Source organism: Neopelma chrysocephalum, unplaced genomic scaffold, assembly GCF_003984885.1.
Source record: "Neopelma chrysocephalum unplaced genomic scaffold, ASM398488v2 Primary Assembly neopelma1_66, whole genome shotgun sequence".
NCBI classification, from domain to species: Eukaryota; Metazoa; Chordata; class Aves; order Passeriformes; family Pipridae; genus Neopelma; species Neopelma chrysocephalum.
In genome coordinates, this window is record NW_020897725.1 from 14,366,966 (window position 1) to 14,438,907 (window position 71,942).

The 71,942-nt window shown below is 40.8% G+C and overlaps 2 long non-coding RNA genes across 3 annotated transcripts in view; one reads left to right on the top strand and one right to left on the bottom strand.

The window, feature by feature from the left end:
* LOC113968190 overlaps positions 1-10,137 on the top strand; it is a 10,769-nt gene extending 632 nt beyond the window's left edge. Inside the window, exons 2-4 of one of the 2 annotated variants that reach the window (XR_003534410.1) lie at positions 934-1,010; positions 8,343-8,469; positions 9,885-10,137. This is a non-coding gene — a long non-coding RNA (uncharacterized LOC113968190). Of the gene's footprint in view, positions 1-933; positions 1,011-2,256; positions 2,388-8,342; positions 8,470-9,884 lie in introns of those variants that run through there. The other variant, XR_003534411.1, reaches the window with a different exon arrangement.
* A 30,798-nt stretch (positions 10,138-40,935) lies between these two features.
* LOC113968097 lies at positions 40,936-41,895 on the bottom strand. Its single transcript, XR_003534372.1, has 2 exons — positions 41,790-41,895; positions 40,936-41,037 (listed from the first exon to the last, which is right to left on the bottom strand). It is a non-coding gene; the product is annotated as an uncharacterized LOC113968097 (long non-coding RNA).
* Between the last annotated feature and the right edge of the window lie 30,047 nt (positions 41,896-71,942).

Sequence of the window (71,942 nt, forward strand, 5' to 3'; positions counted from 1 at the left end):
TGTTAATTATAACCATGCCTGGTTTATCCTTGGCATTATATCTCTTCATCAACACTGCTGTCTTTCCTTGGAAGACAGAAATCCCCAAATCAGTAACGTTCTCATTCCCTATGCAGAGAGATGAAAAAATGTAATGAAAGTGTACTTTAGTGGTAACTTCAACCAAAAAACCCCCAAAATTTATCACCTGGAAATGATGCTCTTCTCTTCCGTTGGAGACTCTGGCTAAGGGAGAATGATGCCAGCTTTCCAGCCAAGTGGGCCTCTAGAAGGTTTTTTTAGATTAACTCCAAGAGATAATTTGTTTCTCTAAATAATTTACACATGATGCAGAGCCAGTTTATTTGCAGATACTTATCAAAGCTCAATTGAAGTAGCTTCTTTGTCAATACCAGTAATAGCCTGTTATTCTAAATAACCAGGTCATGGCATCTCACACATTTACTAAGAAGTGACATTAGCACTAATTGGCAAAGTGATTGCAGAAATATAGTGTTGTATTCAGGAGGAACTTTAATGAGGTCTTAGAGGATCAAAGACTCTTTTGGAAGTTCAAAAATTTCCCATTTCTGAAGTTCAAGTAGGCAACTATAGCTACTGGCATTTAGAACATTGCACTACAGGCGAAAGGAATGTGTTCAATAACAGTCCAGCAAGGGAAATAAAAGTAAGGAGCAAATATCTCAAAATCTGTCTTCATTTCTTCTTTTATAAATTAATTTTTCAGTTCAGGCTCCAGGTGTAATGCCAAATAATCACTCTGAGCTTTAAGTGAAATGTTAATTACAGAAATCCACAGTGAAGAAACAGACCTAAGATGCATCCAGAAAACACAGATTAAAAAAAGAGTGATGGCTTGGTAGGGTAACCAGGTAAACTTAAGAAGTTTCCTCAACGGTAAATATCAAAATCCTTTCTGTTTATATGTTGCAGAAATATGGTCTTGGGTCCCAAATGGGCAAGTACCTGCTTCACCAAAGAAGCACAGAACAGCTGCTGAATGAACACAGGTATTACTTGATTGCTTAAAATTAAAAGTAAAATTAAGAGCTCTGAGTCTTTATAAACATGAAATGCAGTTATATCACATTTACTCACTCTCTGGCTGAGGAAGGAAATGTGATGGAGCACAAGAGGGCTTGATTAACCCCATCTAATTTGCAGTGCCAATGAGAAAGACTCCAGCAGAAAAGTTTGAAAGGTTGGCAGAAAACTTTGTCTAGATTATATTTTGTCCTTAAGCTCTTTGTAGTGGAGTAGTGACACCATGAAATTGTTAAGTCCCTTATGTTGCCGAACATGTGCACAGACACACACACACAAACATGTATTTGTGTGAGTTTCTTCTAGAAAATCTCCGGAGGCCAGGGAGGCAACTATTTCTCTTCCAAAGTGCAACTTTGCTTTCATGTGTTGTATAGTCAAAAGGTGGACATACAACAGTATTTTATGAGTTCTAGAACAAATTGCTTCAATTTATTTCCTCCCTGAGCATTTGACCAAAGAATGGTGCTAAGTGTGAGCTAATGAATTCATCAGGGAACGAGAACAAAGTAAATCCATTTAGTGAAGGATCAATTAGGGCCTGCAGTCTCTTTCTCTGTGCCCATTTTCCTCTCTTTCTGAATGGTTTGTGGATTTTATCTCTCTGCAGAGCAAATAAGGTTGTATCACTGCTCCTGAAACTATGTGCTTGGTTAGTGAAGTGGAGCAATGGGATTATGCACTGTAGTGTTTATCACTCTTGCAAAATTTTCCCAGATCTATTGGCACAGATCATGTATCTGAGCAAGCCCATGCATTAATCTATGCCCACTTCACTTAATTCTTCCCATAATTAGCTGTCATGTGCCTGTCAAAACAGGTGGGAAAGCCACTGTGTATTTAAGTGAGTGAGGTTTGAGTGGTGCCATATATCAGAGGTAAGATTCTCCCAACCTAACTTCAGCTTTTAAGCACCAGGTGAAATCTAACTGTGTAGGTTCCCTCAATAGTGAGTGGAAAAGGGATAGGAGAGTCTCCAGAGAATGACCTATTGCATCATAAAATAGGAATCCAAGAACTACTTTTTTTTCTGTGATTTTTTTTTTTTGTCACCACTGGCTGCTGAATGAGCCTGATCATCTGATTGTAAGATATGCCCAAGTTTTGGTATGGTAAGTTGAAATGAATCCTTCTTCAAGTCGTGGTGACACGGACAGGGTAGAGCACTGCAACTAATTTCTTGTAATGTCATGCAACTCACACGTATTACAGATGTTGGTCACCAGTGGCTGAACACGAGACAGTGTGTGCCCAAGTGGCCAAGGACTCCAATGGCATCCTGGCCTGTACCAGCAATAGTGTGGCAGCAGGACCAGGGCAGGGATTGTCCCTCTGTGCTGGGCACTGGTGAGGCCACACCTCAAATCCTGGATTCCATTTTGGGCCCCTCACGACAAGAAAGACACTGAGGAGCTGGAGCGTGTCCAGAGAAGGGCAATGGAACTGGGGAAGGGTTTGGAGCACAAGTCTGATGAGGAGCAGCTGAGGAAGATGGGGGGCTCAACCTGGAGGAAAGGAGGCTCGAGGGGACCTTATTTCTCTCTACAACTAACTGAAAGGAGGCTGTAGCCAGGTGGGGTTCAGTCTCTTTTCCCAGGTAACAAGTGATAGGATAACCTCATCCTGTCAGGGGATTGTGCCAGGGGAGGTTTCAGTTGGATATTAGAAAAAATTCCTTCACTGATAGGGTGGTCAAACACTGAACAGGCTGCCCAGGAAAGTGGTGGGATCACTGTCCCTGGAAGTGTTTAGAGGACATGTGGATATGGCACTTGGGGATGTGGTTTAATGGTGGACCTGGCAGCGCAGGATTAGCAGTTGGATTTGATGATCTCAGAGGTCTTTTCCAGCCTTTGTGATTCAATGATTCTATGAAATGGCTTTTTGCATTATCTGAAATCTTTTCTCCTGCCTTGATCGTTGCAGTTCATGTTTAGTTCTTGATATCAATGTCTTTGCCATGGGAAAAAGTGCCCAAGTAACTTCTAAATATTTTTGATGACCTCTTTCTGTCAACACCTCTCTAGAGAAAGCGGGAAGCATTGGGAATTCAGCACCAGAACAGCATGAAAACAATTCTGCCTTTTCTTCAGGATGCTTAATATTGCCATTATCTCATATGCACACATATTTAAATGTTACATGCTTCCTTTTAGGAATTGACTGCTAGTGGTTTAAAGTACCCATAAAACTGCTGGAAAGTGGCAGTGCCAATTAATCTGTTGACAGATTTGTTTTTTAAATATTAGCGCAACGTGAAGCAAATGTTGGCTGGTGCACTGAGATCCCTTCAGAGTGCCTTCCTCCAAAGTGCTGAGCATTTCCAGGCACTGAAAATGTCCTGGACACTGCAGGATGGGAAGGTTATCATAAATTTTCAGTCCCTTTTCCCCTACAGCTCCTAAACACACCATAAATATCATCTACCCCTGTGAAAAGAAAAGATTTATAAAAGCCTTATGCAGATTGTAAACCCCTTGCAGCAGTAACTGATCATGTGGTGAGTTTGTAGGGGGTATAGCTGGGAAGGATTTTGCCTCTGACTACTTCATCTTGGCAGTGGAATAAATGAAAGAGGGGTGCTGAATTTATCAGTCTGCTCAGCTGGTGATGTGGGAAACCTTGGAAAAGCCTCTGGAGAGGAGGGAAATTTTGATACAGGATCAAGATAAGCTTGTGCCATGAGTGCTGTGCCACGATGAATTTGACTTCCTCGGTGCTCATGGGTGCAGTGAGTTAGAAACAGGAGGTTGGTGGAAACCAGATCTAGCTCAGTATGTTCCATAAAAGAAAGGCACGGGGGACACAATATGAACACTGATTTCTTTGCTTTTGATTTCTCTGGCCAAACACAGGTAGCTTAGAGAAGACCTGCAGCACACAATGGCTCACAGACTGTGTGAACTTGAGCATCAAATTGAGAGAGCAGCAACATGACAGTAAAGATGCCTCCTGCTCCGCAATTTCAGTCTGCTACTTTTCCCATTTCCTTTTCCCATCAAGCATATTCATGGTTCTAAACAGTTTCTTGTCATTTCGTCCTTTTACCTCATTTATTCCAATGAGTTTCATATCTCAGAACCCATCCATCACACTTCAATTCAGTCTTACTGCTGCTGGAAACTTCCAAATTTAATTTCTATTATTTTAACATATTACATAATAGTCTGAACGTAATTTGTTGACTCTTTGGAGCTGCATATATTTTTTTTATTTAATGACGTTTGTGATAAAGACTTCTTTAAAGATTTTAAAGTCTCCTTACTGTGACCTTACTGCCCATCAATTATAAAAATAAAACTTATTGACTTTTCCTTTGCTACATGTTCACTCCTAAATACTGGACATTCATTTTGGTTGCATATTGCAGCTCTTTCTTTACAGCTTTAACTGAATAAGGAAAAAAAAGGATAATTTATTTTTTTAATGCTAATTGAGGACAATTACTCAGGAAAGCCAGGTTGACAGCAAGAGGTCTGCTCCGGATTTTGAATTTTCCACACTTTATGAGGGTTTTTCACAGGGGCTGTGAGCTCTCCCTGTCTGGAATATTGTTTGCAGTAATCAACATGCACAAAAGTTCAATATTGCTCCACAGGTGATTTCTTGTACCTTTTCCTCTTTTGTTTTTATAGTTGAGCTGCAACAAAACTTACCCATTTTGTTTCAGTAGAAGACACAGTAGAGCCGTTGCTGAAAAGGAAGGGGTGACTACAGCTTGAAATGCTTTCAGTGTCAGATCTCTCATGTCACAGCCAGACAAGAGCACTTAGGTCTCTTGGGTCCCACTGTATAGACATTCTTCTTCTTCTTCTAAAAATTCCATTTGTTTTGCTTCCTTTAAAAATAAATCATTGGATCTGGTTTTTGATTTGAGATTAAATGAAAAGGGAGTAGATATCCAGAGAGAAAAGGCTCTCTAAAACAAGAAAATGTATAGGTTTCTGTGGAATAAAAGCCAATTTATCTCAAACCCCCCACCCCATAATAAGATATTGATTACAGTTTTTGTTATGAGATTGCTATTGAGTCAGGGACAGCTTCAGTAAATAATACCCAAGATCAAAAAAATTCAAGCTTTGGTTTCACAGTAAAGGGTGATAATTACAGTCTGGAGTAGTTTAAACAGATTAATAACTTCTCTTAGAGAAATAAAAACCATGGAGGTGATGTTTTCTTGTCTGGGCAGACAAGATTTGGATATTAAAAAAAATAGGTGACATAAAACCTCATGTAATTTCCTTATTTTTAAATTTTTTTTTTAAGGTGCTTATATATATTTATTACTTTACTTTTTCATTTGGTCCTGCTGTGCTCTTATTTTCTGCACAGAGAGGTGTTATAACAGTGACAAGCTGTGCTCAAACACACGGTTGAGTTTTTGTTGTGAAGGCGGGGGTTTGTGGTGCCTCTGATTATTCCTGATGCCTCCGATTATTTTGACTCATGTCCTTTCAGTTTGTAGGGGAGCATGCAAACCTAAGAAAAGTGCAAGGTGAAAAATGGTACAAAGGGTTGAAGTGCAACAGGGGGAGGGAAGACACAGACAGCGTTCACTGGAGATCAGGCTTAGCACATCCAGGATGCTTCTACTTTGCTAACACAGTGCAGAGGCAATTTGCAGGCTGCTACAGCTCTGGGTTTACCCGATAAGCATGTGCTATCTGAATGCTGAATGCAGCACCTTAACAAGAGGGGAACTAACCAGCAAATGCAGAATAATAATTCCTAAAGGTGGATGCTGTGTTTTAAAGGGTGCTGTGGTCTTTGGGCTGCTGGTCATGACACACAACTGTCTGTTGCTGCTTAAGCATCAATACATCACATTTCTGTTCACCTGAGAAATGAATATGCAGATGGCAGGTGTACTATTGAGCTGGTTTTATGACCCTGGAAAGGAGCAGAAGCAAACAGCAGGAGGAGAGAAGCAACAGTAGCTGCATACACAAAAAATCCTTGTAGTCCTCACCACTGATGTGGAGGAACCGGCTGCCTACACTGTCATCCCCTTGGGGTGAAGACAGCTCTTCATAGAATCACAGAATGGCTTGAGTTGGAAGGGACCTTCAAGATCATCTCATTCCACCCCCCTGCCATGGGCAGGGACACCTTCCACTATCCCAGGTTGCTCCAAGCGTGGTCCAGCCTGGCCTTGGACATTTTCAGGGATGAGGCAGCCACAGCTTCTCTGGGTAATCTGTGCCAGGGCCTCACCACCCTCCCAGGGAAGAATTTCTTCCTAACATCCAACCTAAACCTACTGTCTTTCAGTTTGAAGCCACTCCTCCTTGTCCTGTCACTGCATTTGCTTGTAAATAGTCTCTGTTTTCCTCTAAAAAAAAGCTCTAGAGATCAGTCTAAGTCTGCTCTTGGATTTGAGAGTCCTGCTATTCATGCACTGAGCTGATGATTCTCTTAATCTTTTGGCCATGGGTGCCCAAGTGCAGAACTTATAAAATGTGTTAACAAGCACTGAAGTTCTTGTTATACCCTCACTTAGCTATTCTTTGTACATTTAAAAAAGTTCTTTTTCACTTCTCTCTTTTCCTGTGCCACCAGTACAGAACTCTCACTACTTGAAGGGAGAACTTGGCCAGCAATTTTTTGTACCTTCTGTGGAAAAAAAGTGTTATATCTTAATAGCTTCATCCAGAAAGATGAAGCCCCTTAATAGACAGGGGTATTGTGCCAGAGAAGGAACAGAAAAATCAGGGGCAGTACTATTTTGGTGCTTCCAATTTTTTAAAATTAATTTTCCAAGCCACTGCTCTCGAGCAGAGCCTTCTTTCATCAAGCATGTCTTGATTTCCCCTTCTTCTGCAGAGACTCTAAGAGCAGCCACATGAATGTTACAGTGAAATATGGTTTTGAAATATTGTTTTCTCAGCATAGAAATTCACTATAGTTTCTTTCCATATGTATTTTTGATGTCTTTGTAGTGCCAAGAGCAGTTAACAAATATGAGACAAGGATAACGAACCGTATCTTTTGCAAATAGGGAGTTGTGGTCTGGGCTTTGGCTTTTGCCAACTCACTGGACCTCAGCATGCTTTTCGCAGTCACTCCTGATAGTGGTACCCCATAACTGTATAATATTTCTGGAAACCATTGCCACTGGGAGAAAACAAGCTCTTTAGAACAGAAAGTTTTGGATTAATTAGAATTAAAACCTATAATAAGTCAAACCACTAAAACAGGTGAATCTTTCTCCAGAGCATACACCTGAAAAAGCAGTGTGTGATAATACTTGTAGCTAATCATCAAACAATGGCAAATACAGATGGTAATTTCCCTCCAGGAAAACAGAACAGACGGTGCAAATAGACTTTTAGAGCCAAAGCTACAGACAAATGTCAAACAGGAAGCAATTGGTTTAAGAGCAGAACTTAGTTAATGTTAGGTCCTGAGAGCATGAAGAAAAAGGCATAATTTTCAGACTCATTTTTTCTTTCAGACTCATTTTATCTGCAAGGTTTTGGGAGGTTTGCCTTTATAGGATTTGCTATGTGGGTTCCTTCTGCTGGGCTGGTGAAAGCAGGGTTTGCTGCCTATGCCTGGCCCAGCAAGGTTGTGGTATCTGCATAGCTGCCCATTATTTTGATTTTAAGGATCTAAGACTGGACCTGCAGAATTTTTGGAGGGATAAAACTTAACTCTTATGGGACTTGAGCAAGGATCAATGTCATGACCTGGATAAAAAGATGTTGTGACCTGGATAAAAATTATTGATTTAATTTTCAAGCTTGAAGGACAGTAAAATCTGTGTTAAGCAAAAGTTCTGACAAACTTTTTCTGGCTTTTTCTATTTGTCCAGATGCATCAGCTGCCCTAGAAATGGAATAAATGTAGCAGCCCAGACACTGAGGGCTGAAGGGATAGACTCTTTTCCTAGACACCATCTTTACTCTTTAGAGTAACAGAGAAGCTACATCCCCCTGCAGAGTTTGGCACAGTTTGAACATGGCAGAAAACATCTAGATCCTGATTTTGACTGACAGAAAACCACACCACAGACCTCAAGGCACCCCATCTCGTTCTGCTGAGCTCTGAGCTGGCCAGACACAAGTAACCTGTGTTCATAAAGTTGTTGACATGTCCGATTGGATGTATTGCGGTGATAATGCAAATGCACAGCTTTTGGATGTGTCCAGCCTTCCTTCTGGTCACCTCCCCATGCAGGTACAGTGTCCTGTCTGCCCCTTCCATTGAGGACTGATTGCTAATGAATGGGGTATCCACTGAATGGCTTTCAAGGATCACCTCCTCTAAGGTCAGGAATTGTCCATCCTCACATCCAGGAAGGCAAGAAACGTGGCAGAAGGGCTGCACCCGGGGAGGAGGAACAACCCCATACACCAGCACGAGCTGGGGGCTGGCTGGAAAGCAGTTTGCAGAGAAAGACCTGGGGGTGCTGGTGGGTGACAGGTGAGCCATAAATGTGTCCTGGCCACAAAGAGGACCAACATCTTATCAGTGTGTATAAACACCCAGTGTGGGAGAGTAAAGGAGATATAGTCAGACTCTCCTCGGAGGTGTCCAGAGACCAAAGCGAAATGCCCATGGACACAAACTGAAATACAGAAAATTCCTGTATTTCCTTATAAATATAAGGAAAAATCTTATTCATAGGGAAGGTGCAAACACTGATGCTCGTTACCCAGAGAGTTTTGGAGTCTTTATCCATATGGCATTCAAATGCAATGTCAGGGCCTGGTCCTGAGCACCCTCCTCTGACACTGCTTGGAGCAGGTGGTTGGATAAGAGTCTCCAGAGGGCCCTGCCAGCCTCAGCAGTTCTGTCACACAGTGCAGTCAGTCATCTTCCAACTTCCACTTCTCCTCCATCTTTCTAATGAGGATGTTAATCCCCCGTTTCTTAGAGGGATGTGATGATGGGGAAATTACAGGCTTCTCTGAAGGCTGGATGTATGTAGGTATAATGACTGTGAGTGTGACTTTCCTGTACTTCTGAGCACATCAGCAACACTCAGTGGGCTTGTTTGTGTTGTCACTTTTGTGGTATAATAACACTGGACTCACTGTGTCAAAGCCAACTGGTCTGTACCACTGTTAGACAAGGCACAGTGATTTTTGTTAAATTCTTTCTGCTTTCATCTTGCTGCAGCCTGGAAAGTCTCAGCTTCATCAGCAGATTTGTTGGAACCCACCTTAATAGCAACCTCATTTAATGCTTGATATGGTGTTCAAGAAGCCTTATAAGCATGGGATTGTTTATTTACAAACGTCCTTTGATAGCAAAGATTTAGTGTACTGAGCACTGAACAGCAACAAGAACACCATAAAGATGGTGGTCATCTTAATACTATACATTGGCTCATCAGGATTAATGTTATTATGACAAATACAATTAATGGGTATTAGACTGTTGCGATTTGAAGTGATTGTCTTCATTTTTGAGCTGAGTGAAATCTCTGCATATGACAGAAGATGCTTGGCAATAAATATACCACCTCTGACTAAGTCAACCGCTATGCTCTTGAGAGTGATCCTGCATTGGCAGGAGATGAAGTAGGTGGTTCTGCCAGTTTTGGGAACATGAGTTCTCTGCTTGCATTTGTTTTCTCAGTTTTAGCAGTCCTAGACATAAATGTTATAACATGCTGGAAGTATTCAAAAAACATGTAGATTGGTGGACCTGGCAGTGCTGGGTTAATGGTTGGACTGGATGGTCTTGGAGGTCTTTTCCAACCTTTATGATTCTGTGCCATCTGTTTTGGTTCATTTGTTTTTATTTGTCTGTCTCCAGAGGAAGGAAAAACTGTGTTTGTTCAGCAATATCCAAACATCTCATGTTACTTTTCCTCCCTCCCTTCTTGCAAGTTGGATGGAAGACACAGCAGTGCAAAGGCTGAAAGATCCTGACCCATCTGGAATTTATACCAGCAATGAATTCACACAGGGAGCAGCCAGAAGGAATGACTGAAATGGCTTGATTTGATTTCCCATGAAAGACAAACCAGAGTTTTTCCTGAAATTCATTATAATTTGGACAATACCTTAAAATTTAAGGAAATCCCTTCCCACCAGCTCAGTAATGGGGAACTCACTGCAAGTTTAGTAAATTTTGGTGCTTCACTACTCTCGCAATTAAAGTCTTAACTTCATTTCCCTCTGCACTTGCCAATGTTAACCTCCTAACTATTTGATAGATGCTTTTCCAACATATAGGAAACCAAATGATCCTTTGGGTACCTGGTACAAGCATTTTTAAATTCTTACTCAGTGTTCTGCTAAACTGAAAGCCCTTGTTATACAATATCTTTTCCCCTCATAGAAATTTATAATCTCATTATAGACTCTTAAACTTTCTTTTTGCTGAACTAAAGAGATTGAGCTCTTTCTGTTTTTCCTGCAAAGGTTCATTTTGTGTCATTATTTCATATTGTGAACTTAGTATGATTTGCAATCCTCCTTCTTGCACTAGGGCCATTGGAACTAAACGAAAGGAAAATAATCTTAACATACCACCCTAATATATTCTGATTTGCACAGTCAACGTTCTTATTAGCCTTTACAGCTGCAGCATGGAGAAATGTATTGCAGAGAATTGAAAGTTAGACTAAACATCACTTATTCCACAGGAAATTAATGACTTCAGTGCACTACATGTGGAATAAGAAAATATCCTGGAAAACAGTGGCAGCATCTTCTGGCTCACCAGTTATGAATTATGGAGAAGGTCTTCAAACAATCTTTGTAGAAGTCAATGCAGCAGGTCAAAATTATGCTGGTTGAAGAAATATTACCTTTGTTTTATGTTTACATAGGGAAAAATAGTATAAATATGCTTCTATTTTGTTTGTGTCCTGGCAGGTCAGGACAGAAATAGTGATGGGAAGAGATGCTTGCTCCTTTTAACTTGAAGTTTCACCACACAGTCTATCTCTCAGCGCATATCTTTATAACAGATTTATAGAACTTGGACTGGCTGGACAGGTCAGGCTGGCTCTTGGGGATCCTTCCATGTGTTTCAATGTAATTTAGGACATGAGGTCTGTCTGGAAAATATTAAAGGTTCTCAGTCAACACAAACTGCGGTGAAATCGTGGGTAGGCTCATGAGGCTGCTCCTATCATTACTTTCATGTTGCAGATGACTCTGTTTTCCAGATTTGCCAGACAACTGGTATAGACAACAATAAGGTTTATTTCTGACTCCCCGATAAGCTGTAGGTTGTACCAGTGCAGAATTGTTTGACATGTTCCATTCTGCTACAGGTCAATGTTTACTGAAAAGCCACGTTAATGCTACATGTGTCATTGGGGAGCAAGTGGGTTTAGTCTGATGTATTATATCATTACTGAAAAAGCACAGGGTGGCCACAACTTGGTGATGTCTTCATAAGTTCCCAGAGTTTCAATTTAGTATTTGTGAACAACCAGCTAATTGGATATGGGTAACACAAACCATTCAAACCAGTTTCCTAGTCTGTAAGGTCATCACGAGGTGAGAGTGATTTCAGATACATCCCCCTGTGAACAAACCTCCAGCTCTTCCTGAGAGGGTCCATTTCAACCCTTCTGTGCCTGGAGATTGGAAGATGGGAAAGATGTTTCCTATGAAGTCCTTCTCTCACTGTCCAGCTGATAGCTTGAAGAAGCAAAAGAGGTATCAAAAATACATGTTTTTATTGTCAATGTCAGTTAAAAAAACCCCAAACTTCAGCCCACTGTGACTCAGTCACCTTGATTATAACAACTTAAGGGGCAATGGGAAATATTGCCAGAGAAGCTGTGGCTGCCCCATCCCTGGAATTGTTCAAGATCAGGCTGGATGGGGCTCTGAGCAAGGTGATCTAGTGGAAGGTGTCCTTGCCCATGGCAGGGGGGTTGGAATGAAGTCATTTTTAAGGTCCCTTCCAACCCAAATCATTCTGTGATTTTATGTTTACTCTACCAGGGGGTTTTGAAGTGAGATTGGATAGCATTTTTTCAGCTCATTAAGATTTTCTGATAGAAACTGGTAAATACCACAAATGTGAAGTGATGACAGGATTTGCAAACCAAAAAGCAATCCAAACAAGGCACTTACAGTCTTTACATGGTGGGATTGCATTTTGCATAGGAGTATTGGCAGCTCCCAGCACAAATTGCTGCACAGCCACAGCAGAGCATGTCCCATCCCCAGCAATAATCCCACAGTTCTCCAAGCTCATTTCTACACATTAAACTCACTCCTCTCTGTCACAAACACATGAATAATGCATTGGTTCAGCAACAAAGTTGGCAAGCTGAGACTCATCAGGATAGGATTTCTTTCTTCCCCTCTTCCCAGAGACCAGAAGCATCAAAAGAAGCTTTGTGAGAGGTACTGATAAGAGAAAAGCCTGGCAGAAATGACTGGCTCTTCCCACATCTCCCCCAGGATCCAGTGTGAAAAATCCCTGGGACATAATAAACCACGCTAGGAATCAGAGTATCCAATGGAACATGGATGGGGACCCTTTTAGGAAAGACTTTTACCTGTTTGCTTCTTAATCAAGACTAGCTTCTGTAAAATTAACATGTTCTGAATTCATGTCTTTCCCTTCCTGTGTCTTACAGACAATGAGAGAAAACAGAGCTGGAAGGGACTCAGAAAATGCACAGGACCAGCTGTTCTGTATTATTCCATGATGGACATTTGCACTGTTTTTGAGAACAGGCCACATTTTTAGACGTGGATGGAGAATGTCCCATCCCTATGTTGTCCATCCCAGACTTCCTTTATGCTCCTGTTAGAAAGGTGGCTTTTTCAGGGAGGTAGGTTTTTTTGGTTTTGTTTATTTTTTCCCCAGTTGCAAACCTAAATTCCTTTATTTCAGTTCAAAACCCTGTTTTTCACCTGAATCAGAGTGCAAAGTGATGCATTCTCTGTCTCCGTTATTTCTCTTTCTTTGACAAAGGAGGTCAGTTTCTGTATTCCTCCCTTGCTGCCAGGTTTCCCAAACCACTACCACTGACCACTAGGGCTTTTTCCCCTCTCTCCCTTTCTTTCCCCCCGCCCCCCCAATAAACTGATGCTGTTAAATCTTGAACTTAAGACCAGTAGTAAGAAAGTCTGGTAGACTTTCTACCCCGTTTATTGGTCCTGGCTTGCAGACATACTCAATAGTATTCTCATTCAGAGCTTCAAAACCAATGTCGATGTGGGACTGGGGGACTCCACTGGGGACTCAATCAACAATTCTGTTTGTATATTTTGAAAGGTACTGAAGAAAGAAGGAACTCCTGTTCTAGTTCCCTGACAAGTATATTGAGTGTGGTGTACCCCATCCTCATGGCTCTCATCATGGTCGAGATGACCTTTAAAGGTCCCTTTCATCCCAAACTATTCTATGATCCTATGATCCCATGCATCCATTTCAGGAAGAATTTACTTACTTACTTGCTCCTTTGCTGTTTGGGAGTGGTGCACACGTAGCAGATGTAACACAACGTAAACACTATCATTTAAATGCTGAAATATGGAGCTGAATCCCAATCTTGGACAAAAAAAGTCTTTAAAATTCACATGTGGAATATTCTTCTAGGCGCAACTTTTGCTGCAAAATGTCAAAGTATTTTGAAAAGTGGTGATTTTGACAATATTTTGTTCTTAAAGCATGAAAAATTGATCATCCTAGAAATAATTCAGCAGCTCAGTTTCTCAATTTAGAAAAGCTTGAGCATTACTATTCCTGGTTATTTTCTTATCCAGTCCTGTATGACTCTTCTTTTTCGTTCATGGCTTTAACAGACTCTTATTACATGGAACTGTTTCCTGAGAACTATGTGGGACTTGGGTTCCTCATCTACATGTGGTCTCCTGACCATGTTACATGAGCTGGAACCAATCATCAAGATAAACTGCCCACACAGATTTCTGATAGGCAGATGTTGCTCATGTTCTGTAATTACCAGTTACTGGTCACTGGGAGATCAGACTGCCAGTGATAACCAGTCTAACCTCTAATTACCAGTACAGTTAGAATGCCAATTGCCTGTTTAGAATAGTCAATGGAGGTTCATTTCATTTTACGCTTTTAATTTAAGAAACATAACCAAACCCTGTTTTTAAAAAGAGTGTTTCTCTATGTAGAGGTTGAGTTTCAGTAGTGAAATGAGCTCGAAATATTCCAATGCATCAAAACAAAATGAAATGCCTTGATTGAGCTGAAACAATTAAGGAATGTTTCAGGCAATTAAATTTTGTGAGAAATGTCAAAAATTGGCTTTGTTTCATTTCAGTATAACAAATGTATTCTGAAGATGTCATAATTTCCACAGAATGGAATTCTCAAGTTTCTATGAGCTTCACATTTACTGTTATTGGGTTTTAAACTCCTGTGAAAATGACTTCACATGTTTTATTCCAATACAGCAACTGTGAAATAAACACTTTTCTTTCTACTTGTGATTAGTTTGGCTTGTGCTTGAACTTGTCTGATGGCTATTTTCCTCTCCTCCCTTCCCTTTTTAATTATGTTTGTTATTGTTTTTTTAAATTAGTCTTTGAGCTCGGAGCACCTGCTCCCCTTGGGTGTGTACAGACAACTCCTAGGTCCCCACTGACATCAAATGGAGACTCCAGCAGATATGGAATTTGCATAGCCATGAGCGTAGAATGGTGATGTGATCCAGGCAGTGAGGTAGGGATGGGAAAGCGCTGAAATATGGATACTCATGCCAACTTCACCATTTGGTACAAGACACTGGCCCTTTTAATCACTCCAGACCTGTGGTTTCCCAGCATCTCTCTGCTCTTCAATTGTAAATCCCAATTGAAGAGACTGTTTTTCTTCTCAAAAAAATATACAGCTCCCAGCAATATCATTTTTTCAATCTGAATCTCATTCAGAAAATTAATTTCCTTGTGTTTTTAGATTCTGATGAATGTCAATAATATGGCACATTATGGAAATCTCATAGCTGTGTTATATTACTGAGTTACTATTTGATAAACAAAAGCAAAGTGTGAATCTCCTGATTATTATTAATCTTTGTTTCTCCTGTGAGTAAAATGTTCTTCACACAAGGACAAAGAAATTCTTACCACTAAGTGTTAATCACTGAAGGCTGTAACAAAACAATCACCTCTAGATTTTCAACAAACTACCTCAAGGTTAGTGGCAAAATTAAGTTCAGGGTATGCTGGAAAAGAAATTCCCCATATCCCCTAATGTCAAAGAGAACAAGGCAGAACTGCCTTCTGTTGAAAACATAATAAACTTGATGCCTGGATAAATATTCGAAGCAGTTTCTGAATTAGCAGCAAGATTTTAAAGTAAAAGCTGTTACCCAACTATTTCGTAGGTGCAAAGTGTAGGATGTTTTGTGGGGAATATGTTCCAAAGATAGGTAATTGAGATAAAGAAATATCCTTGAACTGAAACTGCTGCCAACATCTTGTTCTCCAGAAATGTATTTAAACATATATTTTGCCCTGAGCACGCAAACTTTGCCACTGAAGTCACCGAAAATGACCCCAATGCCAAGTCAAACTGTGCTGAACTGAGTTTCTTCTCTGCTGCATAACACGGTTATTAAGCAGTTAACACTGCTATTGCTGTAGCTTCTCTTTTGCCAAGACAGATTAATAAACATGACATTTTTAATGTATAATTTGCATAATGCTTCTGTTAATTTGTTATTTTCATTACAGCAACAGAACGAAAACGACATATTACGCCCATAAAAAATATACAGCAGTGCTAATCCCTGTAGTCATTACACTGTTAACTGAATTGCATCTTTTGCCTGGTCATTACTGTTATTTATAAAGCCTCTTGGTAAGGGCTGAGTGCAATGCAATGGGACAGTCTCTTGATTTATCAAGGAAAGAATAAAATACTAAAATGAAGGAGACAGTCAAGAGGGAGGGGAATTGGAACCGAAACTGCAAACTGACGAATGTGCTTCAGTGCAGAGCAGCAAATGAGCTTGTCTAGAAGTGAGATCTTTTGGTAACGATCATTTGCTGCCTGGATGTGCCTCTACTAAACTTAACCCCACTGTGCCAGGTGTCTCACATGCATATGGTAAAGCATAAACCTCTGTGTCGCTCAAAAGAATTGTGCACTGAGAGCATTATAGGGATAAAGGATCCAGTTTTATGTACAGAGAGCCGTGGAGCAAGCTGGGCTATAGCTTGTGGTGTTGTCCTGCAAGGGCCACCACAAGAAGAAAGACATGGATCTGTTGGAACAAGTCCAGAGGAAGTCACTAAGATACCCAGAGGGTTGGAACACCTCTGCTATGGAGACAGGCTCTGAGTTGGGGTTGTTCAGCCTGGAGATGAGAAGGCTCTAGAGAGTCCAGTACCTTCCAGTACCTAAAGGAGGCTTTACAGGAAGGCTGGAGAATGTCCAAAGGCAAGCAGTGATAGGACATGAATAATCCTTGCCTGCATTCTGCAGACAGAAACTGAAGGTAAAGAAAGACTAAAATTGAGCAGAACACCCAGCTAGTAAAAATGGCAAAGGCTCTTGTTTAGTATAATCCTCTGGAAGTCCCAAGAATTCCGATATTAAAAGACAAGCTTTGTGAAGGATGGGGTCACTTACCATGATATTAAGCGAGAGAATTCATTACCATGATTTAGGATGAAAAAGTGAGAGAAGGGGTATGATCTAGAATAGGAAAAATATGACTACAGGAGATATTGTAGCAGCATTCCAGTACCTAAAAGGGCTTACATGAAGATGGGAGAGAGACTTTTCACAGTGGCATGGAGTGAAAGGACAAGGGAAAATGGCCTTGAGCAGGGCAGGTTTAGATTAGACAGTAGGAAGAAATTCTCTACTGTGAGGGTGGTGAGGCCCTGGCACAGGTTGCCCAGAGAAGCTGTGCCTGCCCCATCCCTGGAAGTGTTCAAGGCCAGGTTGAATGAGGCTCTGAATAATCTGGTTTAGTGGAAGCTGTCCTTGACCATGGCAGGGGGTTGGAACTAAATGAACTTGAATGTCCCTTCCAACATAAACCATTCTGTGATCCTATGATACGGTGCAAAAATGGAAAGAAGGGAGGGAATAGTTGTTCTCCCGGTCTCATGACCTGCTCTCATTTTCCTCATGGGCAAGTCATGAAGTAAGTAGTGTTAATGCAACAGGGGGGTTTTGGATTAGGCACCGGCAAAGAAAGTTCTGAGAGTAAGAATTGAAAAATGCTGGAATAAATTGCCTGAGTTAAATGCAGACTCTGTCCCAGAAAGCTTTATAAATGGTCTGGGTGAACATCTGGGAAGAATGACCTTGGGACAGGGAATTAGGCTACTACACTATTTCTTGATGTCCTGCCAGCCCTAATTTTTGATAATTAAGTGTGAAATTATCACTACCTATGCCTAGACAGACAGATAGAGGAGGCTACAAGTGACCCTCTTCTTCCTAACCCCCTTTCTACCTTATAGTTTCTTGGTAATAAATTTTCACCATTTTAAGTCCTTCTGCTGTTTTGTAATGCACACCACTCTTTCTCCCTTGCTGCCTTTCTTTGTAATTCATCCATCACCACTGGATCTATCTAAATGTCCCTCATCAATAAACATCATGCATGGTTACATATCCCTTATAACCTGCTCTGTCTCCTCTCAGCCCTGCACAGACTCACACAGAGCCTGCTGAATAGTTCCATTAGTTACCACTATTCACAGCAGTGTTGCTGTTTGAGGTAACACTTTTATTTTCTCCTGCACAGCATCATCAGCTGACTTACAGCCCTTCCCCAGAGGGACAGCAAAACTGAGCCATTCTCTCCTCTTATTCTCAAATGTAAAATAGTTAAGAATTATAGGAAGCTATTTCTTTATTGCTTTTGTGCTGCTGTCCCTTTAGCCACCTACACAGCAGCCAGATGATTTGAGACTCGGACAGACAAGTGGAGATAAATCTTGCTGCAGTGATGTGAGATGCAATCACCTGCTGTCAGGGGCTACCACACTTTCAGGATGGGAGAATGCAGAATGATGCAGATAGGTGGACTTAAGTCACTGAGCTCACAGCCTGACACATGTGACTGAAGTGCCCACAAAAGTCCAGAGACATGATAAACCTGAGCTGCACTGATGTGTCTGTGGCCTGATGGTGCTGCTCAGCTGAGGAGCCGTAGCATTTTGTAGTGAGGAAAGGAGTTTAGCTGAGTGTCATCTATGCTTGTAACCTAAGAAGGTCAGGGCACAAGCCACTATCTGCTGGTTTCACCAGATAGTCATCCCTCGGATTTTTCACATGGTGATGACCTTGAAGATAGTAATGACATAAAAACTTCTGCAGAAACATATCAGTGATCTCAGAGGCAGAGAGATTTGTGATAATGTTTGGGGAGACAGAGATAGCAGGAAGTGTATGGTGTATTTTTTTTATTGTATTGTGATGGACAATGTCAGTTTTATATGTCTGATGTTGCTATGTTTCTTGAAAAGAGTCTGTCAGATGGTCTGTCAGGAACAAGAAAAGCCTGTTCTTTCCTTTGGACTCCTTGGCAAACAGCAGCTGAACACACAGTGCAACAGGCTAGGAAATCTCAGCATGGAGCTGAAGGGCTGCAGATGTGCAGATCTCAAAGACAGCAAGAGATGACCAGGAGTCTGGGACAGATGTCAGGGAGGACAAGACAAGTGGGAAGGATTTGATGCTGCTCAGAAAGTCACTAAGTTAATTAAAGGGCGTGCAAGGACACAGTGGGTAAATGAGTGCTGTGTGGAAACATTTAATAGATTTTCTGTCTGACAAAGATAAAATGCTTTTTAATAACAGTTGTGTCACTACCCAGGGTAGAACCCTATTAGTGTGGAGGTAGCTGGGCAATGTGTGGACATGTGCAAGAACTTGAGTCACCTCAGTTTAATGAGTTATTTCTTGTTAGTTGAACACTGTTAATGATTGAATGCATGAGTCTGACGTGCAGTGACTGCAGAACAAAAAGTTTTAACTCCAAATATTACCTTCTCCTCTTACGGATTGACAGGATACTTATCTTTTTATTTGATGGTATTGGCCTAGAACAGCATTTTCCTCCAGAAAACTTTGGGATTGGTTTATCCTTAAATAGTTCTCATGGCAGTAATGCTCCCTGGATTCCACAATCCTGACCTGGGCTGTGGGAGTTACAGAGCATATGGCATGGCCTGGAGGATGTATGGCACACTGGGTGATGCTGATGGGAAGGGTAATGGGTTGGAGTCAAATTAACCTCTTCCCTCTGCTTTTTCTGAGATTGAATGACCTGCAGAGGGGTAAAATCTTTTCCCTTGAACTGCTGGCAATGTTCTTCCCAGCACAGCCCAGGATGCTGTTGACCATCATTGTTACAAGGAGATGTTGTTGTCAGGATTGTGGTCAGCTTGCTGTTCACCAGAATTCCTAGGTCATTCTCCACAGGGTTTTTCAGAGGTTGGCACCCAGCCTGTACTGGTGCATGGGGTTAATGCTCCCATATGCAAACACTCTTCCTGCTGATTCATTCCTACAGAGTCTATAGGATCAGGTTTCTGCTGATCCATTCTTATAGGTTGTCCAGGTCCCTCTCATTAGTAGCACATCCATCTGGTATAACAACCACTCCTCCCAGTTCTGTATCATCTGCAAACTTGCTGTGGGTCCACTCTGCCCCACCATCCATGTCATTAACAGAAGTGCTAAAGCGTATTTTCCCCAGTGTTGGTTCCTGGCATACAGCATTGTTGACTGGCTTCCAGATGGATTCTGTGCCACTGATCACAACCTTTGTTCACAACATTTCACTTGCTTTTCACTCTACCTTTAATCCATGCTTCATCCCTTTGTCCATGAGGATTTTATAGGAGGCAGCGTAAAAAACCTTGCTAGTCTGTTTACATTCAGAAATTTTCCCTGGTCTGTACACTTAAAAGCCCAATTTTAATAGTTCCTAAATATTGCATCTGCAGAGAGGGGGAAACTTGCTCTTCCTGCACAGTGCCAATGTAATCACATTTGGAGAGGTGCCACAAAAACTGTAAATTGTGGTTCTGTTTGGACACACAAATGCTAATACATCCCCAGCTGCTGTGATTCTTCTGCTTAGTGTGACCTCCCTTGCTGATGTGATTAAATACATTCACTCTTTTTAGATATGTCCACACTGGAAAATGCCTGGATTAGCCCTAATGGATCCAGTTTATGTTCTCAAACAAGTCTTTGCATGGCTGTACCCAGCCTGGTCTCAGTGAACTCTGGTGACGAATGATGCTGTTGTCATTTTCTCCTGTCACCAGCACTGGTCACCAGTGTCACAGCTTGGTGTCTGCATGGCAATGTGCTGGTAAATGCATCAGTAAAACACTGTGCTCCCGTTGACATTCCAGGAAAGCCCTTATGCAAGGAGGAGGCACTGACATATCCACAGTATAACATCTTCCTCCTCCTCAGAGCTGGTTTAATATAATTATTTGCAGAATTAAGAAAAAAAACAAACCACAGCTTCCAAGACAGTTCTTCAAGAGGAGTTGAGGTAGAAGGGACAAGACAGGCTCAGCCCATGACTGGAAAACCGTGGAAGACATTTGAGTGTGGTTAGAAATCAGTTCCAAAGCAATTCTGAAAAGGAAAAATACCAGACTGTGTCATGTTTTCCAGAACCCCCTCCCCCCTGAGTAACTCAGTGTATATACTCTCCTTTAATTGGTTTAAATGGCCTTTGCTCCTTTATTTTCCAAGCTGAGGTTCATGTCTTGCAAGAGTGGGTTGTGTTTCCTCTGCTCATTACATTGACTACTGAGTTGGAAGAATTAATTAGTTGATTACGAAAAAATCTAATTACTGTTTGCAGTTGGATTAATTAACCAAATTCTGAGAGATCCCTTCTACTCCCTAGCTGTTCCAGTGTAAGCAAGAAGATACATCCTAAGGGGTAATGACTTGGTAAACTACTTAATAAGCAGCATCTGCAATAGAAATCTTTCCAAAACTCAAACATTGGAAATCAGCCCTTGGATGTGCTCTGAAAGCTTGTCATTGAATAGGACAAATGAAGAGGATGGAAGTAAATATTCACATAATGAAGCTGCACAACTGATGTGAGAGACTCTGTGGCTGAGGCCTAGTTTTCATATGTGAAAGAAGACCTGCTCTGGAAAGAAAAAAAGTCTGGGCAACACGATGGAAAAAAACCAAAACAACAGAAAAGTGAGACAGAAAGCAGAGTGGTCTCAGTGCTGCCCATTGGGCTGGCACAAAGAGACTGTGCGGGTCTGACATGAACAGAAAGACAGGCTCTGGAATTGCCTGGAGCAAACATCATCAAAAATGCATCCACACCTTCATCAGTCTCTGTCAGACATGTCACTGTCAGTCCATCTTCGTTGCAGGTATGTTAGACTGGGAAACTTGGTAGCAGAGATGGGAACATGTTTCATTTTCCAATAGTCCACCCTACATGTTGTTCACCTCCAGGACAAAAATGTTTGTCCGGTGCTAGCTCAGTTTTTGTCCTCTTACTGTACAATCTCGTGTTCCCTCCAGGGCTCTGAGTTGGTATCTGCTGAAGGTTTAGATGTGCTCACTGCCTCTTTTTAGACATTTTCAGTGTAGAGTTCTCCAACCAGCTCACCTCTTTTGACTTTATGAAGACAAACAAGTGTTTCTAGGTGGAAATTCATCTGAAGTAGGTCAGATATTTACCTCAAGATGAGAGGATGGGCACTCGGGAGAGAGATCCTTCTGCACTGACTACTGAGGGACCCCAGACAACAAGCTCACATACAGAACTTTGATTTCATAGAATCATAGGATGGTTTGGGTTGGAAGGGACCTTAAAGACTCTCCTATTTCATCTGTCCTGCCCTGATGACTGACGGGAAAGAGGAGGCATGTGGCTGTATCTAAGCCAGACACTAAGGGTGGAAATAGGCCAAGGCAAGAAAAACAAGGAATTGGGTGCTTGGACAGTTCCCTCACCCAAGTTCCAGTTTTAGTCATGGTACATAATCTGAATAGTGGTTATGTTCTCAAATAGCACAAAATAGCACAGAATATAACTATACTTGTAGGGCAAATTATTTTGATGGTGACAGATGTAAAGGCTCTTGTCTGTGCGTATGTCTATTTGCAGTGTGTGAACAAGATATAGAACAAATTGGTTTATATGTTATAAGACACAGTGGAGTATATGAACTTCTTCCTCATCAGTATAGGAACCAGTACAAGCAAATGTTCTTGGACCTGACACTTTCCTTGGCCTGGGCTGTGGAGTCACCTCTCAAAGAGTTTCTGAGAGAGTTTAGGGGTTAACATGGCTAATGATCATCTGTAACAGGTAGTTGGATATGGTCACACTGTTTCAGAGAATAAACCAACTTCTTATGGACATGATGACAGAAAAAGGTCTGACGTGTGTCTAATTTTTCGCTAAAAAAGTAGCCATACTGTCTGTAATGATAACTCCAGTAAAGTGTCTTTGCCTTCAAAGTACAGAAAACTCCTTCCTTTCTTATTTCCTTCTTTCTCAAATGTATTGCAAATGTTCTGTCTGTTCAAAGAGTAAACTAAAGTGTCAATGGCCATGTTGGGTTTATCATATCTTTAAACTGCTGAAGGTGGGAGAAGTAGACTTCAGGAAGATAAACCATCATTTGGTCTCATACCTACAGTTACACCTTCTACTGCTGAAATGTTCCAGGACGGAACCTATTGACTAATATTTCTGTGTTATCTGACTACACTTTGAGATAATAAATATTTAATATCTGCCTGGTAGAAAATCAGTTTGTGGAAAAGTGGTATTCAGTTTGAGATTAAGGAAATTATATCTAGAAGCCTGTGTGTATATGTCTATCTGTAAAGTGTGTATCTTTTATTCTAGTCAGTGGATATTTAGTGGAACCCCCTGGAACAATTTAATTGAGGGGTTTGATTGAGTTGCCCTCAGGTAGGCAGCTTGTGTGCGTTGAGTTATCTTAGAATATCTCAAGGCATTCAAGCTTATTTAGAAGACGTGAGTCAGGATCCATGCTCCATTACCCTTCTGGAGAATCAGCAGGAGGCCAGGTGGATGCCTTCCAGGACATTGCAAACATCCCTACTCACCTACACATGGGCAACCAAACCAAGCTGTTTGCATCTGGCTGAAGGGAAGCTGAGCACTCCCTCAGACACCAGTGGGAGGTTAGATCCTGACTGCACATGGAGTCAGGCACCTTTGCATGTCTTAGTCTCAGCCGGAATCCTATCCAAAATGTTGATTCCTGGAGTATAACTTCAGTGGGAAGCAAATTTTGCTCTTAAATTGAGTTCACTTCAGATTGAAGTTTAGGAGGTGGTACCCTTGGTTGGGTTTCCAGGTTGGAGTAACACTTGTAAGAATTGTAGGAATATGGTCCTTCTAAACTGCTTTCAAACACAAATTGCCTCACCTTAGTAAGCTGCAAATTCTTCTATGATGCTTTGCATGGTGGTTCTTAATGTGTTGGCCAGTAGTTGCAACGTGAAGGTTTAACCATGACGGCAGTGAATTCCCTTTTTTTCCTGGCAATATAACCTGGAAAGAGGTGGAAGATCTTCTCCAAGAGTGTAAGTAAGTCCATTAAGTGCACCCTGGAATCCAGCAATGTCAGATACCATAAGTGTTTTGTGGCATCGTGTGATGTTGCTAAAACTGTTCTATTCAAAACAGTTTAAAGTGATGACAAAACCAAGATCTGTTGAGAATAATTGAATGCTTTTTTTTTTTGTAGTGAAGTTCTTTTTCCAGTGTCAGACTCAATCATTTCAGCTCAGGAGTACAAAAATTGAAGGCTGTCCTGCAGATGTCTGGCCAGTTGGCTTCCTTTCTGGATAATTTTCTTTATTGTCCAGTTGAAATCTGTGAGTAAACCTCCCAGCAGCAGACTGTCGAGAAAAGTGTTGTGAGTTGGATAATACCATAGATTATAGGATATGGAGTAAAGTGAATGGACAGCAGAGACAACATCTGCAAGGAAACATGAAGAATTTCATCATGTTGGATTAAGGCTGTGAGTCACCACACAGCTGCATGCAAAATGCAGGGAAGAGGCAACAGTTTTGTGGGAAGCTGGGTGCAAGTATATGCCAGAAAATAGGAGAACAGGACAGGAGCAACTGCACAATGGTGCTTTGTGAGGTTAAGCAAAATCCTATACAAATTAAATATAAATGATTAGCTGAATGGGTTATTTTCTTTTCTGAGTTATTTCCCAGATACGGGATCTGAGACTCAGAGAGCCTGGGGATTAGTCCAAAGTCACACAGTGAGTCAGAAGCTGAACTGAGAGTGTCTAGAGGTAAAACTATGGTCCTAATGAAAATAATTACCAAAATTTTCCAAACTTCAGTGGAACTAAAACCTTTTCCTGATTTCTCTCCTAACTTCTGCTCCTATATCCTGCATGTCAGATCTTTCCTAAATTGCTCCATTTGAAAAGCTCTTACAGGGAGTATTGACATAATTTATCATTCAGATGAAGATGGTTGATTAAATGGAGGAGATAGATGGATTGCATTTGAAGTAAGTAGTGTTAACAAAAGGTTCATATAAAGAATCATCTATCCAGCTGAATCCAAAATCCATCAATAACAACTTGTACAGTGTCTGCAACACCACATTCAAAGCTGAGCCCTGTATCAATCTGCAAATTCAACCCATATTGCTCTTCTGATACAGACACATAATTTGTGTAATTTCATTTAACTTGTTTTTATGTGATGTTTCGTAGGATAAATAAGAAATTTTCTAAAGGAAATTCAAATCATTGATAATTGAGTGGAGGAGAGTAGATTGCAGAGCCTGTTGGTGCACTTGGGACTGACACCTGGCAGACACTGTCATTTTGTTGAGATGAAGCCCAGAGCAGAGGGATTTCTGAAAACTGCACGTTAGGTGGTTGAGGGACCTGGGGGAGCTCAACCTGGAGAAAAGGAGGCTTAAGGGAGACCTTCTCATTCTCTACAACTCCCTGACAGGAGGTTGTAGCCAGGTGGAGGCCAGTCTCTTTTCCCAGGAAAACAGAGACAGCACAAAAGGAAATGGCCTCAAGCTGGACTAGGGGAGGTTCAGGTTGGACATCAGGAAGAATTTCTTCCTGAAAAGGGTTGTCAAACACTGGAATGGGCTGCCCAGGGAGGTGGTGGAGTCATCCCTGAAGTGTTCAAGAAACAACTGGACATGGCATTTAGAGCTATGGCTTAGATGTCAAAGTGATGTTTGGTTAAAGGCTGGACTCAATTTTGGAGGTTCCAACCTTAATGATTCTGTGATTCTGCCGGGGCAAGATGGTCACAGTGGCCATTGCTGTCCTGAAAATACCTCTTGTATATGAAGATATATAACCTGCTTTGACTGTATGGGTGATTCCAAAGCAGCTTCAAATCAGGACCATTCAAATCAATTTGAATGATTTCAACTCAGACAAGATTATGCTCCATATCTCAGTGATTTGTTCTGCTAATTTCTCCCAGCAGTAGGAGATGGATCCAGCATTTTGGAAGCAAATTCAGGCAGTTGAAAAACCTTCACTGCCATTGTTTTGTTTGATTGGTCATTTATGTATATTTACAAGCAGGGATGCATGATGCTTCACAGATGATTATAGTTCTGAGTGAAATCCTGACAAGAATTGCTAATATGTAGGATGGCTTGATTTTTTTTCTCTTCAAGATCCTGCAAAACAACAAAAAATATTTTTTTTAAAATGAAAACCAAAATATTTTCAATCATATGATACACAAAACCAAAAGAAATAAGAAAAGAAATGTTTTTTAGTAAAAGAAACCTCTGCCCAATGTGTAATGTTCTGGTTGAATTAAGAAGAGAAAAGCAGACACAGCATTTCTGATTAAGAACCTGATTTTGTAGAACAGCTGAAAAGAAGAAAAGAATCCTTTATAAATAATTTTTTTTTTACTATAGAAATGAGATTAGAAGGAAGGGATGAAGAACAGACAGTTTATATTTTAAATTTTTTAAATGTTTTCAGTTAAAACAGTACTTCAAATGCTGTTTTCTATCTCTTATTTGCTGTGTGGATTTCTATTTTAATATTAATTTTTCACAGATTCCTTTCCTTCAGCATATACATGTTTCTTTTTTCAATAAAGTGCAGATTTTCACACCTATGGTTTTAGCATTTAGTACATTTTAGTTATATAGAATAAGGACATCTAATTAATATTTGTCTACAATGCCTAGAGAAATTGTATCCTAAACTGCTGAGTTTAGGATATGCCCACAATGTAATTCTGAGCACAGATCCCAGCTTTCTTAATAGGTACATATATATTTCTTGTATATGTAAATAACATATTTCTTATGTTATTTACAGTAGCAAAACTCAAATTCCTTGCCCTGACATTTTCAGTTTGTGTTTTTCCCTTCTCTTTGCAGAAGGCTGGGGAAGGGCTGAACTGGGTTTCTTAGACCATCTTCTCCAAGGTGGGAGAACTGAGGATTGACTGTGCTGTTGGGACTCAGTTCACATCTCTTTTGGAGTGGTTCCTGCTGCCAAGTCTTGGGCAGTGAGGATCAGTGGCTGTCTGTGGCTTGGCAGAGTTCAGTGCCATTTTTTTCAAGGCAGTGTGTCTGTGCTGATGACTCACAGATTAAAATGAATGAGGATTCTTCCAACACTTTATTGGGGCAAGAACCACTCCAGAGATGATCTTTCACCCCAGGATAGCAGTGACCCAGGTCTCCCTGAGCTTGTGGGGCCATTTCCATCCAAAAGATTTGATGACTGAGAAATCAGCTTTTCCCAGGATGACTCTTAGTGAACCTAAGGAGGTATGTACCACCTGGTCCCATCAGGATCTGCCTCCTATAATCACAGAATCATAGAATGGTTTAGGTTGGAAAGGACCTTAAAGATCATCCAGTTCCAACCCCCCACCATGGGCAGGGACATCTTCCACTATCCTAGGTTGCTCAAAGCCCCATCCAAACTGGCTGTGAGCTTCTAGGGATGAGGCAGCAACAGCTTCTCTGGGCAACTTGTGCCAGGGCCTCACCACCCTCACAGTGAAGAATTTCTTCCCAATATCCAATCTAAGCTTGTGCTTCTTCAGTTTAAGGCCATTCCGTCTTGTTCCTTCACCACATAGACTTGTGAAAAATCCTTAAAAATCAGAAGCATTCCAGAACACAGAAGTTTCCCGCAGATGCTTCCCAGGGTGACAGGATGTCCTCCTTCTTCCCCCATTGGAACGCTGTGCTTGATATCACAGAATTTCACCAAACAAGAGGCAGGTATTGAAACACAAACCCTTGCAGGTGGTTGGTGTCTCACTGCCATTGGCATGAGGTGCTCATCTGGTCTGATGCCACTGCTGGCATTGATAATTAATTACCAGGGTTGGTGTGAGAGTTAATAACACACCAAAGTCCTGCTTGTTGCTTAGACATTCAAAACTCTCCACCATGTGCAATATTTAGCAGAGAGTTCTCATACCTGACAGATGTACTAAAAGAATGGAGTAATTATTTGTTTCAAAGATGGTTTAAATGAAACAGATTTTGCTGCTTTGTCTGAAAAATATAAAAATATTAACATATCCAGTGCTAAAAAGGATGGCTAATAGATACAGGTCAAAAGGTACCTTTGGGTCTCTATCTATCTTTTTTTTTTAATAGTAATGTTTTCTAGCTAGGAATTTTTATCTCTATTTTCTTCTGGAAATTGTCATATTCTGAAAAAAGCTTCTGATGCAGGTGCAGAGTCTGGGAGATTTTAATTTTGCTTAAATGAAAAGTGGATATAGGCTGGTAGTGATAGCTTTCAGGGCAGGGAATTGATTGTATCATAACTGTGGGGAAAAAAACAACCAAGGCATAATTTGTATGGACCTACATCTGGCACCTTCCAAGGCAAAACCATGACAGAATCATGATCAATAATTGCAAGGCTTCAGGTCAGTCCTGGCTAGAAGAGCTTTTGTGAAGCCATTGCAGGGAGTCACAGGAAATTAATGGCATTTTTTGTTCTGTAGCTTTTTTGAAAATAAAACATTGGACATAAGGGAAATTCATCTGCATTGCAGAGCTCTCCCCTCTCCCCCTTTTCTGCTTTTGATTCTTTGCCACTGGTGCCAAACACTCCTCTTTAAATCCCTTAAGGGTTGTAAATGGACACATTGTTGTGCGTGAGTTTGACTCTACCCAAAACCTGACTTCATTGTCCACGTGTGGCACAGACTCTGGGTGACATTTATCTCCTGCTGCGCATCCTGTTGGCTTCTTATCCCTCCTGCATTAAATCCAAGTCTTGGGCACAGGGGCCTTTCTCTGTGTTTGTATGTGTGTAATTGCAAACATGGAGCATCCAGCACAATCCATCATCAGTCTTGCTGGGGCTCCAAGCTCTTGTTATAGCACAGAAAAAAGAGGAAAAAGACAGATGCTTGGCTGAACAGCCAGATGAATGGAGGGAAAGAAAACCATGACTGAGGAGGATGGACTGGAATAACGGGATTTGTTCAATTACAAAAGACAGGACAGGTCTCTACACTCTGACAAGGACAAAAAGATTTTCTTCAGTCTTCAGGGAAAAAAAATAATCTATTGGGAAGTAAGTACCTGTGGGTGATACTTGCTCTATCCATCACTGCCCGTTTCTAGCTACAGGTTATCAAATAACTTGAGAAATTACTCAGGTGTCAGTGGTGCCTTCAGAGCAGATTAGGGCTGTGCACCAGCTGCCAAGAGTTATCAGCCTATATTTTAATACCTTCTGGCTGGTCAGTGAAATATTGGTCTCTCAGACGAGCTCTAAGTGCAGGAGGATGGCCAGTGTTCCTTAAATTAGCAGAGAATGGCCAAGGAGGTACCACAAGGATTCAGAGGGGTTTGTGAAATGTTGAGAAAGGTAATATTAGGTGAAAACTGCTCCATCCTTCACGGCAAGGCAGTGAGCCAGCAAAGTGCTGGCTACCTAATTGCTGGCAAAACCTCACTTTCTCAAAGGAGGGATGTTTCCAGCTGCAGCTATTACTTACAGACACTTCTCAGACACCACTTTAAGGAGGAAAGATGCTGTTTATGTGGGAAAAGAAACATTGACAGAGGGGAAGGTATCAGCTCTTGTGGAGTAGAGTATCTCAGAGTTGTCCCCTGCCCTTAATTTCTCTAAGCTGTATCAGTGATCTTTGCACACAGAGATTAGTGAAGCCCTGCTTTGTATTGCACAGCTGTACTGAGCAAATGAACAGAACTGGGGATGGGAAAAAAAATGATAAGCAGTGTTATAGCTGATGGCAGGGCTACACTGCCTCCCATCTAAGGGTGCTTCTGGTTATATTCCTTATGCCTCAGGGAAATCCTGTAGGGTAGATTGGTTTTAATTTTCACTACTAATTTTCAAATAAATACATCTCAGTAATTTTAATGAGAATTCAATTTTGTTAACTAGTCAGAGAAGCTGGATCAAAGAGAGTTTGAATGCCCCAGGCTTCTCTTGCCTGGGCTGATACAAGACACTGAGTAGGCTGAGGTGAAGACCGTGCCCTTGTCCCATGCAGGAGCTGGTGGGACTGAACCACTGTTCTCTGCTCCTGGTGCATGATAGTTCCCATGGCAGCAGTCTGAGAGAGGAACTCAGGGAAATGACCTTATCCTGATGGAAATTTTTACTTGATTAAAAAAATACTTTATCAGAAACAACAGTCCCAACCAAGCTTGGTGTCCAGTCATCATAATGCATCAGTCAGCCTCCTCCTACTCCTGAACTGGCAACTCAGACTGGTTTTCTAAGGGAAAATATGACTTTTTGTTCCATTGTGTATGTAATATTACCATATTAGTATGCAATGAATTATCAACAGCAGTGGCAACAGAAAGGAAGGACAAATGTTATTTATGAATGGGACTGCAACAATTTCAATAGAAATTCAACAAGGGATGGTGTCCAGTAAGAAATTCCCTGCCATCAAATATTATTTGGGCAGCTCCATTGTCAGCCTCCTTCTCCTTTATTTTACTTGCAATGTTATTTGCGTGATGGTAAGTGAAGGCTGCAGGTAAGGGCTGTGTTTCCTCACCCCACCAGCACTGGGTGAGATCTCAGGTGCTGATGTGGTGCTCTGGGCTTCCCAGGTATTATCCTCGAGCCCAAGGATGCAGGATGAGGAATGAGCACAAGTCAGCTGGGAATATACCCCAGGCTGCTGCTGTTCTGAGCTGATTTTAACCTGGTTGCTCAGAAATGAAAAATTCTTCCACTTTTTGGCAATGAAACACCTCTGAAGTAAATTCTTTGGGCCAGGGTTTGAAGGATGTGACGATGTGAAAACTTCTAGTGGGTTAAGAGGCATCTCATACTGTGCTTATGGTGCAGTTCTGCTGCCTTCACATTGATGTTCTGGGGAGCAGAGCCTGAATCTTTCCATCTGTTCATCTGGAATAAATCATGCAAGCCATCCAACCCAGATTTCTCCTCTTGTTACTTCTATATAGATCAAACCTCAGGCTGTATGTACTGCCAGCACATGATAGAATTATTTGAAATTTATTTAACCTCTGGTTCACTAATCTTACCTAAAACTTAATTATACGTGGAACCAACCAGTCCTGTCACTTTCCCACTCACCAGCACACGAGGCTGATTTATTGTCGCTCCAAACTCATTACGTCGCAAATAATTTTATCTTCCTTCGCCTCCACAGAGACCTTCCCTACCAATTAATATTTAACATAAATGTTTTATGAGAAATAAATTAGAAGAGACCAAAACATGTTTTAGGCATTACGAACTACTTCTCAGGAGTTTTTATCCAAAGGTAACAGGTGGGCATGAAAAGAACCTGTGGCTCCCCATTGCTGTGGAATGAGACAAATTGCTCCAAAATGACCCTTTGAAAGTCACTATGTTTAGTCTAAACTGAAAATCCTTAAATGCACTGGGGTTGCTAATTATTCATGGCAAGGCTGCTAAATATGTAAATTTCTAATTAAAATATAAATTAATCCTCACAAACGAATACCTGCTATCTGCAGGATGATGAGCAGAAGTTTTATGCCATTAATTAATGTTATCGCCCATTAGCTTTATTTACATAAGTACATAATTCATGCTGCTTTGCTTTTTCTGATATGTAGCAGTTGATTTTTTTTTTCCTGTGGTTTCACTCTAAAATAATTACTGTTCTTTTGAACTTTCCCTGTGCATTTTAGGCTTTTTGTGTTGCCTTTTAGCATGTGAGCAAGTAAATTGAAGGTATTTTTTCTTTATTAACTCTATACTTGTTGTCATGGTGTAGGAGGAGAAAGAGTTGGGAATTGCTTTGAAACATCCCAAAATAAAACAACAATCAATACTCATTATATTCAGAGTCTTGATGGATTAGATAATTATTTACTGTTCCCAGCTTTGATTTTTTGTGGGACATTTGAATAGAATATAACGGTTGCATTAAGAGATTATAAAGTTCTTTCTGGATTAATAAAGCATTATAAAAGCAGTGGCATTCAGCTTGTAGGTATGAATATGTATAATGACATTGTCTGCACTTCAGGCTGGTTTTCTAAGAGAAAATATGAGGTTTTGTCCCATTGTGTATGTAATGTTAGCACATAATGAATAGTATGTAAAGAATTATCAATAGCAATGGCAACAGAAAGGAAAGACAAATGCTATTTATGAATGGTACTGCAACAATTTCAACTGAAATTCAACAAAGGAAGCTGTTCACTGAGAAATTCACTGCCATCAAATATCATTATTTGGGCAGTTTTCTAGTTTATATTTGTTAAGTGCCTTTTCCAAACTGCTCTTTGAATGTAGCTGATGGATTATTTTTCCCTCTTCAGGTATGCCTGCTTGGAGAAAGACATCAACCATCACAAATTCATAGCAAACCTGTTCTCTGACCTGCTTCTGTCTTGTATTCCTCCCAAGGGCCAGCACTAGATCCTCTCTCCGTGGGGAACATTCCCTAACAACAGATGGGATAAACAATCATTTTCCTAAGCAAATCGAGAGAGAATCCACTTCAGCCTTTTCCACTGAGATCAGTTCCCACTTTCCAAATGCCACATGCAGGCTTCTACTCCAGCCTGGAAGTTGTTCCCCCGCTCTGTGACTCGTGGCGCCTGGCTTGTTCCAGCCTCCTGTTTACTGATCCCGTTAACTTTTATGGCGTAATAGTGGTAAATGTTTACGGCTGGTCTTTGCTGGATTAATCTTTAATGAGCTTTTTACTAAACACAACTTCACGCTCTCTGACCAGAATCTTGCAGGAACCCACGAGGCATTAAAATGCAAATTCACACCACTCCTGACTAGAATTAGCTTTTTGGGAACAGTAAGCACTGGTCAAAATGACAATCACCTACTTTGATAACAACTAACCCCACCCCAGAAGGAACCTACCCAGGATGGGACAAATCGATAATGAACTATGCTGAAAATTGTTCTCCTTCTTTCCAATTGTGATAATCTATTTAATGGGTAAAGCAATGAAAATGGGACTATCTGAGTTTATTATCAAGCATCTCACAGGGTGTTATATCACAGTGCCTGCTGAGATCTGCAGTTAAAATGAAAAAAGAGGAGTTCATTTCACAACGGGAGTTTGGGATTTCTTGGTACGGTTTGGTTTGGTGTTTAAGATTGCTTTTTGCCTTCACTGTGTATAAGCCTCATTTGAGAGCTGCTGTTATTTTAAAGTTTTCTCTTTTATTTAAACCAATCTTTGGGATGTGGAGGAGAGTTCTTGAGAAACTGGCAAGGCCAGGATCACTTCTCAGAGAAGAGCTTGCGGTGCAGGTTGTGATAAATAGTACTGATCAAAGAGCAAATTCATTATATCTCCCTCCAACCTTCTTGTACCTATTTAGATAGCTTGGAAGTTTACATACCACTGGAATATTAATGCAATGGTTCCAGCTGACTGTCCTGCCAGTACCATGCTATGGAATCCTATGCATACTGGCTTACAGTGTTATACTGAGTTGTACATTGACAGCTAAATCCAATTCACATTCCAGCCCCTCTTGTTGTAGTGATCACTACTGCTGTGGCCCTTCTCACCCATTCTAAATAGTCCTTCTGGTTCCATTGTTTCTGTAGGATTTACACACAGGTAGCATTCCATGGCCTTTCTTTTTCAAATGCTGCCTACACCCTCAGCTCTTAAAAATCACCATAGTTCAATGGACTGTAGTGGAACCATGTCAATTAAAAATGTTTAAAAGAACTGGCAAATTAAACTCTTTAAATCTATTTTAATGTGCTGTTCCATTCTTACTTTTTAATTTTAACTTTATAATTAATTTCTCGTAAAAAGACCAGCAGTCTTTTAGACCAGGAATGCAGTGAATACAGTTCTGTGGATTTTAAAATGCAATCAAAAATGCTGGTAAGGCACCATTTGGTAATAAACACCTCACTGAATGACAAGAAACTCCTTTCTATGCTGTACGTGATTTGTGAGACAAGTTCCAGACTGCATGGAACAATGGGTCACAGGTCTGCCCAGAATGGCAGGTTTAGGCTTGATATCAGAAGAAAATCTTTACTATGACGGTGGTGAGACATTGGAACGGGTTGCCCAGAGAAGATGCGGGTGTCCCAGGTGTTCAAGGCCAGGTTGGATGGGGCTCTGAGCAACCTGGTCTAGTGGAAGGTGCCCCTGCCCATGGCAGGAGTTGAAACTAGTAGATCTTGAAGGTTCCTTTCAACACAAACTGAGTCAGCAGTACCCTGGCAGCCAGGAGGGCCAAGTGTGTCCTGGGGGGCATCAGTCAGGCAAAGCATCACCAGCTAGGCAAGGGGATTGTCCTGCTCTGCTCTGTACTGGGCAGGCCTCACCTGCAATATTGGGGCAGTTTTGAGCACCACAATATAAGTAAGATATTAAACTATTAGAGAGTGTCTAAAGGAGGGCAATGAAGACGGTGAAGGGCCTGGAGGGGAAGCTGTGTGAGGAGAGGTTGGGGGAACTTGGTGTGTTCAGCTGGAGAAGAGGAGACTGAGGGGAGACCTCACTGCAGTTACAACTTCCTCAGGAGGGACAAAGGAGGGGCGGGCTCTGATCTCTTCTCTGAGGGGACCAGTGATAGGACCTGAGGGAATGGCCTGAAGTTGTGTCAGGGGAGGTTTCAGTTGGATATTGGGAAAAGGTTTATCACCCAGAGGGTGGTTGGGCACTGGAACAGGCTCCCAGGGCAGTGGTCACAGCACCAAGCCCGACAGAGTTTAAGAAGCATTTGGACGACATTCTCAGGCAACTGGTGGGATTTTTGGGGCTGTCCTGTACAGGACCAGGAGCTGGACTTGATGATCCTTATGGGTCCCTTCCAACTCAGGGTATTCTATGATTCTAATGTGCAGAAATCTTTTGAGCTCAATGAAGCAGCTGTTTGAAAGTATTCAGCTGCTGTACTTTCTAGGGAGTACAGTAAAAAAAAAGGTAAATTATCATTCACTATAAATTTCTAGAGACTTAAATTATCCAGAAGTATCCATACTTGGTTAGAACCTTCTTTTTGTTTCTTAAAAAGCAACCAAGAGAGGTTTTTTTCTTGTGGGTTTTTTAGTTTTGTTTTGTTTCCCCTCCCCCATAATAGGGATTCTTCTGTATATTGTTCTACAGTAGTTTTGCTGCTTATGTGGTGCCTTTCATCTGGAGTTCTCAGAATAAAAATAGCCAAAAATTCTGTTGCATTTATTAAGGATACACTTTTATCAGTCTGAATGTACTGAATAAGCTAATCTGAACTATATTACATTTACATAAAATCAACATTTCTTACTGTAATAGTGCTCAGAGCACGGACTAGGATGTGTTTGCAGAGAGTCAAAGGCTTCCTTGTGAAGTCCAAGCAGGGCTGTGCCACTTCTGGCGTTGATTTGATGTTACTGAGCTGTTCCATGCTTTGTTAGGAAGATCAACCTCCTCATTGTTGCCTTTCACATTTCCATTCCTCAAAATGTCTGCCTACAGCATAGATATCTTCTAATCTAATTTTTTTGTATTAAATGGTAGTATTGTCAATATGCTATTCATGATACATCATCATAAAAAACCCCAAAGATTTAGAATTTTAGGTATGGCTTTATTTTTCAAAGATAGGTTTTTGCAGTGCTCATGTCTAACCTTGAGCTGGTTGCTTATACTGTCTGTGCACACAGTGAGAGTGAGGGGAAATGGGCTTCTAGGCACAGTTCATCATATGTGTTTTAGAAAACAGCCTTAGGGAGTCTGACTCCCACATAACAAAATCAGGTGAAATTGCCCTGCATTTTTCCAGGCACATGAACTCTCCCTTTGGCACCCTCACAGAACTGTCAGGAATGCAGCAGGTTTACACATGGATATGAATTCAGGATGGCATGTCATGATGTAGGAAAGCTGGTGGGGGAGGGACACAACAGACCTTGTGCTCAATCACAACTGTTTGAAATGACATTTGGAAGCAGCAACAGGCAGCACTTAACATTTACGAGGAATTGCCTCCCTGCACTCCTGGGGCACTGAGTGTTCATTGCTGTCTGTGTGGGAGGGGTGTGGTGCATGGAAAGTGCAATTTGCAGCATGTATTTACTGTTTCTAAAGGTTTGTTGAATGCCAAGAGATTCTTTTTGCTTTGTTCCTGGAGAGGGTTTTTCACTTGCAGAGAGAAAAATTAGCAAAATATATGTAGAGTGAAATGTGGAGGTGGAGAATCCTTTATCCAGAATTATGATGCTGTTTTAATCTGGTTTACCAGGAACCACATGAACTCTGTTAGATTCTGATGGTTTTTTGTTGACACATTATGCACTGATATTTCCCCTTTTGGGCAGTTGCCTACACATCCAACTTTATTCCTCCTGCTTCTGTCTGCCACCAAGGCCGACAGCAGAACTTTGCTGCTCCATGTGAATAAAGACAGAAGAATGTCAGCTTGTAGATTTAGTCTCTTATAGTGATTGTCCACTTCTGGGGGTACTCCCTCCATATTCCCAACCTGGTCTTGGGAACAAGCAGAGGAGAGAAAGTTAAACCCTTGGACTCAGTGTTTTGTGGTGGGATGTAACTATCAGCCAGTTTAACTGAGCAGGTGTACAGCCTGCTTAGCATGACACCATACCTCACAACATAAATGATGTGTTGTTGCTATAAACTTCTACATCACAGACTTCTATGTCCCTTCAATTGCAAACTCTGCATTAGGTCTATCTACTTTTCCCTTGATTATTGTAAAGGTTGGAGGGCTCATAAACCTTCAGGAGCATTGCAAGAACATGTAAGCAAGGCTGCAAATCCCCCTTGTTGTCCCCTCTGTTTCTGCTCATGGCCAACTTCCCCGAGGAACCAGATAGAGAAAGTTGTCTTTTTGGTGTTTTTTGAACTAGCAAACAAACGAGACTTAGACTTTTCAAGCTGCAGAGGTTGCAGATAAACACGAGGAAATTCTCTGTGAATGGCTTGTTATATCAGCCCAGCTCAGGGTGTGCAATTCTGAGTAAAGGTCAGAGCTACTCTGAAAAATTAGTGTCAAAAGATGTCTTCAAGCTCTTTCACCAAAGAAAGAGCACACTCTGGACCGTTCTTATACAAGCAACAAAAATCATACTCAGGTGGAGAGTCATAGAATCATGTAATGGTTTAGGTTGGAAGGAAAGGACATCTAGTTCCAACCCTCTTCCATGGGCAGGGATGCCATCCACTACACCAGGTTTCTTCAAGTCTCATCCAACCTGGCCTTCAACACTTCCAGGTATGGGGCAGCCACAGCTTCTCTTCTTCTTTCTTTTTGTGTCAGGGCCTCACCACCCTCACAGTAAAGAATTTCTTCCTAATATCGAATCTAAACCTGTCTTCTTTCAGCTTAAAGACATTCTTCCTGTCACTACATACCCAGATGAGGAAAGGAAGACCCAAGACCTCTCCATCTCTGCTAGTAATGCTCCTGTGGGTGCAGGCATGGATCTGGCTTGCCTTCATTGCTGCAGTGCTGCACTGCTGACTCACGTGCAGCTTGTTGCCCACCAGGACTCTCAGGACCATGCCAACAAAGTTTGTCCCCAGAACATTTTCTATTTTCTAGGTTTTCTTTTAGAAAAATTGCATAAAATGTCAAAAACCTCTAGATATAATGGTAAACTTATATTATATTCTGGCTGAAAATAATGATTAAACCCCCAAGTTTTATTCCCTATTCATCTTTGTCTAGTCACTTGGTACTTGAATGATTCTTCAACTTTCATATCTAACCTTCCATTTATATATGTAAGCAAACAAATGACTCAATTTCCAGGAAATCTGGGCAGCAACAATTTGCTTTATTTCTCTGGAAAAAGCAAACCCCACTCAAGTTACCAATATCACTGAAAGTGCTGCCTCAAACAGTTCTTGAACAGGTAACACCCGTCTCCTGATCCAGCCTCCTGCATTGTTGGGTTTATTGTTTACTGTGTCTCCAACACTTCAGGCTCTCCAGGTGTAGAGTGCTACAGTCATTCAGGAGAGTTCAGTAAAAAATGGAAACAACTCCGTGGGAGGTTGTCACAGGACATTTGCCTACTTTTTATTGAAGTTTCAAGTTTTCTGACAGTCTTCAGTTTACTTTCCAAAGATCCCTGTCTTTCATGCGTGCATACGGCGGAGGAAAAGATGAATTTATTAATAAAATATTTCTTGTGTGTCATTCAAGGTTTTTAAGACATGAAATGTGGACAGTCCTGACCTGAAATAAACATCAGTGAGGCACTAGAGCAGGTGCCCAGAGAGATTGTGGACTCCCCATCCCTGGAAGTGTTCAAGGCCGTGTTGGATGGGGCCCTGAGCAAGCTGTGAAAGGTGTCCCTGCCCTTGGCAAGGGTTTGGAACTAGATGGTTTTTACAGTCCCTTCCAACCCAACCCATTCTATGATTCTATGGTCAATACATAGAAAAAATATTTTGGCAGTTCCCAATTTGTCACCTGTTTGTCATGTGAGAGCACAATCCCTCTGCCCAAAGCCAGACTAGGTGTTCCTCATGCCTGACTCCTCCATCCTACCACAGCTGACTGGTAGGTGTTCATGTGTGTCAGTATGAATGAAGTCTTCCATGGATTTCTTATACCCTCTTCCATGAATATCTTGGAAACTTGTGTGCCAGTACATGGCTGTTGCTCTCATTACCCACCTCCCTCCATTACAACACTCAAGGCCTTTCAGGGCAGGAAGATCGTGGCATTTTGTTTGTGTCTTAATGAATATTTTTATTGCAAGCCAGGAAATAATCAGCTGTGTGAGCTGTGCTTCAAATTAAAATCTTTATGCTACAGAAGAGGACAGTTGGTTTTTTCCCTCACCCCATTTGGTTTATCTGCATGGAGGTTTAAGATTTTTTACTCTGCGAAAACAAATCACTTTCCGTGGTGGGATTCTTTTTTTTCTCTTTACAGCCTGGACATGTAGAAAAAAATTTAAGAACAATGAATGCCAGCTGAAAGATGGATACATCCTCTATTGAGTAAACAAAGTTACTGTGTATTGGCAAAAAGTTCCCTGCATTGGATTCTTCATTGGACTCAAGTTCCCAGCCCCAATAAATCAGTATGCTGGACTTCTACTCAGTCAATGTTTCTAGACGGCAATGAGAGAGCATCACATGTTAAAGTGTAATGAATCGTATCAGTAAGTAAGTCTACTCCCAGCCTGTGTTAGAATCTATCAATATAACAAAGTGGCTGTCAGCCTGATGTGCAGATAGACAACTCCTCTGATGGATGTGTGCATCCTTCCCTCCCCTGTGAAAATACCCTGAGCTGGCAGAAAAGGAAAGTAAACCTCATTTTTTTGCCATGGGCCTGTGTTTGAGGCGTGTACATCAAGAGGAGAAGGTTTCGTGTGGAGGAAGAACGAGGGACTTGGATCATGAAACAGTTTAAACCACCCAAACGGGAGGTTTTAACCACCTAAATCTATGAGGCTTGGAAATCCTCTTCCCACACTGTTAGCCCAGAGTCTGTTTTTATCAAGTACTATTTCTGATTTTAATTTGGGTCAGAGGGATTCCTGAATAGTCCAGCTAGACTTGATATTTAGCCCATTCCACCTTTTTTTTAAGGTGGAATTTTTACCCTAATACATCTAGAAAAAATGAGATGAATTACATCTGATGAGGCCCAGTGACTAGACAGGGATCACTGTGTAAAGTAGTCATGTCTCTTGTAGACTGCTATATTAAGCAGGATGCATATGATTAAGCAAGAAGAGCCCTCCATGTCCAGAAGACTTAGTTTGTACAAATTAGGCAAGATCTGGAGTGCGAGGAGCAGCAAAGGGGAGGTCACCAACTTTGTTGGTCAACATAAGGTAGAGTCAAACACAGAACTGCTCAGTGGTGGATTGGTCCTTTAGCTGTTAGGCCGTGCTACCTTTCCATCAACATTAGAGAGGTGGGGGGAGAATGTCCATGAACTCCTTGTTTCTTCCCCAACATTCTTTGAACAGCTAGTATTTAAAATGACCTAGATGAAGATAATAAATGTCAATTGGGAGTCAAGTCCTAATGAGGTTATAGAAACTTGTGTGAATAATTTTTGGCACCTGTGTCCTCGAGGCTGGGCATTGGATGGGGCCAGGTATTAATATTTGGTTTCACAGTCAAAGTGGATAATTTCTTAGTATAACTGGCAAAAAACCCAGTCTGTTGTTCTAGTGCATATTCCCTTGAAACCTGTCAATGTCATCAAAGCTCTGCAGTTGTTTTGCTGTAGGATCAGTCATCTCCTGCTTAATCAAATTGTGCTGCTTTGTCCTCAGGCTCTGTGCAGGGAGCAGATGGCACTTTTGTGTTTTGCCACAAAAATGGTTGGCCTCATCATAAGGGGGCAGCTGGCAAGAGACGTGGTAAAGGTTAAACTCGATGCTCTTGAGTCCCTTTCCAACCTTAATGATTCTATGATTCTAGAAATTACCATTACCGCAGGAGATGCTCAAATACGGTTTGTGGTGTTCATTTTCTCAGAACCTTGTTGGCATAACCAGCAGGTACCACATTGGATGTAGGTTGAGCTTTTCTTGAGAATAACAACTTCATCATGAATAAAGTTGGCTCCTTTTTCAAGACACCCACTGCAATCTTCTTTAAACAGAGAGTGGTGGCCATGCAAAGATGAACCTGAAGGAGAGGATGACTTGGAGAGTGAACAGTATTCCTGTGCATGAAGCAGAACAGCCTGAGGTGCTGATTGTCCTTTTGCTTAAGCAAACTGAAGTACAAAACTGTCTGGGGGACTCCATTGACAGCTTCTAGGCTCGTGGCTCAGTCTGGCAAAGCTCATATACCCACTTGGTCAGGAAATACTAGGAAAGGACATAAAACTCTCATCACCTGCACCTTGTTTGTGAAGGGGAGTAATTTTTGAAGACAAAATTTTAAGGGTGCTTGGTAGAGAGTGCCAAGTGCACTCTCAGGGAATGCCAAATTGCTTAATTTCCTCTCAAAGATTGCCCCAAAGCTGATTCTGTTAACCAAGGATGTTCAGCCCTGCGCTCAGTGACTCATTTTGCCCCAGAGGATCACAGCTGGTACTTGAATTCTTTGCAGAATTTCTCATATGTCTCCAGGATATGCATCATCAAATCATTTGCTAATCAGAATGCAGACCTTGCACTGGCACCAGGAGCCAGAGAAAAGCCAACTGCAAGATACAAGCATGGGCTGAACTGTGGAGCTTTGTACTGTTGCAACAGGTAGCAGATGGAGTCTTTGCATCATATTCACATTCAGCTTCAGATATGGTAAACCTGGGTGTTCCAAACCCAAGCTTAGAAACACATGGTCCACTAGGGCCAAATCTGTGTTTGGATGGATGGGAAACAACACATTTGAAAACTAAAAGCAAATGACATTTCGGAGGCTGATGCTGGGGAATTGTTCTAGCCTTTAGTGGCTGAATAAGACCTTTCAGCTTCTCTCTAGCGTGATGAAGGAGGGTTGAATTCCTCAGAAAAAGGCAAAGATGTCCTTTCATCAATTCTTAAAAAGTTTTGTATTTTCTGTCAAGAGACACCTTCATTCTGCCTGAAAACACAAGTAGAAGGATCCAGTCCATGAGCACAATTCCTCACTGACCTTCAGAGCATAGAAACAGAGAATACTGAGTTGGAATGGACCCACAAGGATCATTGAAGTCCATCTTCTGATATGTAGTTGCAGTAGACATCAGTGGACTGTATCAGCTGGTGTCTCAGACAGCTGAGCTCCCCAGTGATAATGTTGATAAAGCAATCCCAGTCCCTTGCTCCCACTTTACAGATTTTTTTCTAGCTGGTCTCAGTGGAAACTTCTTGACACCTACCCTGCAGATTTGGTGGTTATTCTGCCAAAATAGTGCTTTAAAAAGCTTTGTTCTATAGGAGAAATGAAGCTTGACATGTGCAGGCCTGACTATCAAGGGAATGCCCTTCCCACAAGATTTCAATGGGTCTGTTGCTCTCATTACCATGCTTGTGGCAACTTCAAAAGCTGTTATTTGTTTCTGTCATCTGACACAGAATAAACAGTTTATTTTTTCCATGTATTTAATGAATCTTGCCTTTTATTTCTGCTCAAAGAGGTACTTTGATTTTTTATTTATTTATTTATTTTAAATCTATATCCAGAAAAATCCTGTGAGTGTTTCATGTGAACAGATTCCATATGCATCTGCTCCTGGACATTCATCACCACTGTATGATAGTTCAACAGAGCCAAATGGAGGTTTTTTTTAATTTCCTGACTGGAAATATAAAACTGAATTAAGGACTTTTGGTGGTGGATAAGATCGAATTGTTTGAATGTTTCATTTTGAATTAGGTTGATGGGATGAGGAGACATGTACTGACTTTTATGAAGCTCCTTCACAAAATCATGGGTAAATTTTGCAATAAATGGAGCAAAGGAAGATGAGTAGCACTCCTTTTCTCCTCAGGAGATCCACTCCTGAGGCTGAACAGAAGAATAAAGGAATAGTAAGGGAGAACACAGAACCATTGAAGCACAGATCCATAGAATCATAGAATGGTTTGGGTTGAAAGAGACCTTAAAGACCATTTAGTTCCATGGGCAGGGACACCTTACACTAGATTGGGTTGCTCCAAGCCTCATCCAACCTGGCCTTGGACAATTCCTGGGATGGGGCATTTGCAGCTTCTCTGGGCAACTTGTGCCAGTGCATTACCACCAGATTTTGTTGTGAGTTGACAAGTATTAGGGAAGAAAGAGAATCTAAAAGGTAAAGGAAAGCGTGCAAAGGCATATGGTCGTGAGTGATTTCCTTCTGCTCTTCACAGAGTGATTTGTCTAAACATGAGATTTTGATACCTTTTAATATTTCCTGGGATTCCCTCCAGCTGTTGTTTGAGCGGGACTTGGTTTGTTGCATTTTCTTTATCACACCAGACTGGCACAGCAACTGAAGGTATTTCACATACATTGGAATGTCTGAAATGTCACAAAAAAGCCTCTTTTTAAGCAACTAATTGGAGTCCCAGTGCCATGATTCAGTCTAGGATTGTCCCATAAATGTGGCTATCTCAGTTCCTACCAGAGTTAATGGAGATCTAGTCAACATAGTCAGTAGATATTTGGGATGATTTGTCTCACCATGAAGTACCGGTAGCTTCTGGAACAGGAAACAGCAAAGCCCAGAGAGATCAGGCATAAGCCTCATGAAGCCCAGATTATCTGTGCTACCTTTTACTATTGGCTTTTACCCTGGAAAGAGCTCAAGCTCAAAGTCACTTAATTTTAGATATCTTCTGTGGTCTAAGTGTCTAGACTCATTTTGTACTAGCTGGCAAGAAATCAGAACTCCAGGGTCAGACACATCTGATAGATTTTAAATATCTCAGTAGATGTATAAAAAAAGGTCAGATGAATCAGGTCCCAAAAGACAGTGTGTTACTGATTAATACATCCTTTTGGCCAGCTGTAAAATCCGACAAAACTTAGAGGATTATTGTAACTTTGAAACATTTACATCTCTACCAAATGGGGTTTAAACTGCCTTAGGGTTTGCTTCTGCAAGAGCTGATGGGGCGAAACGAGGGAGCGAGATCGTACAGGCACTGAAAGATGGAAGGACCCCTAAAGATAATTGCCTACAAAACTCCATGAAAAATGCTGCAAGTGAAGCAACCATAAATACATTAAGGAGACAAAGCCAATACACATTAAAGATTCATGGAGTGCTATTCATTTGTGCTCTCTCTTTTGGCTCTGGATAGGCAGATATATGAATTTAACACCAGGTAAAGCCCTTTTAATGATGGACAAAGACTCATAAATCCCAGGAAACTCTCCATAGCTCACAAGGAGGATTTCTTTTGTCCCACCATTTGTTTTCCTGTACAGTTAGAAGAGCAGAAGATGTATTATACTCTAAGCCTACCTACTGACTTACGTAATTTAATGTGGCATTTAGTGAGTTCATTTCCTTTCACCAAAGGGGCAAACACCTGCTTTTTAAAATAAATGCTATTTCTATGTGAGCTATTTTGGCAAATGACCCCTCATAAGTATCATGGGCTCACAGACGCAAAACGGGAGGACTGGAAAGAATAAAGAGGCCACTTGTTCTGTCTTCTTGTGTCTGGGCAACAGATACAACAGAGGACATGAGGACCTAACATGGACAGGTAGAAATCAAAACCTCCACCAAACAGATTGCAAAAAGGAAACAAAACACACACACAAAAAAGTGATTTAAGAAACAGAACTTCAAAGTGATTATATCATTTCCCAGAAGACTCTCAGGGCGTTGTTCTTAAAAGTAGAGGAGTAAGAAAGAAAAAACCCAACACCCTAAACCAAATATGTTTAGTGATGAACAGATAACAGAACATTAACACTAATTTGCCTTGTGAAAGACCATATAAAACGAAGATGAAAAAGAAAGAACATCCTCATCAGAAGCTCAAAGAAGAGACATGGCCTCATAAACTAAAGATGACTTTTTCCATGCTTCAGGAAGGAGTTTATCTGCTATCAGAACCCTTTATTCTGTCTCCTTTATTTCCAAGATGCTTTCAAAGACTGAACCTTATTTTACTATCCAGCTGTTTCATTCCTACAGTATCCTACTCATTAGAGTGCATTGATAGAAATTAGTTAATTGGCTAATGGTATGAAGAGCCTAAAGATGCATTTTTTATTGTAAATATGAGGAACTTTTAGGTGTTCTCCAGGTAACAAAAGCTTCATGTTCAAGGAGAAATTTTCTTCTGGACTTGGAGTTTGGATATTCAGCGCTGTTCTGCCTGGACTGATGGGCATGTGGAGAGGGAGAAATGAATCACTTAACTGAGGTATCTGCAGAGGATGCATGTTTGCTTCTTTGAAAATCAGTAGAGAGATCAAGGTTCCTGCAGAAGGTCATTTAGATGTTGAGCTGTTTTAGATGGCTATGGATTCTGAGTGCAGACAAGCTCTTTCAGATGGGCAGAGATATTTAGGCAGACCTTCTATAGAGGAAAGAGTTCTCCCTATCCATAAATGGCAGAATGAAGATGCTGATTAAATACAAGTCTGTGCATGTTTTCTGCTTCTGAAGTGAACAGAACTGCCTTCCTAAATTATTATGTACATTCCAATACAGAATAGCAGATGATATAATAAAGGAGTCCTCATACCAGAAATTAAGTATACTGACCACTTTGATGAATGTTAGATAACAACAGAACCATCTCATTTTGCTGCAGTTTTCTCTTAGTTTCTGAATGACATTTCATTTTTGTCTGTCTTTAGGGAACATGTTGTTTCTGACAACCAACTCTGTGTTTTGCATTTAAACAGTTCCTCTAGTTTTGCAAATCAGTTGGCGTGGAGACACACCTGTGCACGTGATGCAATACTGTGACCTCAACAACTAACAGTGCGGGGACAGAAAAAAAGAGGGAAAGTGCTGAGCCTGAGCACCCTGCACTCGTTGTCCGTATCTCTTGTATTGAAAAGTGATTGCTGGGTGAAACCTAAAAGCTTGGAGCATGTGGTTTCTCCAGAAACAATGAATTAAAGTAGTGTGGTTTATAGAGGGAAAGCCTGCTGGGTGCTTGCAACCTAAGATATCTTTGAGAATTTCAGGCATTCAGATGTTTTCCATTTGGGAAATAGCATTTCCCAGTGCTGGTGAGATGCCTTTGAATACACTATGGTAGTGATGTGCTTTTTCTGCTTTCTTACTTTCTGCTGCTCCTGGAATATTTGGAGAAAGGTTCAGTGGAGCAAGGAGAACCCCAGAGTATTTGTTCCTTGAACCCAAAATCTCCTGGAGCCTCTAATTTCTTTCCAATTCTTTTGTCTTTGGCCTCTGCAGGAACAAATGAGCCGTGATTAATGCTGATGAAAGCATTAAGGAGATGATTTCCTCTCCTCCCACCAAAATTATTGATTGGAACACAGTTTGAGAAGACCCAATTAAAACTATATCGTGTGGCTGTATTTCCTTCACCATTTATATAAAGGGTTGAATAAGGGGCATCTGCTATTCCCATTCTCTCCATTATTTAGGTTGCAAAGTAGGCAGTCAAAGCTGTTCTCATTTTGGGTATCAGTTCTGTAACACTTCACACATTTATCTCATTTTTAACAGGTGTGGGTAACCACTTTTTTCCCCTTAGCAACAGATAACAAGCTCTCAGCTGTACTGTGTGTGCTTTGGGTGACTTCACCATGAGCAAGGCTGTGTTACCTGTTAAATTAAGACACAAAGACTGGGATTGAAGAAAACTGAGTAGAACTTGTAAATTAAAACATTTTCCCTAGATCATCTATTCTTGTGACCTTTTCTTTCCGGAAAACTCGAGATCCTATCTTGTTCTGTGGGTGAGAGATATTTTAATAAGTAGTGTATAAATAAAAAAAAAATCCTTTGGAGTTTAGATACCTGTTTGCAATTGTCCACAGCAATCATAATAATTCAATCTGTAAAGGGCAGTAAATATGGAAATTTCATGCAAGAGGACATTCCTACAGTACTAAGAATATTTTGTTTTTATTCCTTTCTCCACTGAAAGAAGAAAAATGTTTTGCATATAAACACCATATCCGTAATTGATGTGGAGAGGGCAATCTCTGAATATCTCAGTAGTAAGGAAATGCCCAGTCCTGTATCTTTCATGCCCCTGGAATTTTTCTATTGACTTCTGGGGAGCAAGACCAGGTCCATGGACACTTTATCTCTACATCAATGGCTTTTTTCACAGTAAGTGAATTTTTTTTCTGAACAGTTTTATCCCTATCAACACAAATTCTTTAAAATGTGCTTAATTAGTTTAATTTGCTATTTCAGCTGGCTGCACTAGCCTGTTTGTAAGAACAGAAAAGCAATCACTCTGCAGGCCTGGTATTGTTTCAGGCCAAAGTTACCTTGGTTTAGCTAAGCCTCTTGAATTCTGATTTTGACTGTTCAATCTCCTGCTGAGTCTTGCCAGTCTCCAGATTAGAAGTCTTGTCCATCAAAGTTCTGAGAACTTCCAAGAATCAATCCTACATGAGCTATTACAGTATATGAAGGGACATGCCATTTTTCAGCAGACTTGCCTACCTTGAATAAGGATTATGAAGCCATTAAAGTACCTTCTATGTCACTGCACAGGTATTTATACGGAGCACATTGGCAGCTGTTCTTTTCTTTTTATCTTGTTCTGAGGTTCTGATGGATGAGTTTGGGTGTGTTTCACTCAGTTTCTTTAAAATCTTACCATCCTTGGATGTCTTTTGCACCTTCAGGTCTTTCTATCCTAAGCTTGTCCCGTCAGAGTTGGCAGAACAAAGTTACATCCACGCTTTGACAGCACCAATATCACTTGCAACTGCTGGCAGTGGTAAGACTGCATTGAGAGCTGGACAGAATTCAACAAAGATCTGCATTTTGACTTAAATTAGGCATGTTGGGAAGGTGGACTGAAGTAATCCAAAAAAGTGTCTGTATAATTATACTTGTTTGATGTAAGGAGTGATTAGTAGGCAGAATAATCTCATTCATACTCCTTTCCACTCAGATACTCATATCCTAATTAAGAGTAGCATTACTTGTTCTGGTTTACTTCCTAAGTGGTATAAATAAAACTGAAAATAAAGCTGGTAAGGCAGTTACACAAGTAAACTGGTGTCATTATATCAATGGAATAAGAAACATTGTCCTATGCAGGCAGGTTTTCAGCCTTTCAAGCTACACTGGGGCTGTGACACAGATACCTGGGTGCCAAGTCTATAAACATAATGACAGTATACACAGTGCTCTATTTGGGACACATTTTTTATTTATTTCATTCTTCACAGCCTTAATTGGCATACCTCATAGGGAGTCATCTCCGGTGCCTCTTCCAATGAATATTAATCACCTGGGAATGCAGAAGACACCACCTCTGCTGTGACAATAGCTTGATTTCTCTCCGAGGGAGAGGGATTAAATCTCAGTGTCTAATGACATTATTTGTTATTTTCAGGACAGGCAGTTGCATCCTAATGGAATTCAAACATAATACAAGATAAAAAGAAATAAATAGTTGCCAGTGTTCTCCTTATAATTATCCATGCAGTGACACATACTTGAGTGTATCAGAGCTCTGCAGTGAACTGGTGTCTGGGACACATCTTCCTTTGGAATTTTGGGGAGAGTTTAAGCTGTTTTGTGGAGTGTGTGGGCAGTGTTTCTTCTGCAATTTTCTTCCTGCTTTCTATAGGAAAGTGATCACTAGACCTACATAAACCCCCTGAAATCCAAAATACATCTTGGCAAAGTACACCCAGGTCTTCCTAGGAAAGTGCGTAACTTCTGTGCCTTTGAGGATCTTTTGAATATTCAGAACACAAGAACTGGAAGGAATTCCAAAATCACCCATATTGGTCCTTGCTTCAGGGTTTTCAAACAGACTCCTAATAATGGCCTGCTGAGGTCAAAAACAGTTGTGGGATCAGGACAAGACAGGCCTTGTGCTAAGTTGAAAAAATGGAGATATTTTTGTGTAAGGAGAAAAATGAGAAGAAAAATATAAAAAGCAATTCTTACCAATAATGAACAGATTGTAAATCAAGTCTGTAAGCAAATGAGGGATGTGTTGCTTTAGTTACCCGCCTGGAAAGATTTACTGAGAGCAAATTATAGAAATGTTTGCATTTCTAGTGGATAAAAATCAGTGAAGGTCTGTTGGTGTCACCAACAGATGTCTGATTTCTATCCAGGGAGAACTTGGTTCTTTCAGCTTTTGAGGATACTTTGTAGACTGATTTATTCTCTTTGTTGAAAAGAAATCTTAGGATTTGAGGTTTTCTTTAAATGATTTTTAAGCTCTAAAATCTTGCACAACAGTTTTCAACAGTTGTGATAAACATTGGAGGGATCAATAATTCTGAAGATAAAGAAAGGAATAAAGAAGATGTGGCTAAAGAAGAGGAGAGGGAGATGAAGTTGAAAGATTTCCATTTGAAGTGGAGCTGCTGCTGTTGTGCTGCACTGGGATCTCATGTTCTTATTCTATGTCGTGCCTAAAATATCCTGCCAGACTACATTTCCCATCACACTTTCCAAAGCAGAGCTGGTCTCCTACCATCTGTTTAACAGCACAGGTTTCTGTTCCCAACTGGAAAGAAAGTGTTAAAGTGGAGAGAGCGTGGTGGTGTTTTTATATTCGTCACATCCTAACTAATTCTGGACTTATTTATTCTGTAATTGTCTCTCAATGGCATGAATGATGAGGTGAAAATGCGTTCTTTCCTGATACTGGACTCTGTTGGCTCTGGCCATTTCAATAAAGCGTCATTGTTTGGAAAGGGATGGGGATAAAATCCATTGTCAGGCATTTGTGGATCCCTCAAGATTAAACAACAATAAAAAGCTATACAAAGACCATAACCTGAAAGGCAAAATGGAAGTATCATTGAAGATCAGAGGAGCTGAACCTCTATTTTCATGGTTTTGAAGGCTTCTCCATGTGTTGCAAGTCAATAGAACAAGCAGCACAAATGTCTCAATAGGTAAAGAATAGCAAAATTGCTGTTTATTTGTTCATGCCCATTGTTAGAATTATTATAGTTTTTAAAATTTAGATTACTGTTCTCTGTGCTTTAGCCTGGACCTTCTTAGACTCTGAGGTCCAAGGGGATATTGTTAGAAAGTCTCAAGACTTTTTAGCAGTGTACATTTTTCTTCTATTCTTCTTTTTGTTTTTGTTTTTGTTTTTTTTTTAATTGGAAATGATTCAGCAAAATGTGGAGTTTTGGGTTGTTGGTGGAAAGAAATGCAAAAAAAACCCAACTCACAAACCAAAAAAGGAGTTTTGATAAAATTTTCTTCTGGAAAATCTTGGGTTCTGTGATGGAGTTACATGATTGTGGTTGAAGAAGCGGAAAAATATCCAACTGTTCCTCAACAGTAAAGACCATTAATAGCAGTAGTAAATCTCTGGGATGGGAAATCCAAGAGTTGCACCCTTGCTGAAGCAATGTTAGACCATCATTAACCCTGTGTGTGACGATGTGGTGCTGCTGTCATGTAGGTGGTTGCCAGTCTGAGCAAGAAGGTGTCCCTGCCCACGGCAAGGGGATTGCAACTTGATCCTTAAGATCCTTTCCAACCCAAACCATTTCATGATTCTAAGTTTGATTCTATGATAAAGTCTCTCTTTAAGCTCCAGTTCTAAATGTATTCAATCTGATTTTGTTCACAGAGGATTTATATCCTGAGGACAAAAAAACCTATGTATGCACACTTTATGGACAGTAAGTCTGTCTGCTCCAGTCAAGAGTTGATACCTTTTGTGATTATTATATGAGAATTTGATTAGATTTTGTCATGTCTACTTCCCTTGTGAAGAAGGGTGACTGTTAGACAGAAAGTCATTAGAGCCTGACTATGTCTGTGCATCATAATGAACGAATGGTTCACTCCACCCACCACCCTGACACGGGTGCAGTCTTAGCGGAAAATAGCTGGAAAAAGAGCTTTGCTTCTCTGTTGTGCAGCCACACACTCTCTAAACTGACCATTCAGGTAAATTTCTCTGTAACGATGAAGATTTATGTTCCTTTTTTTTTTTTTTTCACTCTGTATTCAAGGATTTTGCTGGAAGACAGTAAATAATCTGTGGATCAGCCTTTACTCTTTCCTGTGAGGGTGGTGACGCACTGGCACAGGTTGCCCAGAGAATCTGTGGCTGCCCCACCCCTGGAACTGTTCGAGGCCAGGTTGGATGGGGCTCTGAGCACCCTGGTCAAGTGGAATGTTCCATGGTAGGGGGTCTATTTCGACTCAGACCATTCTGTGATTCTCTGATTCTATTTGTGGCATTACCTGAGGGAAATCAGTACCAGCTTCTTCTGGGGAAAAAGCCTCAGCAGGTCTTCATGCAATTAATGATTACTTATTAAATATTATTAGTGGTTGAAAATGGACTTTTTTTGTTAGTTTACTGCACCTGCATAGTCCTTGTCTGACAAGTAGGTTTGTCTGACTGGGGAAAATAAAGGTGCGAAGCAGGGTTGAGAAGTGTAAAACAATATCCCAAAGGATAAAATAGCATGGAGGCAGAAAACACCTCATCTGAGATGCCACAGTAAATCAGGGCATTGCTGTAGATTTTGGGATGTGCTGAGCATTAGGACAGGGAAGTTATTGAAGAGGACAGGAGTTTAGGGCACACCAAATAGCCTAATTGGAAAGAGCAGTGAGAAGATGAAGGGGATGACTGTGATCTGCATTACAAAGCAGATCAAGTTGAATGATTGCAAAGGTCTCTTCTGGCATTGAATTTTTTTGTCTGTGGAAGGGTTTCATTTAAATAATTCATAACCAAGAGCAAATTCTGAACAATTGCGGAAAAAAATTCAGTACAAGCCTGCTAGGGATTCTGGGATTTGGTCTTCAATATCTGAGCTCTTGAACTTTCCTAATGAAAATACTAATAACTTTTTAATTCTCTGCTTCAAGCCTCATTGGAGAAAATCATCAATGATATATTCAATTGTAAAATTCACAGAGGGCTTCACAGTTATATAAATCATTCAATTAAAGAGAAACTGCATTACATGACTGAATCAACCAAATGGAATTTGAGAGTGGATTCAGTTTTACACTTTTCTTTAAAGGTATTTTGTGCAGAGGTATTTGTTATTCATTTAAAAACTGAAATAAAATTTCAGAAAATTGCTTTTTTGTGCATGATCCAAAAAAGAAGTAAATTAATTATTATGCATCTTTTCAATGAGGATTATCTCCTTTTTTATTAAATGTCTTTTGAACCCTCAGAAACCCAGAATATGGGTTTGATTTTTTTTCTGCTTGTGTTGTTAAGACTTTAGATTTATGTCTTTAGATTTAGGAGTTTACAACTATTTCTAAGAGAATAATTTGCAGGGGAGTTGGAATTAGATGATCTTGAAGGTCTCTTCCAACTCAAACCATTCTATGATTCTATGAATTAGCAGTAAGTGTCTCATTTGAATGATATTCAGATGACAAAAATAACAACATTGCTTTGTCTGTGAGCAAACATGTATTTGCTACCTCTGAATAGTTTAATCCATACCCCCTGTCAATCTTCTGCCACTGGTCTCCAGCCATCCACACTGTGCTTCTTTGGTGTGGTGGGTTATTTCTGGCATCAATAGAGGGTCATGTAACAGCTTTCAAAAATTTGGTGCCTGGTAGTGCCATGTTTGTCCTCTGCCTGTTCATGATCCTCCCCTGGGTTATACTGGAAGGCAGAAGCTGCAGAGTGGGTGCTCTCATACCTCAGACCACTTGCAGTGGTCAAAAGGTCCAACACTAATTGTGAGAAGCAAATAAATAAATATATATACGACTACGTAGAGCATGTGAGCAAGATGGATTGCTCAGTGTGTTACAGGACCAATGGAAAGATGGAAAGAAATATGGCCTTCATTGTAGTGATTGTGCTTCTATAGCTCAAGGCATCAAAAACGTCATGATGTTTATGTGCTAATAAAATCTTAGCAGTAATTCTCCCTCCACGCACAAAGCCTTTGCTACAGTCTGTCCTCTGAATCACCTTTAAGGAAAAAAAATTAGTAATTTCATTCCTCCTTAGGGAGGGATAAGGTTTGTGCTGCTGTGAGACTCTCAATGTTGGTGCAATGCACGGGCCATTGTGCATGGGAACTTCTGGAGTGCTTGGGAGCTGCCTATTTAGGGCAAAGTGGGAGGCAAAATTGATTGGATCAAAAGTTTCAGATCTAATGAGTGTCTGTTAAAGATGCATCCCTTGATCATTAGCTTATAATATTCTTGGAAACTAAAGGAAAAATCTTTCCTGTAATATTCATATGAATATGTGGAGACTTGCCTTCAATTTTTCTGGTAAAAGCAGCCTGACTGGGACTCCTCTGTTGTCTAATGGTAGAAATGAGACATTTCAGGCTCTGCTGTCATGAACAAGACAGATGCAATACTGAAATAAATAAATAAACACTGAAAAAACCTCTTTCTTTCAATTTTTACTTGTGATTTGGCAGCCAGAAAAAGAAATCTTTGGGAACCATCTGTAGTGAGCCTCTCAGAGCCCCTTGTGCATTCAGAAGTGGGTGGGATGGCTGGTCTTTGACGTGGGTGCTCTTTTGAATTCAGAGAGCAAAAGTCAGAGCACCATATTTAGTATCCATCCATCACCAGTGATGTGGGCCCGTGATGTGGAAAGCTGTGAGCCCATAAACAAGTGAGTCCAAACAGCACATGTTTGCAAACATAGCATGTAAAAATGGATTCAGGAGTACACTGAGCATTTCTCCTACAAAAACAGGCTTGGCATTGTTCAGCGTGGAGAAGCCTCCAGGGAGACCTTACAGCACCTAAACAGGCTACAAGAGAGCTGGAGAGGGGCTTCTTACAAGGACATGTAGTGATAGCACACTGGGAAATGGCTGCATACTGACAGATGGCAGGTTTAGATCAGATATTAGGAAAAATGTCTTTGTTGTGAGGCTGGTAAGACAATGGAACACGTTGCCCAGAGAAGCTGTGGCTTCCCCATCTCTGGAAGTGTTCAAGGCCAGGTTGGATGGGGCTCTGAGCAACCTGGTCTAGTGGAAGATGTCCCTGCCTATGGCAATGGGGTTGGAACTGGATGGTCTTTAAAGGTCCTTTCCAACCCAAAAGCACTCTACATTTTATGATTCTATGATGAGGCCTTGACTTTATGGGGTTTTGGGACATTAATTGAACTCCTGAGCAGTCAAGAGCCAGCTACTACCAGTGGTGATGCCTGAGCACCCAACCTCATCTGAAGGCTGGATCTGAGCAGTGCTCAGCATCCTCAGCTGATCTTGGGGTGCCAGTGTGGAACAAACCAAGAGAAATAAATATTGAGAAATTATAGAGGCCACCAGAAAGAGGAGGGGAGGAGAAGGTCTCATTAGAGTTGAGGGGTGGAATCACCCAGGAATTTGTTCTGATATACATATCTAAGTAGTCATAGACCTGTTCACTACAGACAGAGTTTGTCACCTCACTGGTCTTGATGCATTTTAGCTGTTTGCTCCTGGCCTTGGTGAAGAAGCTGAGTAGCTTTGAGTAACAGAAACACCGCCTCTGTGTCTAATATCTGCTATGCTTCCTGTTGCAGCTTAACCTGTATGAACATGAATTTCTGTAGAACGTGATATTCTTTTGGCACTCATCTAATAATGCAGATCAGATCCCATCTCTCACACCTCTATTTCAGGCTCAGGCCAAGAAAATCTCTATGTCTGCATCTTGTATGTGAGGAAGGAGAAAGCAGCTGGGATATATTCAATGTCTGCATGTTCCCCTAGACATGTAATTGGCTCCTTCCTCTGTGCTGGGGTGGAGCTGTAAATCAGCACAGTTATGAAGGTGAATGCTAATGCTGAGTGACACTCACACCCTGAAGGTTGCTAAGCAATAAATAAAGGCATTTTTTTCACCTTACATGCATTGATGTATAGGCTAATCCCAGATCTGTAATTCTTCTCTCTATCCTGTCTGTGTTTTTCTCTCTGGCTCCAGATGCTGGCATTTTGTTTATGAGGGTCTTGATGGGGTTTGTTCTGCTCCTGGGAGGTCTCATCTGCAATATACTGCAGTCAGATTTGTGAATCTACTTAAGAAAAGTTATTCACACTCAGAACTTCTATTAAGCCTAAGGAAAAAGATTTTAATTAGGTATAATGGGGTTCTGAAAGGTCTCATTTGAGACTGGTAGTTCATTTTTTTGTAAGACCACATCATCATGATAAAAAAATCAGATTTTTCTTTATCAACCATGGGCATTTTTACTGCAGTCAAATTATCTTTTAAAATTCTTACCTTCCACAAATTATTTTTTTGGGGGGAGGAGAAGAAGAAACACCAAAACCGAAGAACTTGAAAAGATTAAAAACTGTTTATCAGGTTTTGGGGTGGGTTTTACCTCAAGACATTTTGGTCCAAACCCAAAACACTTCAGCATGAGAAAAAGTCAGTGGATGGCTGTAATTTACAACCCATACAATGTCTTTTCAGATATTTATATCCTTTTTACATGATTTCAAACTTAGGCCCTGAAGTTTGAGGTGTAGTGAGTTGTTTTTCAGATGAGTATCCTCTTGTTGCAATATTATAGTTCCAATAAGCTGTTGAAAACAAGCAAAGGTTCATATAAATGAGAGGTTTTCTTCAGGCACCATGAAATATGGAAACTCAACCTTTTGACTGGTCATACATTTCCTTTTGACTGTCACAACTTCAAAACCATTAAAAGCCTGTTTTCTTTGAGCGATCTATTTCTTAAGAAGAGTGTATAATTTACCTGACATCCTCTGTTGTTTTGCTTGAGATGGCATGTGAGTTGTGTGGTCAGCACTTGTCTCAAATATATCATCCAGCAACAAAGTACAAGTATTTCATATATAAATCTTTTATATAATACATAATAGATCATACAGCCATTTATTATCTGTCTTCATTTTCTCTGTGTCTCATTCATTTTTTGATATGATATCATAGAATCATAAAATATAGAATTGTTTGTGTTAAAAGAGACCTTCTACAGTAGTGCAGCTTCCCTGACATGGGCAGGAACATCTTCCACTGCTCAAAGTCACGTCCAACCTGGCCTTGAACACTTCCAGGGATGGGGCATCTACATCTGGGTAACCTGTGCCAGTGTCTCGCCACCCTCATCTTTACAAATTTCTTCCTCATATGCAGTCTAAATCTACCCTCTTTCAGTTTAAAACCATTGCCCCTTATCCTGTCACTACAGGCCTTGGTAAAAAGTCTTATTTTCTTATGCCCCCCACCTCCCCTTACATATAGAAAGGATTCAAAAGGTCTCCTTGGAGTTTTCTCTTCTCCAGACTCACCAATCTCAACTCTCAGTGAGATCGAGGATTGCTTTGATTCGGATGTAACACCTTGCACTTGGCATTGTTGAACTTCCTGAGGTTCTCATGGACTCACTCCTCAAGCCTGTCAAGATCCCTGTGGATGGCACTTTTTTTTCCTTGAGTGTTTTTCCTTCCAACTGCACCACTCATCTTGGTGTCACCTGAATACTGTCAGTGCCAAAAATCCCACTGTCTGTGTCATTGATGAAGATACAGAATAATATTGGTCCCAGTATGGACCCCGGAGGAATGACAGTTTTAGTGGTTTTCAGTTGGACATTAAGCCATTGACTAAAAGTATTTGGATATGGCTACCCAGCCAGTTCCTTGCCCATCTAACAGTCCATCCATCAAATCCACGTCTCTTCAATTTAGAGGCAAGAATATTGTAGGGGACCAAACCAAAAACCTCACAAAATTCCAGGTCAATGACATCAGTAGCTCTTCCCCTGTTCCATGGATGCAATTCTTCTGTTTGGGAGCAGCTCTACTGAGGAGTTACACAGGCTGTGAAAATGAACCAGAGATAAACCAGGCCATAAACTTTTTAAATGTGTGCTACAACAGTGGATTCCACCCACTTTTAGTTATTAGAATCTGGCATTGACACCACGGTAAGAAGAATATAGAGCAATACACACTTTTATCCTGTAAAAATAATGTGGTTGTTGTGAAACAGAGCAAGAGCTCTGGTGTTGGGTTCTAACCAATCTGAGAAATGGGAAGCATCAGGAGCGACTCAAAAGGCTGCAAATCACTGCAGAGATTCTTACGAGATGTGGGAAGCTGAGAGCCCCAGAAGATTGACTCATAACAGGCATTTAGGTCCTAAAGACTGATTGATACATTGTTTTGACTGAATGCATCAATGCCAGTAAGAAGGGCAAATCTGAAAATTATGTCATCATTCACTGGGAAGTAGTTACAGTGTGACATGTCAACCCTCTTGATTCGACCTGCCATCCAACAATCTGTGCATCAGGGCTTCTAATTTATTAAAATGACTGTTTTATTTTTCCTTTGAAAAGGATTTTATAAACAGCTCATTTGAAGGATGATATCAAGTGTCTTTTGCTTCATTAGTTTCTTTCACCCTATACTATGTCTTAGAGCAAGGCAGGGAATTATAACACCATTATAAGGCTCATAACTATTGCTGTCAATAAAACACACGAGACTGAATTCAGAAAATAATTCCCTCTGGCTGTAACTGGCAAATAAAGTTGATTTTTTTTGGTGACCTTTATGTCTTTCTCTACAGCGGGCATCAGGCTGGGATGCTCCAGACCTGTGTTCTAAAAAAGATAGTATCTTTTACCAGGAAGGTATCATCCTGTGTCATGCCAGGATGGAGTCAATACTCTGTATCCCTTTGCTTAACCTCTGCCACCCGGTACCTGCACTTGTAGGTACTTGTGTCTCCTCCTGGTCCTATGTTCCCAGAATTCTAAGGGAGTAATCAGTAATTCTGACATTTCCAGAAGGGAAAGAGTTGATTTTTTTCCCCCTTTTTAAATATCTTTTTTTTATTACTTTAGTATTTCTAGTCTATCAAGTAATGTATTACAGTAGAAAAAGAACTTGGTTTTGGTTTTGTCAAAAAAATAGTGGACTTAATCCAGGTGTTATTGATTTTAACATTTCCCCTCTTGAGATTTGCCTCCAAAGATTTGTCTTCCCATCCTTTGATTGGCTTGGTGACCTGCCTTCGAAACCTCCCTGGTGTCAATAAACAGAGTTAAAATCCAGATATCACACTTGTACATTTTGGTGATGTCACTCTTGGAGATCTCACTGAGCCTGTGGTGGGACATTGCTGAACTCAAACTCAACAGGAAAACTGAATATCTGGACAATGAGCTGTCAGGGAGAAGACTGTGAGGATGAAAACATGAAGGAAACCATAAAAGATCAAGCAGCTTAAAAAAATGTATTGATTTTATGTAGAACTTTCATAACTCAGTTTCAGGGTGTGAAGGTCAGCAATGATAGGGGAATCATTGGGCAGGGGCTGCTTAATTCTGCCTGTGCTCAATCTGCTGGTGAGGTTGGATGGCAGCCAGTAGCTGAGCCCTTGGATTCTGATCTTTTCTTCTCTTCTTCTTTTTTTTTTTTTTTAGTGTCACACTTATAAAATTGGATTTTTATCCAGAAATGATGATAGGGAGAAAAACTGATGGTATACAATCTTATCTTCTCCTCTCAAAATAAAATATTTTAAGGGATTTATCTAAGTGTGAAAAAACCCTCCCAGAACAAACCTCCACATTGTTTTTGTAAAAACAAAGTGTGAAATATCAAGGATCCATTCTAGAGTAATTGTCTTTCCATTCCTCCACCACTGCAAACCTTCTAAAAAATTATTGTATACTGAGTTCATATCCCTGTCACCTCAGGTTTGGGTCTAAACATTTCAGGAGAGGTTACTGTGGGTTGGAAAGAATTTGTGTTAGAGTAGCATTAGAGCAAACCCTGACAGTTCCAGGTGGTGTGGTGGCCTGGAGGCAGCACGTCTGTAGCAGCAGGAATGCAGCTCACCTGGAATTTGTTTTCCCCATGCCAGTAGATGTAGTCCTGCTCTTAGGGACAAAGGAATGCTTCATTGATCTTCCAGAGGACTTTTCAGGCATGTGATTGGGAAAAAAAGTGTGAACCAAAAGAGATGTGAAATATGTTACTGGACTGTAAGACTGAAAGCAGAGACCTCACATCTTCTCCCCCCTCATTTTGCCTTTGTTTCTATGCAAACATTCAACACTAGGATACCAAAGTAAAAGGTTTGAAAACACAAATTCTAAGAGCTCTACAGTTTTCCCTCCTCTAAAAAAAAATTCCCAGGAAATCAACAGTCCCCCAAGTAGGAAAAATTCCCTTTAAAAAGAATCTCCCAGTGCTCCCCTCTTTATGATTTTGGGGTCTGCCTCCTGATTTAAGCATGCTTGGCAGGGTTAGTGCTGATGGATAATCTTTTTTAACTGCACAAGGCTTCAGTGAGGCTGCTGAACGATGCCACAGGCAGAATTCATTGGAAGACATTAAATAGTAAATTTTAATACATTGAAAATGAGTTTTAAATTGATTAAGGCTTATAAACAACACAAGCTTGAGTTTTCATTTTTTTTCCAAGTTTGTTTTTACTTGTTCCTTATGAAAATTAATCTATTTTTCTCATGTCATTTTTTTTTCAGTACTTTTTATAGGTTGGCTTGATTGCTGTCAATTCATTTCTTTAATGTAAGCAATTAAACGGTTGATCGTTTTGCTGCCTTTCAATTATCTTCCTGCCTGACAATTGCTCCAGCTGTAACTAATTTTCCTTCTTTATGTTCACAATCCCGGCCACATCAGCTGTGTCTGGCAGACAGTGGGAATGTCAGGTGTTAGCTGAGGTGAAGGAGAGGGAGCTGGAGAGGAGGCAGTGGCTGAAGATTTGGTCCCTTCCTTTGTGTTCCTGATCTTTTCGGCTGGTTTGAGCTGAGAAATGATCCCTGGGATTAAAGATGGTGTGGCTGAGATGGTGAACAGACTTCTCAGTTGTTGGAGGATTGTGGCAGATTGTGGGCAGTCAGTTGGAGCAGACCCTGATGCCTCTCTGTATGTTTATAGGGAATTTGCTTGGGGCAGCTAGTATAGAGGATTATCTGGCTTATGATAACAAGGGATCAGGGCTCATTGAAGTGTTTCTTGAGAACCTGAACCTACCTAAGGGCTTTGAGGGGGTAGGGAAAGGTGGAATAGAACACAGAGTGCAAGGCCTCATCCTTGGATAAGGACTGAATTGACATTGCCTCTTCACATTGGCATAGAATAATAGAATGGTTTGGATTGGAAGGGACTATTAAAGATCATCTAGTCCAACCTTCCTACCATGGGCAGGGACACCTTCCTCTAGACCAGGTTGCTCAAAGCTGCATCCAACCTTGAATGTTTCCAGGGATGGGGCATCTCCCACCTCTCTGGGTAACCTGTTCCTTCCTCCCTATTAATGAGAGGTTTCTGTTACAACACTGGATCTCTCAACTCAGGCTATCCATGCTGAGGTCAGAGGTCGAGCCTTTGTTGTTTAAAACTTTTCCAGGAAGACAAAACCTTTATGCTTTTTCAGAAAATTTGTATGTTTCTTTTCTTTTTTACCCTTATTTTTCTTTAGTGTATTGCATTTTGCTGGAATTTTCCAGACTACCCTGATGATACCAGGTACTTGCTGTAGCCCTTGAAAGCAGGAAAATGGTCCTAGCTATGAGAAGAGGAGGCCTGAATCAAATATTCAGAGAAAACTGTGGGAAACTGGACTTATGCAAGCTTAATATTTTGAGATAAAATGTTCAGACAAGTTGTTCACCCTTTGGTGACTTGAGTCACCACAATCCATTATGACTGCAGTCATAAGAGCCCCATTACCCTGGTGGTCCCTATTCAGGCTTGATTATTTTGTTCAGCTCTATAGGGGCAATAGATTATAGAAAGTACAGTAGAAATATGATCTGGATTTCAGCTGTTGAATCCAAAATGTTGTGGCAATCCAGTGCCAAACTTGCTGACTCCAGAAACAAAGGCATCTTTCCCGCCAGGACAAATACTGCAACAAGGCTAATTAACTGCAGGAATAATTAACCAGAGATGAGAACTCGCACAGTTCTCCAGCTTTCTGGGTCTCACCTGACTTTTATTTACAACATCGAGCTCTGCCCAGAGTCACATCAGCATGTTCAGAGCTGCTTCAGGGCTCTCTAACCTAGCACTGCATTCTCTGATGGAGATTCATGTTCCTCCCTCATCTTTCTCCCCATGTTTCTCACTTAACTACCACTACCTGTTGTAATTACTAGGGTAATTTACAGAGTAAAGCTTACAAAAATGAGTCCTCATGGCAGCAAACTTTCAATGCTGGAAACACTGTTCACGTGTTCATGAAGTTCATGTATTGGAAACCTTGGTCAAATCTGCTTATAGAAAAAATCTGCTTATAGAAAATCTGCTTAGAAAAAATTCAAAGGACCCTTCTCTGAGCAAGGTTTCTTTATGGGCAAACTTTCCTGTTCCTCCTGTTTCGACAATGTTTGTGGTGTTATAAATACTAATACTGAGCATCAGTATCGTGATATTGAATTCAGCAGCACTACACAGGGTCCTACAGTCAAAAGAGCTTGGCAAGCTCATGTTTCTCTGATCTCAGAGCAACTGAGAATTAGTTTCACAGCAGTATCATGACAGCTTTGCTTTTTCTACCTGTGCAAGGCACTGATTACCCTTTCAGTACTTGCTGGAGACACTTTTGCAGCAGATAACTGCCTCAAGGGCTGAAGGGAGTTAGAGACAAACTTGTACCTGAGAGCAATGTGCTGTCAAGGAATCCTACTGTCAGTTATCCCATGCACAAGCCCTTTCCCAAACTCAGAAGAACGGTTTAACCCAAAAAACATTTGTGAAAACTCACTAAAGGATTTTCACAGGTGGACTGAACACCCCCAGCTCTCATCCCAGTATAAGAGAACCCATAAAACAATGGGAGCAAAAAGTAAGCAATTCAAGTTGGACCATGGGGGTTACCAGAGGCAATTTGTGAGAGTGTTTCACAGCCAGAAGTGTCTCATTAACACCCCCTCGCATTGGCCATGGGAAAGATTTGTTGTCAGTGGGGAGGAAATCTGTGTAAAATTAAGAAAGATTTTTTTTTCTGCAGTTTTCAGAAAAATATGAATGTAATTAATGTAAAATAAGTTTTACTATGTCAGGTAAATCCACGGAAAATGCAGTGGAGAAGTCTTACTGTAAGTCTTGTCAAGTGAACACTCTACATGAGATCTATATAGTGAAGAAAGAAATAAAGAAAGGTAATAGAGAACAAGTAGAAGGCAGCTGTTTCCAAAGACGTATCTATCTGCTAGATGGAGATGTCTGTCTGAAAACTGAAGGGGGTCTCATGCCCATCTGTTAAGATGTTCAGTGAGATATTCTATAGTAGTGGAATATTTTATTCATATACCTCATAATAACTCATCTCTACGAGGTAGCAGAGGAAGGTCTGCCTGTGTCTTGCTTCTTGGCAATAGTCAAGTAACTTGATGTGCCAGGAGGTGAATGGGGAAATCTGAGTTGTTTTCTGCTCAGGGTTTTTACACAATAAACAAATTTTGTCAGTCAGTAATCGGTTGATATCATGCATAAACTTGTATTGACATGTGCCTTGATAGTTTAGAATAGAGTTTAGGAAAATTAGCTTAGAATAATAGAGTGAACCCTCCCATCAAACTTTGTTAAGTCACTCTTTTACAACATTGTACTAAACCCACTTTTACTAATGCCTTTGATAGTGGTTCTTTAAATTATCTAAATCACCCATTCACAACAGATTGGTGTAGCTGGCAGGATGGCAAGTAGCATCACTGATTGCTTATGGAGGCGTGGAATAAGTCTGAGTCTCAAATTCTCAGAATGGGCTCATGACCACTGCCATGACTTGAGTGTTATTGAAAAACAACTAAAATTAGCAAGAGGAAATATTAAAAATGGTAAAGGAAAAGGAATTATTTGCAAGAAGCTAGGCAGCTGCCTAGAAACCACCTGTCAGGATAGGAAAATGCATAATAGAGACAAAAAAGATCTGAGAGAGGAAATAGAAGGCAGGAAGGCAGCTGAGTTATTACTGTCTCTGCAAATTGAACAGCTACAGAAGCAGATACAGGAAGAAAAGAAGAAAACACAAAAACTGGAAGAAAAGATCTACATGATGCTCATGTGGGCCCCATATTCCCCTAACCTATGCAAATTAGAAAATGATGGTGTCCCCAGAGGACTGGGATGGTAATATTTGGGGTGATCTTGATGATTGTGATGAGGGAAATGATGACTCATTGCTTCCCTCAGATTGCTCTGAATATGAGACTGTAGCCATCACTAAAGTGGAATGGGCTTCAGTGCCCAATATTGCAGTTTTAACAGCCACACTGTGAGTAGCCTCACATCCATGGACGGCACTGCTGGATGTCAGGGATATGGTCTTTATGGTCTCTTTGCAGAAAAAGAGTGAAGAGAAATTTGTTTTTACTTGGGAAGATTTAAACTGTACCTTCCACAGACTTCTGCAGGGATATAAACATTCACCCATGATTATTTATGCTGCCCTTACTGAACTTTTACAGACAATCTTGCTTTATCAGGATGTGAAACTGAATCTTTCTCAGGATGTGAAACCAAGAGTTTCACAAGTTTCACCCGAAAAATCATAGAATCATAGAATGGTTTGGGTTGGAAGTGACCGCAAAGACCATCTAGTTCCACCCTCCTGCCATGGGCAGAAACACTTTCCACCAGAAATACCAAGGACCGAGTAGAGAAGCAAAAATTTTAGGTACTAGGTGAATGGCAGGTAGTGTGGCAATTCTGCCAGACACCTCAACTAAAATACACCAATTGCGGATGCCCCAATCTAGTAAAGAATGGCAACAAATTGTTGATTCTTTGAGGTGCTGCATGAATTTCTATCATTGCTCACCCACCGTACTCACTTCTATGAAAAGGAAAACTGTGGGAATGGAACCAAGAACATGAAAAGGTAGTCAAAACCCCAATACAGTAATTAAATACTTAACAACTAGTGGGGTCAATACACCTCCAAGACCCTATTATAGCAGAACGGGGTTTTGCAGGACATGGTACTTACTGCAATCTATTCCAGACTGGGCTAAAGAGGCCAAAAAGGCCTTTAATGTTTAACTCAACTGCATTTAAAGAGACAGAACAGAGACATTCCAAGTGGGGAAAGGAAGTTTTGTCTTTAATACGAGCAGTTAAACAAGTTGAGCCTCTAAGGGGTGACCTGTAAAATTGTCAATGAGCCTTGGGGTTTTTTCCTTTCTAGGGATTGTAGGACAATGAAGCTGGTGAAGAGTTGAGAGAGTAAGCCATATGAGGGTGTTCAATCTGGAGAAAAGGAGGCTCAGGGGAGACCTTCTCACTCTTTACAGCTCCCTGAAAGTAGGTTTTAGCAAGGTGGATGTTGGCCTCTTCCCCCAGGCAACAGGACAAGAGGAGATGGCCTCAGGCTGCACCAGGGGAGGTTCGGGTTGGACATCTGGAAGAATTTCTTCACTGAAAGGGTGGTTAAGCATTGGCATGGGCTGCCCAGGGAAGTGATGAAGCCACCATCCCTGGAGGTGTCCAGGGTAAGACCGGACGTGACATTTAGTGCTGTGGTCTCGTTGTCATTATGATCATCAAAGGTTGGACCAAATGACCTTGGAGGTCTTTTACAACCTTAATGGTTCTGTGATTCTGTGATTCTGTGATATCAGGAATGATACCAGCACACATCCTCTGGAAATCAAGTTATCCCTTTGCGGATACTTTACCCTTTTCTAAGGAGAACCAAAATAAGTTCACACACTGACAAGCCCGACCTACGCGGTGATGATCCTCACTTGTTTTATGTGTGCTAATCAATATGGTAACTACAGTAAATTCTGCACCATGTCTTTCTTAGTTGTGGTTGCAATTTACTGTAACAACAACTATAAGGGAAGGCAATGAGGGCACCTTGACCACTGAGAACTGAAAGGTAGTTTGGGGATATGAGACTCAATTTGAAAGGGGTTCCCAGTCTTGGTGGCATCTAGTTATGACCCCATTGATGGTAAAGCCACAGCTTTTGTTTTACCAATACTCAATGCTTCAGTATACTCCATATACCCAATTACTGTGCTGATTAAATTGCAATGGAAGTGTCCTGTATCCATTAGAACACAAATGTGAGCCCAAAATGGGAACAAATGGCAAACTGCTGATATTGATGCATGATAGTACAGGAACAACAAGGATTTATTTGTGAAAATAATACTATTAAGGCCCAAGACATTTGCCTTGACATTGAAAAAAATGTCATTTTGAAATATATCCTGATGAAACCCCTGGGATTGTGCTCGTATATGTTGGAAGTGGATGTATTTTTATGAGAACCCTTTATGATTCTATATTTATAGAAAACACGACTGTAGAGACATATAATCATTGGAATATCTATATATGTACTTTTATCAAAATTATGGGATGTGACTTTAACTGTTCAGCTCCTATCACAACCCAACAATTACTATAATCTAACTATACACTGTGTCAAGTTTTATTGCCTACCCCTGTTGGAGTAAATCTTGCATTGGTAAGAAAACTGTTGCAACAGTCAATTGCTAAAATGAATGCATCACAACAAAGAACCCTGATTACCATCCATCATGCTGTAGAGAAGATACACCATATCCCAGAAAGGATGAAGAAAGATGGAGAACATCACTGGTGGGAGACTCTTTTTGGATGGTCACTAACAGCAACTGGAATTTTGAATTTGGTGCTGCATCCAGTTGTAGTATTTTCAGTTTTGACTTTATTATCTTTACTGTTTATAATCATTCTGTCCACCAAATCTTGGCAGAAGATGAGACAAATTATGCCAGTCCAACACGTAAACTACATACAATCAACTGACTATGTGAAATGCTCTACAATTATTATAGTTCTGACACTTAAACTAAAAAATCTTATCAAATAGTTGTACTCTTACCTATGATCTGAAATATGCCACATATTTATGACACAGAGGCAAGAGATAACTGTACTACCACTCAAGGAGTTGGTACTGTGGACTGACTGTAGTCAGGGGGTAGAGGGACCCAAAACTGGACACAGGGTTTGAAGTGTGGCCTCACCAGTGCCCAGCCCAGAGGGGCAATCACTGCCCTGGTCCTGCTGCCACACTATTGCTGGTACAGCCCAGGTGCCATTACCCTTCTTGCCCACCTGGGCACACACTGGCTCATGTTCATCTACTGTAAACCACCACCCCAGGTCCTTTTCTGACCTGCAGTTTTCCACCCACTCATCCCCAAGGCTGTAGCACTGCAGGGGGTTGTTGTGACCCAAGGGCAGGACCTGGCCCTTTGCCTTGTTCAACCTCATACATTTGGCCTTGGCCCATTGATTCAGCCTGTCCAGATCTCTCTGCAGAGCCTTCCTGCCCTCCAGCAGGTCAACATTCCCACCCAAACTGATGTCAAACTGACTGAGGGTGCGCTCGGTTGCCTCATCCAGACCATTGACAGAGACATTAAACAGAACCTGTGTGATAATATTTGTGAAAACTGTGTGGTTTTGATGACAACACTTTGGTTGTACTTCAGTCAGACTTGATGTGTCAATGCTTCTAAAACCTGTGTATGGAGGAGGTACAAAAGCCAACTGCCAGTGTCCTGCAGAGCCCTGCATAAAACCCACAGAAGCACAAATCTCTTGTGTGATTTGTCTGAAGGGGGATCTGTGCAAAGCCGCTGCTCACAGTTACACCTATTTCAAAGAGGTGTTTTGGTGTCCTGACAGATATTTATTGGAATGGTCTCCCACTGAGGCCTCCACAAGGAGCTTCCAGTTGATGATAAATCTGCTAATTGCAGCTAGCAGAGATGCCTCTCCTTCCTTAACCTTTGAAGCAGATGGCTGCATAAAGCTACATAACTAGCAAAACAATCATCCAGGTAGTGCCTGACAATTCTTTCTTTTTTTTTTTTTCCTCCTAATTTAATGGATGTGACGATATGTTCTGTCTTGATGCAGGAAAACTTAAGCAACCAAACCTGAGGGGCAAACAGCAGTGAGTGGTGAGGGAGCTGGGGAAGGTACAGCACCTGACAGTCTGCACAGAGGAGCCAACAGCACCTAGGGAAGCTCAAAGTGGGTACCAGGATGCTGGGAAACGCTACTCACAGAGCTCCTAAATTACTTATCAGCCTCAGAGATGAATTCACACAAAATTTTACTGATGAAAATTCAAAAATAAAGAAAACAAGCTTTGGGTTTAAGTCCTTTTCAGCCTTCAGAGTTTTTCATGGTAGCAAAGTCCTGCATACAACCTGACAGGAGGAAAAGTTCATGCTGAAATATAAATTCACTGAGTGGGAAGCATTTGGTGGGCTGTGGGGACTGGAACTGGTGGCTTTTTCTCCTGGTTATACAGAAAACTGGGAATGATCCAATGGTCAGAGCATCCATGCAGGGTGTGGGGTCTGCTCCTGGCTGCTGGTGCTACCTTCAGCTGGTTGTTTTGCTCCAAGTTCTCATGAAAGGCCAGAGATCACAGCCTTAAGACATAACATTAACTATTAGGTGTTAAATGGGAACCTGTTATTAACTTAGTCACCTCCAGCTCTCTCTGAAGAGAGAGAAATGATGATTAAATGAATCAGCTTAGTGTCTACCACTCCTTCCCACCCACTGAGGGTACCTACAGCACCTACTCTACTGAAAGAGGAGAAATTTAGATTAGATGTTAGGAAGAAACTCTTTACTGTGAGGGTGTTGAGGCCAGGTTGTTCAGAGAAGCTGTGGATGCCTCAACCCTGGAAGTGTCCAAGGCCAGGTTGGATGGGGCTTGGAGCAACCTGGGCTAGTGGAAGGTGTCCCTGCCCATGGCAGAGGTTTGGAACAAGAGGATCTTCAAAATGCCTTCAACCCAAAACATTCTATGATTCTATGAACTACCTCAGTTAGATGCCTAAAGTGGAATGTGAGCTGTCTGAGCTTTAAATCAGAAGGAATTAGAGCCTAAAAAGCTTTGAAGGTCACTCACATTGTCCAATTTTTCATATTTATAATGAGCTTGAGTTTTCTTATCTCTAAGAAATGTGCACTGTATTACAGACTGTAATCAGGCACTGGGGTACCTGCACTACCAGGGCTGATAGTACAAAACCTATCCTTCTATCATTGTTATGGACTGACTCCATTTAGGTGACAAGTCAGCCAGATAGATCTCATCCATCCTTTCCCTGACCATTTTTTTGTCTGCTCTCCCTCCTCAGCTATGGGTAATTGTGACTCTCTCCAGTGCTCTTCCAGCAGCAGCTATGGAGATTGATATTCTGGCAGTGTTACTGTCAGATTTATATCATCTGAGAAATATTTCTCTGAAACAAATGAAAATAAACATGACTTGGGAAAAGAAACAAACAACTTAACTTTGACTTTTGTTTTAGGATTGCTTCTCTGCTCTATTTCAGAAATAGAGTCTGTCAGGATGCCTGCTTTTTTATATTTCAAACAAGATGAGTATGCCAGGACAGTCAGAAACTGCAAAGTAAATCCCAGGTATGGTGATCATCCTTCAGCTCCAATTTTAGGCACCTCTTTCCTTCTAGTAAGAAAAAAAGCCTAACATTAAGCAGATGTATTTTAATGTAACTTGATAGTTAAGCTGAGCTAGAATACATTTGAGCAAGTTACTGGGTTGTCATTTCTACCTAATTTTTGCAGTAGCTTCTGTTATGCTGTTTATTATAATCCTTGCTAACAATCATCACCCCCTAATTTATCCCATGTTGCAGTCCATCTGGTGTCTTTAACTACAGAGTAAGTTTTTATATAAAAAAAGGTTTTTAGAGCTCATTCAGCAAATTTTGCTGGAAGTATTTATTGGTTCTCATTACTTGGAAAAACCAAACCAGTATGGACCAATTTCTCATTTTGGTTGTGATGGATACCTGTATATTTCAGTCCTATTGGTGGAGGTGTAGGCAGTGCATCTACTGCTCATTCATATCAGCAATAAATATATATATATATACACACACACTGCTATTCCAATAATAAAACATATAAGTCATTCCAGGTTATTATAAGTGGGCCCAGAAATCCAATACATAATTTTTGTCTTTTGAGATTTCCAGCTATAAATCTCTGACTTGTTTGACGTGAACTTCTGCCATTATTTCCCAGGAGAAATTAGCTGGTGATATTTTGGTCCAAGTGAGCCTAAAATGCACTCTGTTCATGTCAAAGATATCTGGAAAATCTTTGTTGGAAAAGCTCAGATGTCCTTCCTGGAAAAGAGATACATATTCTTATTGGATTTAGTAGAGCTCTAGTGATATTATCTCTGTTTACATAACAAGAAAAAAAAATACACCCTGTCATTGAAGAAACCAGGGTGCTTCCTACATTTAAATTCTCTGATGGAAATCATAAAAGAGTCCTTTACCCATCACTGATTTTCCTTCAGCAGCTGTTGCAGAAAGTGCTGGCACTGAGTAGTTAATTTTTTATGTAGTCAAACACCATGTAATAGGAGAAGTGTGTCAGCAGGGTCCAGATACACATCACTAGTCTTGTTGTAATCCGGAAATCTTTAAATTGTCACTCTCTAATGGAACAAGAAATGTGTATTCTAAATTCATAAAGATTTATAAACATTCACTGTGCTGCCATCTGACAGATTTATGCATCACCTGCAGTTTTCTCATTCCTCAGCTCTGTCCTATGAGCCATGGGAAAATGATGTTCCTGCACCCCTGTGTAGGGGTGAGAAATCTTAAGAAGGTCAAGCTAGAGAGTGAGGGAACTGGATGACTAAGAATGAACCACCAAGGAAGAACAAGCCACCTAAATTGATAAATCATGAGGCAAAAAAATTGCATAGGAGCTTGCCTTGTGGATAACTTTCTTGCCTGGTGTTTGACAGGGTAGTTACTGAATGCCTTTAATATTTTAGGGCAGAGGAACTTCTGTGTGGCACTGGAGCAGTGCACAATATTCTGGTTTTTGAATAGTCAGTACAAGACAAAAAGGTTGTCAGAAAATCATTTTTCACCCTCCTGATGTTTCATTATAGAAAGCAATACCCTCTGCCCACACAGAAGTAATATGTAAACCTCTTAAAACTGCTCTTTAGGCTATTGACTGCAAAGAAGAGTTAGCCTTCACTCCTGAAACTGGGAAGCATTTTCACTGAATTTCATAATTATCATGAATCAAGCTCAGGATAACCCCTAAATGAAAAGTCTGTTTTACCCTTAGGACTCACCCTCACAGCCCTATATTGACTCCACTTATCTGTGTTGGACTAAAATGGCACCAAAATTTGATGTGACAAGTGAGGAATTCATAATTTCCTGCAGGGAATTTGCTGCACTCTAATCATCTTCAGCGTTACAAAAAAATGATGACTAATTTCTAATAGGAAGTGGTGTGAATTTAGTTTCCATCCACTGGGTTTTGATCTTCATTCCTTCTCCAAACTGAAGAGCCCTAGTGCATCTAATATTTCCCCCTCACGAGTTTTCTGATTTTTCTCAAATCAAACCACTTTTAATTTCTGTTTTATTATAAACTGCTTGCTGTCCTTTACATTTTAATGGTGACTTTTTCCCCCCATCCCTCAGACCTATCTCTTTCTCTTTACAGTGTTAAATTACGCACCTGGGCAGACGTGGAAATGAAATCACCTCCCAAGATAAAGCTATGGATTGCAGGGTGCTATTCTCCTGAAAGCCTGTGCAGATCTGCTGATACCCTGGGTACAGGGTTCAACTGTACTGCCTTCACTAGGCATCAACTCCTTCACTTCTGGTCATATTATTGTGTCTGTCTTTGTTGGAAGATTTGTCGCTTATATGGTTTTGTCTTAGCCTGTGCTCCTGATTGCTCTGTGTCCAAAGATGAATAAATCTGTTTGAATAAGGGAAGGTGAACAGTGATACGGCATTCAGGAACAGCAACAGCATTAGTTAATGGGTCATGGAGGAAATACAATATCTTCAGCCTCTCTATTAATCCTGCTCCTGTCTCTTCACAATACTCCAAGGTTGGTATTGTCTATAAATAACAACAACAATGGTGGGTTTTGGTGTTTAGAACATGAGCATTGATTTGGGTGTGGAAGCAGCTCTGGTTGAGAGCTGTGCAAGACTTGCTGAGATTCCTCTGTGTGGCCTGTCCTCAGCTTAGGTGTCTATAGTGCATAGGGATATTCCTGCCCAGATATCAGGCTCCCTGGCATGGAATGCCTCATGTAAATCTTATTTTGCCGTGTCTGTGCAGATGTTTTTGTCAAGGACATGCAGACCTGAACAAGGATCCACACTCAACGGTGTATACTTATTATTATATTGACAAGTGTACACAGAAGGGGAATAAACCATCGTGAAGCAGTTGATTGTTGTTACTCCTAAAATACGGCTCAAGAAACTGGGACATTCACAAAAGGAAATGAAAACACCTAGATGGGGCTGAATTGATAAAGGACAGTGGGTTTCCTAATTTCTCCAATGACCCTGCTCATAAGTCCAGCCACCCAACTCTGAAAGAGATTCAGAAATGGAATCTGATAAACCAGCTCCTCTGTAAAGGAACATGTTGGCATATGTCTAACATTAAGGGTGTTCTGACAAGATCTTGGCTTCAGACTAAATTCCTTGGATTTGATAGAGGTAAGGCCACAAGTGTCATTACCACAGAGAAGTGAGAAATGTGTTTGTAATGCGTTTATGGAAGAATTCATTAATGGTCATCATTTATTTACTCCTAACAGAAGAGAGCAGATGTGCTGAGGTTTTCTCTTTGTGTGTGTGTGTGTGTGTGTACATGTGTATACACCATTCCAAAGTGCTTGTGTTGTGTAAACCAAAAGAAAACACAGTGGCAATGAGAGGTGGTCAACAGGAGATTACATTCAGCAAACAAGAAGCATCTGTGAGATGCATTTCTGACTGATGATCTGGTGTACAACTATAGAGAGCTCCAGCAATCTGTGCCCAGTTTTGGCCTCCATTATTAAATTGGGTAAGTTACCAGCTCCAAGTAATTTGTAATTTTAAATTAGTACAAGACTCATGACATTTCTCTTTTCTGACTGTTCCAGTGAGTGGTACACTGCCATCATCTTCACTTTTAAATAGGTAAAGCTGCTTTGGTCAAACTCTATTTATCGATTGCCAGTCCTTACTGTTTCCTTGGAAGTCAAAAATGAGATACAAAAGGAGTGCAAAGGCAAACTTTTGTTGATATTCTTCATGTTTTCTGAGTTTTTGTTATTTCTGGTGAATTCTGGTTTGCACTTGGGGAGATGTAAGAACTCCAAGTATTAATGTTTTATTTACTGACTCCTCTGGGCTGGAGAAAGCGCTTGTTTGATGTACAAACAGAGAAAGCTGGGTAGAAGTTTTAAAATGTTTTGATGTGCTTCTGTCAGCCAGAATTATCTCTGCTATTTTCCAGTTTGGCTTTCGTTTTGTGGAATGGAAAGCAGAATGAAAACAAACTGAAGGAAAGAGGAAACTTCACAGACATGTTTGCCACCCTCATCCATTGGGGATGACCTGTCCTGTGGCTGTATGACACCTTTATCCCGCCAATACTGTTTTTGTGATCAGATTGGAGCAGAACTTTTATCTCCTTTGTTTTTGAAATGAGCAGTGATGGAGTGAGATGAAAGAGAGACAAAAAAGTAGCAGACCATGCTAATGCCTTTCCTCAGAAAGTGAACTCATTTCCAGGAGGCAAAGTCCAGTATTATTCTCCATTAATTCAAATCTCATTTTTATATTTTTCTAGACATTTCTAGCATTGCAGTGGCTGGAGGAGCCATAACACATTTACCTGGTGGTCATATAATTCTCCTGATCAGTGGGAAGTCTGTGTATGAATCCTTGAGCAAAACTGTATGGCAAGTGGATCTGTACACAGCTCTTCTCTGATTGCCTGTTGCCAGTGAGAGTCAAGATGTCAAACAGGTCCAGAGGAGGACATGAAGATGAGCAGGGGCTGGAGGAGAGGAGAGGAGAGGAGAGGTTCGGAGAGGAGAGGTTCGGAGAGGAGAGGAGAGGAGAGGAGAGGAGAGG